We start from the raw sequence: 72,089 nt of genomic DNA, 5'->3' as shown, positions 1-72,089 counted from the left end.
TGCAGAGATATAGCTCTTGCAAAAAACGGTTGATAAGGTATTCTCATTGGTTGCTAGGGATTGAATTGGCAACTACCAATGATTATAATCCAAGCCATGGAGGAATAATCAAGGAATAATCCATGAAGACTCATGGTTTTAGATGTGTTGTTGCAGTAGTTATAGGCAAAAATAGCCATTTTCTATCTCAAAACCACTAGGTGGCGCTATGACAAAATTGTGCATGCAACCTTAAGTCATGACTGTTACATCTAGCTAGTTTCATGACTATACACTTTAGTTTAGTTAAGAAACAGTTGTATGACCATAAGGCTGGCTTGTTATCAAAGGTTTTGTTCAATTATAAGGCCATCTAGTGGTGCAAGCATACAATTTTTTTTGTGTAGCCTCAGAATGTGCTCATGCATCAGCGTATCAAATCTGGTGAAAAAATCTCTTTTCGTTACGAAGTTGCAGTCATTTATGTGTAAAAAACACCAAATGTAAAGGTAATTTTTCGTTTTTTGCATTTTTCGGCCATTTCTGATGAAAATTTTAATATAACGCCAATAGAACTTTTTGTTCAGAAGGTAAGGTTAGTTTCTTCCTATGGTGTTTTCGAGTCGATCAGAAAAACGCTCGCGGAGATATTCACGCGTGTTTTTTAAGCACTATTTTGCTGCGCAGGGTTAACCGTAAGGCGAATTCTGGCATGTTTGGTATCGTTGGACTCGGCAACTATACTGAACTCCAAAGAAACAAGTCCCATGAAAATATGTCAATCACAGCCAAAGTTATAGGCATATAAAACATTCGTCTGGCCACTAGGTGGCGCTGTGACGAAACTGTGCATGCACCCTGAGTTCCTGACTGGAATCACACGTACCAAGTGTCGTGTCAATAGGCTTAAGTTTGGCTGAGATACAGCCAAAAATTTGTTTTTTTGCACTCTACGTAAAATTCGTTGATGCGCTATACGACAACGGATTGGTTTATCGAAATTCTTTTAATAACTTTTTGCCATGAGTGTCTCTAGATGATACATACCAATTTTTGTGGCAATCGGACAAAAGCCCTAGGACGAGTTCGAAAAAGTAGAGTTTACGAATAATTCAAAATGGCGGAAAATTTTCATGACGGAAAATGACGCCATAGGGTCCAATCAAATCGTCTTGAGCCAATGAATAAGCGAAAGCAAGAATTTTGTTTCTAGGACTTACGGATCAGAAGTTATAAGCAAAAACATAAGTGCAACTTTGGACTGTTGGTGGCGCTAGCGGGTTAGAGATAGAGACTCCAAATTTGCTGTGGGGACACATTGGACTGTCCTTTATCAGTGTGCCAAATTTCATAACTTTCCTACGTACGGTTCTATGGGCTGCCATAGACCGCAATGGCGGAAGAAGAATAACTAATAATAATAATTATTATAAAAAGAAAACTAACAAATACAATAGGGTTCTACGCCCCTTCGGGGCTTGACCCCTAAATATAGCTGCAAGCAGCGATACCGGGGTCAAGCCAAACATGGCAAAAAATGATTCATACGTGATGACTGTCATGATTTAAGATCTAAGTTTGCATTAGTTTTATGAAAAAATAGCAATTTTTTCGTATCTTGAGACCACTAGGTGGCGCTGTGCCGAAACAATAGATGGTGCCTCAGGTCATGACTGTGATGACACATACCAAATTTAGTGTAAATACAATAAAGAGATACGGAGATATAGCCTTAAATGACTTGACCACTAGGGGGCACTGACCAAACAATAAATTGTGACTCAGGTCTTGATTGTGATGACACCCACCAAATTTGGTGTAAATACGATAAAGAGATGCAGAGATATAGCTTCAAATCTCTTGACCACTAGGGGGCGCCGAAAAGTTTACAAGTCCTCCCAGAACATGTTGCTGATGAACCATACCAAGTTTCATAACAATACGCAATTGCGTTTCTGAAATACTTGAACTTAAAGAAAAAATTCAAAATGGCCGACACACAAAATGGCCGACCAAAAACCATTTGGTATCGTTTGACTCGGCATGCCTCAAGAAATCTAACAAGACCAGTCTCATAATTTTACATTCAAGTTTGCAGTAGTTATAAGCAAAAATAGACATTTTTTATATCTCGTGACCAGTAGGGGGCAGTGTGACGAAATGGTGCATGCACCCTCAGGTCATCACTGTTATGACATATACCAAGTCTCATATTAATACGCAAAAGTTTTGCGAAGATACAGGCTCAAACACATTTTGGCGTGCTCGCCCTCGCATTCTTTGATGCGTTATACGACAACGGATAGGTCTACCGAAAAGCTTTTGATAACTTTTTGTCTAGAGTGTCTCTAGATGATGCATACCAAAAATCAAGCCAATCACACGAGCGCTCTAGGAGGAGTTCGAAAAAGTAGGTGTTCAATATAATTCAAAATGGCCGACAGGAAGTAGGTTTGACTCAGACATATTTGGTACAGTCGGACTCAGCATGAGCCAAGGAATCAATAGAGTGAAGTCTTATGTCATAGTGGCAATTTAATCAAATGATATAAAGATTTTAAACAATTTATTTACATATCCTGACCACTAGGTGGCGCCGTCCTAAAGATTTATAGGTGCGCTCAGAACATGTCACTGATGAACCATGCCAAATTTCGTAGCGATACGCCATTCTGTTTGTGAAATACTGAACTTAATGAGAAAATTCAAAATGGCCGACACCCAAAATGGCCGACCGAAAACCGTTTGGTATCGTTTGACTCGGCATGCCTCAAGGAATCTAACAAGACCACCTTCATGATTTTAGACTCAAGTTTGAAGTAGTTATAAGCGAAAATAGGCATTTTTCGAATCTCGTGACCACTAGGTGGCGCTGTGACGAAACGTTGCAGGCACCCTCAGGTCATGACTGTAATGACATATACCAAGTTTCGTGTCGATACAATAAAGTTTTGCGAAGATACGGCCTCACGTCCGTTTTGGCGTGCTCGCCGCCATATATGTTGTCACGGTATACGAGAACGCATTGGTCTATCAAAAAGCTTTTGATAACTTTTTGTCTGGGGTGTCTCTAGATGCTACATACCAAAGGACATGCAAATCGGACAAACGGTCTAGGAGGAGTTCGAAAAAGTAGGTTTTACGGAAAATTCAAAATGGCGGAAAGATGTGCATGACACAAATGACATCAATGTGTGCATTTGAATCATCATGAGCCAAGGATTCAGAGGAAACAAGAATTTAGTTTCTAGGACTCACGGGTCAGAAGTTATGAGCATGAACATAAGTGGATTTTTGGACTGTTGGTGGCGCTAGAGGGTTTGAGTCAGACACACCAATGTTGCTATAGTAACTTCTGAGACTGTCCTCTACATGTGTGCCAAATTTCATAACTTTCCTACGTACGGTTCTATGGGCTGCCATTGACTTCAATGGCGGAAGAACTAGGATGAATAATAATAAGAAAACTAACAATAACAATAGGGTTCTACGCCACTTCGTGGCTTGACCCCTAAATATAGCTGCAAGCAGCGATACCGGGGTCAAGCCAAACATGGCAAAAAATGATTCATACGTGATGACTGTCATGATTTAAGATCTAAGTTTGCATTAGTTTTATGAAAAAATAGCAATTTTTTGTATCTTGAGACCACTAGGTGGCGCTTTGCCGAAACAATAGATGGTGCCTCAGGTCATGACTGTGATGACACATACCAAATTTAGTGTAAATACAATAAAGCGATACGGAGATATAGCCTTAAATGACTTGACCACTAGGGGGCACTGACCAAACAATAAATTGTGACTCAGGTCTTGATTGTGATGACACCCACCAAATTTGGTGTAAATACAATAAAGCGATACGGAGATATAGCCTTAAATGACTTGACCACTAGGGGGCACTGACCAAATAATAAATTATGACTCAGGTCTTGATTGTGATGACACCCACCAAATTTGGTGTAAATACAATAAAGAGATGCAGAGATATAGCCTTAAATGACTTGACCACTAGGGGGCACTGACCAAAAAATAAATTGTGACTCAGGTCTTGATTGTGATGACACCCACCAAATTTGGTGTAAATACAATAAAGAGATGCAGAGATATAGCCTTAAATAACTTGACCACTAGGGGGCACTGACCAAAAAATAAATTGTGACTCAGGTCTTGATTGTGATGACACCCACCAAATTTGGTGTAAATACGATAAAGAGATGCAGAGATATAGCTTCAAATCTCTTGACCACTAGGGGGCACCGGAAAGTTTACAAGTCCTCCCAGAACATGTTGCTGATGAACCATACCAAGTTTCATAACAATACGTAATTGCGTTTCTGAAATACTTGAACTTAAAGAAAAATTCAAAATGGCCGACACACAAAATGGCCGACCAAAAACCATTTGGTATCGTTTGACTCGGCATGCCTCACGAAATCTAACAAGACCACTCTCATAATTTTACATTCAAGTTTGCAGTAGTTATAAGCAAAAATAGACATTTTTTATATCTCGTGACCAGTAGGGGGCAGTGTGACGAAATGGTGCATGCACCCTCAGGTCATCACTGTTATGACATATACCAAGTCTCATATTAATACGCAAAAGTTTTGCGAAGATACAGGCTCAAACACATTTTGGCGTGCTCGCCCTCGCATTCTTTGATGCGTTATACGACAACGGATAGGTCTACCGAAAAGCTTTTGATAACTTTTTGTCTAGAGTGTCTCTAGATGATGCATACCAAAAATCAAGCCAATCACACGAGCGCTCTAGGAGGAGTTCGAAAAAGTAGGTGTTCAATATAATTCAAAATGGCCGACAGGAAGTAGGTTTGACTCAGACATATTTGGTACAGTCGGACTCAGCATGAGCCAAGGAATCAATAGAGTGAAGTCTTATGTCATAGTGGCAATTTAATCAAATGATATAAAGATTTTAAACAATTTATTTACATATCCTGACCACTAGGTGGCGCCGTCCTAAAGATTTATAGGTGCGCTCAGAACATGTCACTGATGAACCATGCCAAATTTCGTAGCGATACGCCATTCTGTTTGTGAAATACTGAACTTAATGAGAAAATTCAAAATGGCCGACACCCAAAATGGCCGACCGAAAACCGTTTGGTATCGTTTGACTCGGCATGCCTCAAGGAATCTAACAAGACCAACTTCATGATTTTAGACTCAAGTTTGAAGTAGTTATAAGCGAAAATAGGCATTTTTCGAATCTCGTGACCACTAGGTGGCGCTGTGACGAAACGTTGCAGGCACCCTCAGGTCATGACTGTAATGACATATACCAAGTTTCGTGTCGATACAATAAAGTTTTGCGAAGATACGGCCTCACGTCCGTTTTGGCGTGCTCGCCGCCATATATGTTGTCAATTTATATGAGAACGCATTGGTCTATCAAAAAGCTTTTGATAACTTTTTGTCTGGGGTGTCTCTAGATGCTACATACCAAAGGACATGCAAATCGGACAAACGGTCTAGGAGGAGTTCGAAAAAGTAGGTTTTACGGAAAATTCAAAATGGCGGAAAGATGTGCATGACACAAATGACATCAATGTGTGCAATTGAATCATCATGAGCCAAGGATTCAGAGGAAACAAGAATTTAGTTTCTAGGACTCACGGGTCAGAAGTTATGAGCATGAACATAAGTGGATTTTTGGACTGTTGGTGGCGCTAGAGGGTTTGAGTCAGACACACCAATGTTGCTATAGTAACTTCTGAGACTGTCCTCTACATGTGTGCCAAATTTCATAACTTTCCTATGTACGGTTCTATGGGCTGCCATTGACTTCAATGGCGGAAGAACGAGGAAGAAAAATAATAATAATAATAATAATAAGAAAACTAACAGATACAATAGGTGTCTACGCCACTTCGTGGCTTGACCCCTAAATATAGCTGCAAGCAGCGATACCGGGGTCAAGCCAAACATGGCAAAAAATGATTCATACGTGATGACTGTCATGATTTAAGATCTAAGTTTGCATTAGTTTTATGAAAAAATAGCAATTTTTTCGTATCTTGAGACCACTAGGTGGCGTTGTGCCGAAACAATAGATGGTACCTCAGGTCATGACTGTGATGACACATACCAAATTTAGTGTAAATACAATAAAGCGATATGGAGATATAGCCTTAAATGACTTGACCACTAGGGGGCACTGACCAAACAATAAATTGTGACTCAGGTCTTGATTGTGATGACACCCACCAAATTTGGTGTTAATACGATAAAGAGATGCAGAGATATAGCTTCAAATCTCTTGACCACTAGGGGGCGCCGAAAAGTTTACAAGTCCTCCCAGAACATGTTGCTGATGAACCATACCAAGTTTCATAACAATACGCAATTGTGTTTCTGAAATACTTGAACTTAAAGAAAAAATTCAAAATGGCCGACACACAAAATGGCCGACCAAAAACCATTTGGTATCGTTTGACTCGGCATGCCTCACGAAATCTAACAAGACCAGTCTCATAATTTTACATTCAAGTTTGCAGTAGTTATAAGCAAAAACCGACATATTTTATATCTCGTGACCAGTAGGGGGCAGTGTGACGAAATGGTGCATGCACCCTCAGGTCATCACTGTTATGACATATACCAAGTCTCATATTAATACGCAAAAGTTTTGCGAAGATACAGGCTCAAACACATTTTGGCGTGCTCGCCCTCGCATTCTTTGATGCGTTATACGACAACGGATAGGTCTACCGAAAAGCTTTTGATAACTTTTTGTCTAGAGTGTCTCTAGATGATGCCTACCAAAAATCAAGCCAATCAAACAAGCGCTCTAGGAGGAGTTCGAAAAAGTAGGTGTTCAATATAATTCAAAATGGCCGACAGGAAGTAGGTTTGACTCAGACATATTTGGTACAGTCGGACTCAGCATGAGCCAAGGAATCAATAGAGTGAAGTCTTATGTCATAGTGGCAATTTAATCAAATGAAATAAAGATTTTAAACAATTTATTTACATATCCTGACCACTAGGTGGCGCCGTCCTAAAGATTTATAGGTGCGCTCAGAACATGTCACTGATGAACCATGCCAAATTTCGTAGCGATACGCCATTCTGTTTGTGAAATACTGAACTTAATGAGAAAATTCAAAATGGCCGACACCCAAAATGGCCGACCGAAAACCGTTTGGTATCGTTTGACTCGGCATGCCTCAAGGAATCTAACAAGACCACCTTCATGATTTTAGACTCAAGTTTGAAGTAGTTATAAGCGAAAGTAGGCATTTTTCGAATCTCGTGACCACTAGGTGGCGCTGTGACGAAACGTTGCAGGCACCCTCAGGTCATGACTGTAATGACATATACCAAGTTTCGTGTCGATACACCAAAGTGTTGCGAAGATACGGCCTCACGTCCGTTTTGGCGTGCTCGCCGCCGTATATGTTGTCACGGTATACGAGAACGCATTGGTCTATCAAAAAGCTTTTGATAACTTTTTGTCTGGGGTGTCTCTAGATGCTACATACCAAAGGACATGCAAATCGGACAAACACTCTAGGAGGAGTTCGAAAAAGTAGGTTTTACGGAAAATTCAAAATGGCGGAAAGATGTGCATGACACAAATGACATCAACATGTGCAATTGAATCATCATGAGCCAAGGATTCAGAGGAAACAAGAATTTAGTTTCTAGGACTCATGGGTCAGAAGTTATGAGCATGAACATAAGTGGATTTTTGGACTGTTGGTGGCGCTAGAGGGTTTGAGTCAGACACACCAAAGTTGCTATAGTAACTTCTGAGACTGTCCTCTACATGTGTGCCAAATTTCATAACTTTCCTACGTACGGTTCTATGGGCTGCCATTGACTTTTGGGTGGAAGAACGAGGAACAAGAATAACAATAATAATAATAATAATAAGAAAACTAACAATAACAATAGGGTTCTACGCCCCTTCGGGGCTTGACCCCTAAATATAGCTGCAAGCAGCGATACCGGGGTCAAGCCAAACATGGCAAAAAATGATTCATACGTGATGACTGTCATGATTCCAGATCTAAGTTTGCATTACTTTTATGAAAAAATAGCAATTTTTTCATATCTTGAGACCACTAGGTGGCGCTGTGCCGAAACAATAGATGGTGCCTCAGAACATGACCCTGATGACTTATACCAAATTTAGTCTAAATATGATAAAGCGATACGGAGATATAGCCTTAAATGACTTGACCACTAGGGGGCACTGACCAAAACAATAGATGGGGACTCAGGTCATGATTGTGATGACACCCACCAAATTTGGTGTAAATACGATAAAGAGATGCAGAGATATAGCTTCAAATCTCTTGACCTCTAGGGGGCGCCGAAAAGTTTACAAATCCTCTCAGAACATGTTGCTGATGAACCATACCAAGTTTCATAACAATACGCAATTGCGTTTCTGAAATACCTGAACTTAAAGAAAAAATTCAAAATGGCCGACACACAAAATGGCCAACCAAAAACCATTTGGTATCGTTTGACTCGGCATGCCTCACAAAATCTAACAAGACCACTCTCATAATTTTACATTCAAGTTTGCAGCAGTTATAAGCAAAAATAGACATTTTTTATATCTCGTGACCAGTAGGGGGCAGTGTGACAAAATGGTGTATGCACCTTCAGGTCATCACTGTTATGACATATACCAAGTCTCATATCAATACACAAAAGTTTTGCAAAGATACAGGATCAAACACATTTTGGCGTGCTCGCCCTCACATTCTTTGATGCGTTATACGACAACGGATAGGTCTACCAAAAAGCTTTTGATAACTTTTTGTCTGGAGTGTCTCTAGATGATGCCTACCAAAATTCAAGCCAATCAAACAAGCGCTCTAGGAGGAGTTCGAAAAAGTAGGTGTTCAATATAATTCAAAATGGCCGACAGGAAGTAGGTTTGACTCTGACATATTTGGTACAGTCGGACTCAGCATGAGCCAAGGAATCAATAGAGTGAAGTCTTATGTCAGTGTGGCAATTAAATCAAATGCCATAAAGATTTAAAAAAAAATTTTTTACTTATCCTGACCACTAGGTGGCGCCATCCTAAAGATTTATAGGTGCGCTCAGAACATGTCACTGATGAACCACACCAAATTTCGTAGCGATACGCCATTCTGTTTGTGAAATACTGAACTTAATGAGAAAATTCAAAATGGCCGACACCCAAAATGGCCGCCCGAAAACCGTTTGTTATCGTTTGACTCGGCATGCCTCAAGGAATCTAACAAGACTACCTTCATGATTTTAGACTCAAGTTTGAAGTAGTTATAAGCGAAAATAGGCATTTTTCGAATCTTGTGACCACCAGGTGGCGTTGTGACGAAACGTTGCAGGTACCCTCAGGTCATGACTGTAATGACATATACCAAGTTTCGTGTCGATACATATAAGTTTTGCGAAGATACGGCCTCACGTCCGTTTTGGCGTGCTCGCCGCCTTATATGTTGTCACTGTATACGAGAACGCATTGGTCTATCAAAAAGCTTTTGATAACTTTTGGTCTGGGGTGTCTCTAGATGCTACATTCCAAAGGACATGCAAATCGGACAAACGCTCTAGGAGGAGTTCGAAAAAGTAGGTTTTAAGGAAAATTCAAAATGGTGGAAAGATTTGCATGACAGAAATGACATCATAGAGTGGACTCGAATCATCACGAGCAAAGGATTCAGAAGAAACAAGAATTTTGTGTCTAGGACTCACGGTTCAGAAGTTATGAGCACGAACATAAGTGCATTTTTGGACTGTTGGTGGCGCTAGAGGGTTTGAGTTAGACACACCAATGTTGCTATAGTAACTTCTGAGACTGTCCTCTACATGTGTGCCAAATTTCATAACTTTCCTACGTACGGTTCTATGGGCTGCCATTGACTTCAATGGAGGAAGAAGGAAGAAGAATAATAATAAGAAAACTAACAGATACAATAGGTGTCTACGCCACTTCGTGGCTTGACCCCTAAATATAGCTGCAAGCAGCGATACCGGGGTCAAGCCAAACATGGCAAAAAATGATTCATACGTGATGACTGTCATGATTTAAGATCTAAGTTTGCATTACTTTTATGAAAAAATAGCAATTTTTTCATATCTTGAGACCACTAGGTGGCGCTGTGCCGAAACAATAGATGGTGCCTCAGGTCATGACTGTGATGACACATACCAAATTTAGTGTAAATACGATAAAGCGATACGGAGATATAGCCTTAAATGACTTGACCACTAGGGGGCACTGACCAAAACAATAGATGGGGACTCAGGTCTTGATTGTGATGACACCCACCAAATTTGGTGTAAATACGATAAAGAGATGCAGAGATATAGCTTCAAATCTCTTGACCACTAGGGGGCGCCGAAAAGTTTACAAGTCCTCCCAGAACATGTTGCTGATGAACCATACCAAGTTTCATAACAATACGCAATTGCGTTTCTGAAATACTTGAACTTAAAGAAAAAATTCAAAATGGCCGACACACAAAATGGCCGACCAAAAACCATTTGGTATCGTTTGACTCGGCATGCCTCACGAAATCTAACAAGACCACTCTCATAATTTTACATTCAAGTTTGCAGTAGTTATAAGCAAAAATAGACATTTTTTATATCTCGTGACCAGTAGGGGGCAGTGTGACGAAATGGTGCATGCACCCTCAGGTCATCACTGTTATGACATATACCAAGTCTCATATTAATACGCAAAAGTTTTGCGAAGATACAGGCTCAAACACATTTTGGCGTGCTCGCCCTCGCATTCTTTGATGCGTTATACGACAACGGATAGGTCTACCGAAAAGCTTTTGATAACTTTTTGTCTGGAGTGTCTCTAGATGATGCATACCAAAAATCAAGCCAATCACACGAGCGCTCTAGGAGGAGTTCGAAAAAGTAGGTGTTCAATATAATTCAAAATGGCCGACAGGAAGTAGGTTTGACTCAGACATATTTGGTACAGTCGGACTCAGCATGAGCCAAGGAATCAATAGAGTGAAGTCTTATGTCATAGTGGCAATTTAATCAAATGATATAAAGATTTTAAACAATTTATTTACATATCCTGACCACTAGGTGGCGCCGTCCTAAAGATTTATAGGTGCGCTCAGAACATGTCACTGATGAACCATGCCAAATTTCGTAGCGATACGCCATTCTGTTTGTGAAATACTGAACTTAATGAGAAAATTCAAAATGGCCGACACCCAAAATGGCCGACCGAAAACCGTTTGTTATCGTTTGACTCGGCATGCCTCAAGGAATCTAACAAGACTACCTTCATGATTTTAGACTCAAGTTTGAAGTAGTTATAAGCGAAAATAGGCATTTTTCGAATCTCGTGACCACTAGGTGGCGCTGTGACGAAACGTTGCAGGCACCCTCAGGTCATGACTGTAATGACATATACCAAGTTTCGTGTCGATACAATAAAGTTTTGCGAAGATACGGCCTCACGTCCGTTTTGGCGTGCTCGCCGCCATATATGTTGTCAATTTATACGAGAACGCATTGGTCTATCAAAAAGCTTTTGATAACTTTTGGTCTGGGGTGTCTCTAGATGCTACATACCAAAGGACATGCAAATCGGACAAACGCTCTAGGAGGAGTTCGAAAAAGTAGGTTTTACGGAAAATTCAAAATGGCGGAAAGATGTGCATGACACAAATGACATCATAGAGTGGACTCGAATCATCATGAGCCAAGGATTCAGAGGAAACAAGAATTTTGTGTCTAGGACTCACGGTTCAGAAGTTATGAGCACGAACATAAGTGGATTTTTGGACTGTTGGTGGCGCTAGAGGGTTTGAGTCAGACACACCAATGTTGCTATAGTAACTTCTGAGACTGTCCTCTACATGTGTGCCAAATTTCATAACTTTCCTACGTACGGTTCTATGGGCTGCCATTGACTTCAATGGAGGAAGAAGGAAGAAGAATAATAATAAGAAAACTAACAGATACAATAGGTGTCTACGCCACTTCGTGGCTTGACCCCTAATAATAAGAAAACTAACAATAACAATAGGGTTCTACGCCCCTTCGGGGCTTGACCCCTAACTAACAATAACAATAGGGTTCTACGCCCCTTCGGGGCTTGACCCCTAAATATAGCTGCAAGCAGCGATACCGGGGTCAAGCCAAACATGGCAAAAAATGATTCATACGTGATGACTGTCATGATTTAAGATCTAAGTTTGCATTAGTTTTATGAAAAAAATAGCAATTTTTTCGTATCTTGAGACCACTAGGTGGCACTGTGCCGAAAGAATAGATGGTGCCTCAGGTCATGACTGTGATGACACATACCAAATTTAGTGTAAATACAATAAAGCGATACGGAGATATAGCCTTAAATGACTTGACCACTAGGGGGCACTGACCAAAAAATAAATTGTGACTCAGGTCTTGATTGTGATGACACCCACCAAATTTGGTGTAAATACGATAAAGAGATGCAGAGATATAGCTTCAAATCTCTTGACCACTAGGGGGCACCGAAAAGTTTACAAGTCCTCCCAGAACATGTTGCTGATGAACCATACCAAGTTTCATTGTGTTTCTGAAATACTTGAACTTAAAGAAAAAATTCAAAATGGCCGACACACAAAATGGCCGACCAAAAACCATTTGGTATCGTTTGACTCGGCATGCCTCACGAAATCTAACAAGACCAGTCTCATAATTTTACATTCAAGTTTGCAGTAGTTATAAGCAAAAATAGACATTTTTTATATCTCGTGACCAGTAGGGGGCAGTGTGACGAAATGGTGCATGCACCCTCAGGTCATCACTGTTATGACATATACCAAGTCTCATATTAATACGCAAAAGTTTTGCGAAGATACAGGCTCAAACACATTTTGGCGTGCTCGCCCTCGCATTCTTTGATGCGTTATACGACAACGGATAGGTCTACCGAAAAGCTTTTGATAACTTTTTGTCTAGAGTGTCTCTAGATGATGCATACCAAAAATCAAGCCAATCAAACAATCGCTCTAGGAGGAGTTCGAAAAAGTAGGTGTTCAATATAATTCAAAATGGCCGACAGGAAGTAGGTTTGACTCAGACATATTTGGTACAGTCGGACTCAGCATGAGCCAAGGAATCAATAGAGTGAAGTCTTATGTCATAGTGGCAATTTAATCAAATGATATAAAGATTTTAAACAATTAATTTACATATCCTGACCACTAGGTGGCGCCGTCCTAAAGATTTATAGGTGCGCTCAGAACATGTCACTGATGAACCATGCCAAATTTCGTAGCGATACGCCATTCTGTTTGTGAAATACTGAACTTAATGAGAAAATTCAAAATGGCCGACACCCAAAATGGCCGACCGAAAACCGTTTGGTATCGTTTGACTCGGCATGCCTCAAGGAATCTAACAAGACCACCTTCATGATTTTAGACTCAAGTTTGAAGTAGTTATAAGCGAAAATAGGCATTTTTCGAATCTCGTGACCACTAGGTGGCGCTGTGACGAAACGTTGCAGGCACCCTCAGGTCATGACTGTAATGACATATACCAAGTTTCGTGTCGATACAATAAAGTTTTGCGAAGATACGGCCTCACGTCCGTTTTGGCGTGCTCGCCGCCATATATGTTGTCAATTTATATGAGAACGCATTGGTCTATCAAAAAGCTTTTGATAACTTTTTGTCTGGGGTGTCTCTAGATGCTACATACCAAAGGACATGCAAATCGGACAAACGGTCTAGGAGGAGTTCGAAAAAGTAGGTTTTACGGAAAATTCAAAATGGCGGAAAGATGTGCATGACACAAATGACATCAATGTGTGCAATTGAATCATCATGAGCAAAGGATTCAGAGGAAACAAGAATTTAGTTTCTAGGACTCACGGGTCAGAAGTTATGAGCATGAACATAAGTGGATTTTTGGACTGTTGGTGGCGCTAGAGGGTTTGAGTCAGACACACCAATGTTGCTATAGTAACTTCTGAGACTGTCCTCTACATGTGTGCCAAATTTCATAACTTTCCTATGTACGGTTCTATGGGCTGCCATTGACTTCAATGGCGGAAGAGGAAACATAATAATAATAATAATAATAATAATAATAATAAGAAAACTAACAATAACAATAGGGTTCTACGCCCCTTCGGGGCTTGACCCCTAAATATAGCTGCAAGCAGCGATACCGGGGTCAAGCCAAACATGGCAAAAAATGATTCATACGTGATGACTGTCATGATTTAAGATCTAAGTTTGCATTAGTTTTATGAATTTTTTCGTATCTTGAGACCACTAGGTGGCGCTGTGCCGAAACAATAGATGGTGCCTCAGGTCATTACTGTGATGACACCCACCAAATTTGGTGTAAATACAATAAAGAGATGCAGAGATATAGCCTTAAATGACTTGACCACTAGGGGGCACTGACCAAAAAATAAATTGTGACTCAGGTCTTGATTGTGATGACACCCACCAAATTTGGTGTAAATACGACAAAGAGATGCAGAGATATAGCTTCAAATCTCTTGACCACTAGGGGGCACCGGAAAGTTTACAAGTCCTCCTAGAACATGTTGCTGATGAACCATACCAAGTTTCATAACAATACGCAATTGCGTTTCTGAAATACTTGAACTTAAAGAAAAATTCAAAATGGCCGACACACAAAATGGCCGACCAAAAACCATTTGGTATCGTTTGACTCACCATGCCTCACGAAATCTAACAAGACCTGTCTCATAATTTTACATTCAAATTTGCAGTAGTTATAAGCAAAAATAGACATTTTTATATCTCGTGACCAGTAGGGGGCAGTGTGACGAAATGGTGCATGCACCCTCAGGTCATCACTGTTATGACATATACCAAGTCTCATATTAATACGCAAAAGTTTTGCGAAGATACAGGCTCAAACACATTTTGGCGTGCTCGCCCTCGCATTCTTTGATGCGTTATACGACAACGGATAGGTCTACCGAAAAGCTTTTGATAACTTTTTGTCTAGAGTGTCTCTAGATGATGCATACCAAAAATCAAGCCAATCACACGAGCGCTCTAGGAGGAGTTCGAAAAAGTAGGTGTTCAATATAATTCAAAATGGCCGACAGGAAGTAGGTTTGACTCAGACATATTTGGTACAGTCGGACTCAGCATGAGCCAAGGAATCAATAGACTGAAGTTGTATGTCATAGTGGCAATTTAATCAAATGATATAAAGATTTTAAACAATTTATTTACATATCCTGACCACTAGGTGGCGCCGTCCTAAAGATTTATAGGTGCGCTCAGAACATGTCACTGATGAACCATGCCAAATTTCGTAGCGATACGCCATTCTGTTTGTGAAATACTAAACTTAATGAGAAAATTCAAAATGGCCGACACCCAAAATGGCCGACCGAAAACCGTTTGGTATCGTTTGACTCGGCATGCCTCAAGGAATCTAACAAGACCACCTTCATGATTTTAGACTCAAGTTTGAAGTAGTTATAAGCGAAAATAGGCATTTTTCGAATCTCGTGACCACTAGGTGGCGCTGTGACGAAACGTTGCAGGCACCCTCAGGTCATGACTGTAATGACATATACCAAGTTTCGTGTCGATACAATAAAGTTTTGCGAAGATAAGGCCTCACGTCCGTTTTGGCGTGCTCGCCGCCATATATGTTGTCAATTTATATGAGAACGCATTGGTCTATCAAAAAGCTTTTGATAACTTTTTGTCTTGGGTGTCTCTAGATGCTACATACCAAAGGACATGCAAATCGGACAAACGGTCTAGGAGGAGTTCGAAAAAGTAGGTTTTACGAAAAATTCAAAATGGCGGAAAGATGTGCATGACACAAATGACATCAATGTGTGCATTTGAATCATCATGAGCCAAGGATTCAGAGGAAACAAGAATTTAGTTTCTAGGACTCACGGGTCAGAAGTTATGAGCATGAACATAAGTGGATTTTTGGACTGTTGGTGGCGCTAGAGGGTTTGAGTCAGACACACCAATGTTGCTATAGTAACTTCTGAGACCGTCCTCTACATGTGTGCCAAATTTCATAACTTTCCTATGTACGGTTCTATGGGCTGCCATTGACTTCAATGGCGGAAGAACAAGAAGAAGAATAATATATAAATATAGCTGCAAGCAGCGATACCGGGGTCAAGCCAAACATGGCAAAAAATGATTCATACGTGATGACTGTCATGATTTAAGATCTAAGTTTGCATTAGTTTTATGAAAAAATAGCAATTTCTTTGTATCTTGAGACCACTAGGTGGCGCTGTGCCGAAACAATAGATGGTGCCTCAGGTCATGACTGTGATGACACATACCAAATTTAGTGTAAATACGATAAAGCGATACGGAGATATAGCCTCAAATGACTTGACCACTAGGGGGCACTGACCAAAAAATAAATTGTGACTCAGGTCTTGATTGTGATGACACCCACCAAATTTGGTGTAAATACAATAAAGAGATGCAGAGATATAGCCTTAAATGACTTGACCACTAGGGGGCACTGACCAAAAAATAAATTGTGACTCAGGTCTTGATTGTGATGACACCCACCAAATTTGGTGTAAATACGATAAAGAGATGCAGAGATATAGCTTCAAATCTCTTGACCACTAGGGGGCGCCGAAACGTTTACAAGTCCTCCCAGAACATGTTGCTGATGAACCATACCAAGTTTCATAACAATACGCAATTGCGTTTCTGAAATACTTGAACTTAAAGAAAAATTCAAAATGGCCGACACACAAAATGGCCGACCAAAAACCATTTGGTATCGTTTGACTCGGCATGCCTCACGAAATCTAACAAGACCAGTCTCATAATTTTACATTCAAATTTGCAGTAGTTATAAGCAAAAATAGACATTTTTTATATCTCGTGACCAGTAGGGGGCAGTGTGACGAAATGGTGCATGCACCCTCAGGTCATCACTGTTATGACATATACCAAGTCTCATATTAATACGCAAAAGTTTTGCGAAGATACAGGCTCAAACACATTTTGGCGTGCTCGCCCTCGCATTCTTTGATGCGTTATACGACAACGGATAGGTCTACCGAAAAGCTTTTGATAACTTTTTGTCTAGAGTGTCTCTAGATGATGCATACCAAAAATCAAGCCAATCACACGAGCGCTCTAGGAGGAGTTCGAAAAAGTAGGTGTTCAATATAATTCAAAATGGCCGACAGGAAGTAGGTTTGACTCAGACATATTTGGTACAGTCGGACTCAGCATGAGCCAAGAAATCAATAGAGTGAAGTCTTATGTCATAGTGGCAATTTAATCAAATGATATAAAGATTTTAAACAATTTCTTTACATATCCTGACCACTAGGTGGCGCCGTCCTAAAGATTTATAGGTGCGCTCAGAACATGTCACTGATGAACCATGCCAAATTTCGTAGCGATACGCCATTCTGTTTGTGAAATACTGAACTTAATGAGAAAATTCAAAATGGCCGACACCCAAAATGGCCGACCGAAAACCGTTTGGTATCGTTTGACTCGGCATGCCTCAAGGAATCTAACAAGACCAACTTCATGATTTTAGACTCAAGTTTGAAGTAGTTATAAGCGAAAATAGGCATTTTTTGAATCTCGTGACCACTAGGTGGCGCTGTGACGAAACGTTGCAGGCACCCTCAGGTCATGACTGTTATGACATATACCAAGTTTCGTGTCGATACACCAAAGTGTTGCGAAGATACGGCCTCACGTCCGTTTTGGCGTGCTCGCCGCCATATATGTTGTCACGGTATACGAGAACGCATTGGTCTATCAAAAAGCTTTTGATAACTTTTTGTCAGGGGTGTCTCTAGATGCTACATACCAAAGGACATGCAAATCGGACAAACGCTCTAGGAGGAGTTCGAAAAAGTAGGTTTTACGGAAAATTCAAAATGGCGGAAAGATGTGCATGACACAAATGACATCAATGTGTGCATTTGAATCATCATGAGCCAAGGATTCAGAGGAAACAAGAATTTAGTTTCTAGGACTCACGGGTCAGAAGTTATGAGCATGAACATAAGTGGATTTTTGGACTGTTGGTGGCGCTAGAGGGTTTGAGTCAGACACACCAATGTTGCTATAGTAACTTCTGAGACTGTCCTCTACATGTGTGCCAAATTTCATAACTTTCCTACGTACGGTTCTATGGGCTGCCATTGACTTTTGGGTGGAAGAGAAGAAGAATAATATATAATAATAATAATAATAAATATAGCTGCAAGCAGCGATACCGGGGTCAAGCCAAACATGGCAAAAAATGATTCATACGTGATGACTGTCATGATTTAAGATCTAAGTTTGCATTAGTTTTATGAAAAAATAGCAATTTTCTCATATCTTGAGACCACTAGGGGGCGCTGTGCCAAAACAATAGATGGTGCCTCAGGTCATGACTGTGATGACACATACCAAATTTAGTGTAAATACAATAAAGCGATACAGAGATATAGCCTTAAATGGCTTGACCACTAGGGGGCACTGACCAAACAATAAATTGTGACTCAGGTCTTGATTGTGATGACACCCACCAAATTTGGTGTAAATACGATAAAGAGATGCAGAGATATAGCTTCAAATCTCTTGACCACTAGGGGGCGCCGAAAAGTTTACAAGTCCTCCCGGAACATGTTGCTGATGAACCATACCAAGTTTCATAACAATACGCAATTGCGTTTCTGAAATACTTGAACTTAAAGAAAAAATTCAAAATGGCCGACACACAAAATGGCCGACCAAAAACCATTTGGTATCGTTTGACTCGGCATGCCTCACGATATCTAACAAGACCAGTCTCATAATTTTACATTCAAGTTTGCAGTAGTTATAAGCAAAATTAGAAATGTTTAATATCTCGTGACCAGTAGGGGGCAGTGTGACGAAATGGTGCATGCACCCTCAGGTCATCACTGTTATGACATATACCAAGTCTCATATTAATACGCAAAAGTTTTGCGAAGATACAGGCTCAAACACATTTTGGCGTGCTCGCCCTCGCATTCTTTGATGCGTTATACGACAACGGATAGGTCTACCGAAAAGCTTTTGATAACTTTTTGTCTAGAGTGTCTCTAGATGATGCATACCAAAAATCAAGCCAATCAGACGAGCGCTCCAGGAGGAGTTCGAAAAAGTAGGTGTTCAATATAATTCAAAATGGCCGACAGGAAGTAGGTTTGACTCAGACATATTTGGTACAGTCAGACTCAGCATGAGCCAAGGAATCAATAGAGTGAAGTCTTATGTCAGTGTGGCAATTTAATCAAATGATATAAAGATTTTAAACAATTTATTTACATATCCTGACCACTAGGTGGCGCCGTCCTAAAGATTTATAGGTGCGCCCAGAACATGTCACTGATGAACCATGCCAAATTTCGTAGCGATACGCCATTCTGTTTGTGAAATACTGAACTTAATGAGAAAATTCAAAATGGCCGACACCCAAAATGGCCGACCGAAAACCGTTTGGTATCGTTTGACTCGGCATGCCTCAAGGAATCTAACAAGACCACCTTCATGATTTTAGACTCAAGTTTGAAGTAGTTATAAGCGAAAATAAGCATTTTTCGAATCTCGTGACCACTAGGTGGCGCTGTGACGAAACGTTGCAGGCACCCTCAGGTCATGACTGTAATGACATATACCAAGTTTCGTGTCGATACAATAAAGTTTTGCGAAGATACGGCCACACGTCCGTTTTGGCGTGCTCGCCGCCATATATGTTGTGAATTTATACGAGAACGCATTGGTCTATCAAAAAGCTTTTGATAACTTTTTGTCTGGGGTGTCTCTAGATGCTACATACCAAAGGACATGCAAATCGGACAAACGGTCTAGGAGGAGTTCGAAAAAGTAGGTTTTACGGAAAATTCAAAATGGCGGAAAGATGTGCATGACACAAATGACATCAACATGTGCATCTGAATCATCATGAGCCAAGGATTCAGAGGAAACAAGAATTTATTTTCTAGGACTCACGGGTCACAAGTTGTGGGCATGAACATAAGTGGATTTTTGGACTGTTGGTGGCGCTAGAGGGTTTGAGTCAGACACACCAATGTTGCTATAGTAACTTCTGTGACTGTCCTCTACATGTGTGCCAAATTTCATAACTTTCCTACGTACGGTTCTATGGGCTGCCATTGACTTTAATGGCGGAAGAACAAGAAGAAGAATAATATATAATAATAATAATAATAAGAAAACTAACAATAACAATAGGGTTCTACGCCCCTTCGGGGCTTGACCCCTAATAAATATAGCTGCAAGCAGCGATACCGGGGTCAAGCCAAACATGGCAAAAAATGATTCATACATGATAACTGTCATGATTTAAGATCTAAGTTTGCATTAGTTTTAGGAAAAAAATTGCAATTTTTTCGTATCTTGAGACCACTAGGTGGCGCTGTGCCGAAACAATAGATGGTACCTCAGGTCATGACTGTAATGACACATACCAAATTTAGTGTAAATACAATAAAGCGATACGGACATATAATGACTTGACCACTAGGGGGCACTGACCAAATCAATAGATTGTGACTCAGGTCTTGATTGTGATGACAATAACCAAATTTGGTGTAAATACGATAAAGAGATGGAGAGATATAGCTTCAAATCTCTTGACCACTAGGGGGCGCCGAAAAGTTTACAAGTCCTCTCAGAACATGTTGCTGATGAACCATACCAAGTTTCATAACAATACGCAATTGCGTTTCTGAAATACTTGAACTTAAAGAAAAAAATCAAAATGGCCGACACACAAAATGGCCGACCAAAAACCATTTGGTATCGTTTGACTCGGCATGCCTCACGAAATCCAACAAAACTAGTCTCATACTTTTACATTCAAGTTTGCAGTAGTTATGAGCAAAAATAGACATATTTTATATCTCGTGACCAGTAGGGGGCAGTGTGACGAAACGGTGCATGCACCCTCAGGTCATCACTGTTATGACATATACCAAGTCTCATATTAATACGCAAAAGTTTTGCGAAGATACAGGCTCAAACACATTTTGGCGTGCTCGCCCTCGCATTCTTTGATGTGTTATACGATAACGGATAGGTCTACCGAAAAGCTTTTGATAACTTTTTGTCTAGAGTGTCTTTAGATGATGCATACCAAAAATCAAGCCAATCACATGAGCGCTCTAGGAGGAGTTCGAAAAAGTAGGTGTTCAATATAATTCAAAATGGCCGACAGGAAGTAGGTTTGACTCAGACATATTTGGTACAGTCAGACTCAGCATGAGCCAAGGAATCAATAGAGTGAAGTCTTATGTCATAGTGGCAATTTAATCAAATGAAATAAAGATTTTAAACAATTTATTTACATATCCTGACCACTAGATGGCGCCGTCCTAAAGATTTATAGATGCGCTCAGAACATGTCACTGATGAACCATGCCAAATTTCGTAGCGATACGCCATTCTGTTTGTGAAATACTGAACTTAATGAGAAAATTCAAAATGGCCGACACCCAAAATGGCCGAACGAAAACCTTTTGGTATCGTTTGATTCGGCATGCCTCAAGGAATCTAACAAAGCCACCTTCATGATTTTAGATTCAAGTTTGAAGTAGTTATAAGCGAAAATAGGCATTTTTCGAATCTCGTGACCACTAGGTGGCGCTGTAATGAAACGTTGCAGGCACCCTCAGGTCATGACTGTAATAATATATATACAGTTTCGTGTCGATACACCAAAGTTTTGCGAAGATACAGCCTCACGTCCATTTTGGCGTGCTCGCCGCCATATATGTTGTCAATTTATACGAGAACGCATTGGTCTATCAAAAAGCTTTTGATAACTTTTTGTCTGGGGTGTCTTTAGATGCTACATACCAAAGGACATGCAAATCGGACAAACGGTCTAGGAGGAGTTCGAAAAAGTAGGTTTTACGGAAAATTCAAAATGGCGGAAAGATGTGCATGACGCAAATGACATCAATGAGTGCAATTGAATCACCATGAGCCAAGGATTCAGAGGAAACAAGAATTTAGTTTCTAGGACTCATGGGTCAGAAGTTATGAGCATGAACATAAGTGGATTTTTGGACTGTTGGTGGCGCTAGAGGGTTTGAGTCAGACACACCAATGTTGCTATAGTAACTTCTGAGACTGTCCTCTACTTGTGTGCCAAATTTCATAACTTTCCTACATACGGTTCTATGGGCTGCCATTGACTTTCGGCGGAAGAACGAGGAAGAAAAATAATAATAAATATAGCTGCAAGCAGCGATACCGGGGTCAAGCCAAACATGGCAATAAATGATTCATACGTGATAACTGTCATGGTTTAAGATCTAAGTTTGCATTAGTTTTATGAAAAAATAGCATTTTTTGTATCTTGAGACCACTAGGTGGCGCTTTGCCGAAACAATAGATGGTGCCTCAGGTCATGACTGTGATGACACATACCAAATTTAGTGTAAATACAATAAAGCGATACGGAGATATAGCCTTAAATGACTTGACCACTAGGGGGCACTGACCAAACAATAAATTGTGACTCAGGTCTTGATTGTGATGACACCCACCAAATTTGGTGTAAATACAATAAAGTGATACGGAGATATAGCCTTAAATGACTTGACCACTAGGGGGCACTGACCAAATAATAAATTGTGACTCAGGTCTTGATTGTGATGACACCCACCAAATTTGGTGTAAATACAATAAAGAGATGCAGAGATATAGCCTTAAATAACTTGACCACTAGGGGGCACTGACCAAAAAATAAATTGTGACTCAGGTCTTGATTGTGATGACACCCACCAAATTTGGTGTAAATACGATAAAGAGATGCAGAGATATAGCTTCAAATCTCTTGACCACTAGGGGGCACCGGAAAGTTTACAAGTCCTCCCAGAACATGTTGCTGATGAACCATACCAAGTTTCATAACAATACGTAATTGCGTTTCTGAAATACTTGAACTTAAAGAAAAATTAAAAATGGCCGACACACAAAATGGCCGACCAAAAACCATTTAGTATCGTTTGACTCGGCATGCCTCACGAAATCTAACAAGACCACTCTTATAATTTTACATTCAAGTTTGCAGTAGTTATAAGCAAAAATAGACATTTTTTATATCTCGTGACCAGTAGGGGGCAGTGTGACGAAATGGTGCATGCACCCTCAGGTCATCACTGTTATGACATATACCAAGTCTCATATTAATACACAAAAGTTTTGCGAAGATACAGGCTCAAACACATTTTGGCGTGCTCGCCCTCGCATTCTTTGATGCGTTATACGACAACAAATAGGTCTACCGAAAAGCTTTTGATAACTTTTTGTCTAGAGTGTCTCTAGATGATGCATACCAAAAATCAAGCCAATCACACGAGCGCTCTAGGAGGAGTTCGAAAAAGTAGGTGTTCAATATAATTCAAAATGGCCGACAGGAAGTAGGTTTGACTCAGACATATTTGGTACAGTCGGACTCAGCATGAGTCAAGGAATCAATAGAGTGAAGTCTTATGTCATAGTGGCAATTTATTCAAATGATATAAAGATTTTAAACAATTTATTTACATATCCTGACCACTAGGTGGCGCCGTCCTAAAGATTTATAGGTGCGCTCAGAACATGTCACTGATGAACCATGCCAAATTTCGTAGCGATACGCCATTCTGTTTGTGAAATACTGAACTTAATGAGAAAATTCAAAATGGCCGACACCCAAAATGGCCGACCGAAAACCGTTTGGTATCGTTTGACTCGGCATGCCTCAAGGAATCTAACAAGACCAACTTCATGATTTTAGACTCAAGTTTGAAGTAGTTATAAGCGAAAATAGGCATTTTTCGAATCTCGTGACCACTAGGTGGCGCTGTGACGAAACGTTGCAGGCACCCTCAGTTCATGACTGTAATGACATATACCAAGTTTCGTGTCGATACACCAAAGTGTTGCAAAGATACAGCCACACGTCTGTTTTGGCGTGCTCGCCGCCATATATGTTGTTAATTTATACGAGAACGCATTGGTCTATAAAAAAGCTTTTGATAACTTTTTGTCAGAGGTGTCTCTAGATGCTATATAACAAAGGACATGCAAATCGGACAAACGCTCTAGGAGGAGTTCGAAAAAGTAGGTTTTACGGAAAATTCAAAATGGCGGAAAGATGTGCATGACACAAATGACATCAATGTGTGCAATTGAATCAACATGAGCCAAGGATTCAGAGGAAACAAGAATTTAGTTTCTAGGACTCACGGGTCAGAAGTTATGAGCATGAACATAAGTGGACTTTTGGACTGTTGGTGGCGCTAGAGAGTTTGAGTTAGACACACCAAATTTGCTATAGTAACTTCTAAGACTGTCCTGTACAAGTGTGCCAAATTTCATAACTTTCCTATGTACGGTTCTATGGGCTGCCATTGACTTCAATGGCGGAAGAGGAAGAATAATAATAATAAATATAGCTGCAAGCAGCGATACCGGGGTCAAGCCAAAAATGGCAAAAAATGATTCATACGTGATGACTGTCATGATTTAAGATCTAATTTTGCATTAGTTTTATGAAAAAATAGCAATTTCTTTGTATCTTGAGACCACTAGGTGGCGCTGTGCCGAAACAATAGATGGTGCCTCAGGTCATGACTGTGATGACACATACCAAATTTAGTGTAAATACGATAAAGCGATACGGAAATATAGCCTTAAATGACTTGACCACTAGGGGGCACTGACCAAACAATAAATTGTGACTCAGGTCTTGATTGTGATGACACCCACCAAATTTGGTGTAAATACGATAAAGAGATGCAGAGATATAGCTTCAAATCTCTTGACCCCTAGGGGGCGCCGAAAAGTTTACAAGTCCTCCCAGAAGATGTTGCTGATGAACCATACCAAGTTTCATAACAATACGCAATTGCGTTTCTGAAATACTTGAACTTAAAGAAAAAATTCAAAATGGCCGACACACAAAATGGCCGACCAAAAACCATTTGGTATCGTTTGACTCGGCATGCCTCAAGAAATCTAACAAGACCAGTCTCATAATTTTACTTTCAAGTTTGCAGTAGTTATAAACAGAAATAGACATTTTTTATATCTCGTGACCAGTAGGGGGCAGTGTGACGAAATGGTGCATGCACCCTCAGGTCATCACTGTTATGACATATACCAAGTCTCATATCAATACGCGAAAGTTTTGCGAAGATACAGGCTCAAACACATTTTGGCGTGCTCGCCCTCTCATTCTTTGATGCGTGATACGACAACGGATAGGTCTACCGAAAAGCTTTTGATAACTTTTTGTCTAGAGTGTCAGTAGATGATGCATACCAAAAATCAAGCCAATCACACGAGCGCTCTAGGAGGAGTTCGAAAAAGTAGGTGTTCAATATAATTCAAAATGGCCGACAGGAAGTAGGTTTGACTCAGACATATTTGGTACGGTCGGACTCAGCATGAGCCAAGGAATCAATAGAGTGAAGTCTTATGTCAGTGTGGCAATTTAATCAAATGATATAAAGATTTTAAACAATTTATTTACATATCCTGACCACTAGGTGGCGCTGTCCTAAAGATTTATATGTGCGCTCAGAACATGTCACTGATGAACCATGCCAAATTTCGTAGCGATACGCCATTCTGTTTGTGAAATACTGAACTTAATAAGAAAATTCAAAATGGCCGACACCCAAAATGGCCGACCGAAAACCGTTTGGTATCGTTTGACTCGGCATGCCTCAAGGAATCTAACAAGACCACCTTCATGATTTTAGACTCAAGTTTGAAGTAGTTATAAGCAAAAATAGGCATTTTTCTAATTTCGTGACCACTAGGTGGCGCTGTGACGAAACGTTGCAGGCACCCTCAGGTCATGACTGTAATGACATATACCAAGTTTCGTGTCGATACACCAAAGTGTTGCGAAGATACGGCCTCACGTCCGTTTTGGCGTGCTCGCCGCCGTATATGTTGTCACTGTATACGAGAACGCATTGGTCTATCAAAAAGCTTTTGATAACTTTTTGTCTGGGGTGTCTCTAGATGCTACATACCAAAGGACATGCAAATCAGACGGACGGTCTAGGAGGAGTTCGAAAAAGTAGGTTTTACGGAAAATTCAAAATGGCGGAAAGATTTGCATGACACAAATGACATCAACATGTGCAACTGAATCATCATGAGCCAAGGATTCAGAGGAAACAAGAATTTAGTTTCTAGGACTCACGGGTCAGAAGTTATGAGCATGAACATAAGTGGATTTTTGGACTGATGGTGGCGCTAGAGGGCTTGAGTCAGACACACCAATGTTGCTATAGTAACTTCTATGACTGTCCTCTACATGTGTGCCAAATTTCATAACTTTCCTATGTACGGTTCTATGGGCTGCCATTGACTTTTGGGTGGAAGAACGAGGAACAAGAATAACAATAATAATAATAAATATAGCTGCAAGCAGCAATTACCGGGGTCAAGCCGAAAAGGGCACAGAAGGATGTAAAGGTGAGTTTGGATAAGCAGACTTAAGAACCTAGGTAAACCTAATGATTTCAGATGAAGAACGCAAAAGTAAGCAACAAAAATAATCTAAGTTATTGTCTACTGCAATTGTCCTTCTGTTATTGACAATCATGGAACATTAGAGCACTGAAAGACACGTGAGTGATGTTTGCAGTGACAAAACATGGTTCACAACATGTTACAACAAGTTAAATGAGTCAAAAGAGACCATCCCCATGTCTTTACGATGTTCTGATGCAGAGAAAAAGCTCTTGCAAAAAAGTTGATATGGTATTTTCATTGGTTGCTAGAGAGTAAATTGGCAACCACCAGTGATTATAGTCAAAGCCATGAAAGGAATAATTCATGATGACTCATGGTTTTAGATGTGTTGTTGCAGTAGTTTTAGGAAAAAATACCATATTCTATCTCAAAACCAGTAGGTGGCGCAATGACAAAATTGTGCATGCAACATCAGGTCATGATGGTGTAACATCTAGCTAGTTTTATGACTATACACTTTAGTTTAGTTAAGAAATAGTTGTATGACCATAGGGCTTGCTTGATATGAAAGATTTTGTTCAAATATAGGGCCACCTAGTGGTGCAGGCATACCAATTTTATTGTGTGGCCTCAGACTCTGCTCATACATCAGCGTATCAAATCTGGTGAAAGAATTCCATTTCGTTGCGGAGTTATTACCATTTATGTGTAAAAAACACAAAATTTGAAGGTAATTTTTCGTTTTTTGCAATTTTCGGCCATTTCTGATGAAAATTTTAATATAACGCCAATAGAACTTTTTGTTCAGAAGGTAAAGTAAAGTTCTTCCTATGGTGTTTTCGAGTCGACCGGAATAACGCTCGCGGTGATATTCGCATGTGTTTTTTAAGTGCTGTTTTGCTGCGCAGGGCTAACCGTAAGGTAAAATCTGGCATGTTTGGTATCGTTGGACTCGGCGACTACTCAGGACTCCTAAAAATCAAGTCGCATAAAAATACGTTGATCGCAGCCAAAGTTATAGGTGTATAAATCATTTGTCTGGCCACTAGGTGGTGCTGCGACGAAACTGTGCATGCACCCTCAGTTCCTGACTGGCATCACAAGTACCAAGTGTCGTGTCAATAGGCATAAGTTTGACGAAGATACAGCCTAAAATCAGTTTTTATGCGCTATACGTAAAATTCGTTAAGGCGGTATACGACAACGGATTGCTGTATCGAAATTCTTTTGATAACTTTTTGCCAAGAGTGTCTCTAGATGATACATACCAATTTTCGTGGCAATCGGACAAAAGCTCTAGGACGAGTTCGAAAAAGTTGGTTTTACAAATAATTCATAATAGCGGAAAAATTTTCATAACGGAAAATGACGTCATTGGGTACAGTCGAATCGTCTTGAGCCATGGAATCAGAGGAAACAAGAATTATATTTCTAGGACTTATGGATCAGAAGTTATAAGCAAAAACATAAGTGCAACTTTGGACTGTTGGTGGCGCTAGAGGGTTAGAGATAGAGACTCCAAATTTGCTGTGGGGACACATTGGACTGTCCTCTATCAGTGTGCCAAATTTCATAACTTTCCTACGTACGGTTCTATGGGCTGCCATAGACCGCAATGGCGGAAGAAGAAAAATTTACTAACAGAAACAATTGCCAATATAGCTGCAAGCAGCGATACCGGGGTCAAGCCAAACATGGCAAAAAATGATTCATACGTGATGACTGTCATGATTTCAGATCTAAGTTTGCATTCGTTTTATGAAAAAATGGCACATTTTTCATATCTTGAGACCACTAGGTGGTGCTGTGCCGAAACAATAGATGGTGCCTCAGGTCATGACTGTGATGACACCCACCAAATTTGGTGTAAATACAATAAAGAGATACAGAGATATAGCCTTAAATGACTTGACCACTAGGGCGCACTGACCAAAAAATAAATTGTGACTCAGGTCTTGATTGTGATGACACCCACCAAATTTGGTGTAAATACGATAAAGAGATGCAGAGATATAGCTTCAAATCCCTTGACCACTAGGGGGCACAGGAAAGTTTACAAGTCCTCCCAGAACATGTTGCTGATGAACAATACGCAATTGCGTTTCTGAAATACTTGAACTTAGAGAAAAAATCAAAATGGCCGACACCCAAAATGGCCGACCAAAAACCATTTTGTATCGTTTGACTTGACATGCTTCAGGAAATCAAACAAAAGCACTCTCATAATTTTACACACATGCTTGCAGAAGTTATAAGCAAAAATTGACGATTTTCATATCTCGTGACCACTAGGGGGCACTGTGACGAAACGGTGCATGCACCCTTACGTCATCACTGTTATGACATATACCAAGTCTCAAATCAATACGCAAAAGTTTTGCGAAGATACAGGCTCAAACACATTTTGGCGTGCTCGCCCTCGCATTCTTTGATGCGTTATACGACAACGGATAGGTCTACCAAAAAGCTTTTGATAACTTTTTGTCTGGAGTGTCTCTAGATGATGCATACCAAAAATCAAGCCAATCACACGAGCACTCTAGGAGGAGTTCGAAAAAGTAGGTGTTCAATATAATTCAAAATGGCCGACAGGAAGTAGGTTTGACTCAGACATATTTGGTACAGTCTGACTCAGCATGAGCCAAGGAATCAAAAGAGTGAAGTCTTATGTCATAGTGGCAATTTAATCAAATGATATAAAGATTTTAAACAATTTATTTACATATCCTGACCACTAGGTGGCGCTGTCCTAAAGATTTATAGGTGCGCTCAGAACATGTCACTGATGAACCATGCCAAATTTCGTAGCAATACGCCATTCTGTTTGTGAAATACTGAACTTAATGAGAAAATTCAAAATGGCCGACACCCAAAATGGCCGACCGAAAACCGTTTGATATCGTTTGACTCTGCATACCTCAAGGAATCTAACAAGACCACCTTCATGATTTTAGACTCAAGTTTGAAGTAGTTATAAGCGAAAATAGGCATTTTTCGAATCTCGTGACCACTAGGTGGCGCTGTGACGAAACATTGCAGGCACCCTCAGGTCATGACTGTTATGACATATACCAAGTTTCGTGTCGATACAATACAGTTTTGCGAAGATACGGCCTCACGTCCGTTTTGGCGTGCTCGCCGCCATATATGTTGTCAATTTATACGAGAACGCATTGGTCTATCAAAAAGCTTTTGATAACTTTTTGTCTGGGGTGTCTCTAGATGCTACATACCAAAGGACATGCAAATCGGACAAACGCTCTAGGAGGAGTTCGAAAAAGTAGGTTTTACGGAAAATTCAAAATGGCGGAAAGATTTGCATGACACAAATGACATCAATGTGTGCAATTGAATCATCATGAGCAAAGGATTCAGGGGAAACAAGAATTTAGTTTCTAGGACTCACGGGTCAGCAGTTATGAGCATGAATATAAGTGGATTTTTGGACTGTTGGTGGCGCTAGAGGGTTTGAGTCAGACACACCAATGTTGCTATAGTAACTTCTGATACTGTCCTCTACATGTGTGCCAAATTTCATAACTTTCCTACGTACGGTTCTATGGGCTGCCATTGACTTTTGGGTGGAAGAACGAGGAACAAGAATAATAATAAGAAAACTAACAATAACAATAGGGTTCTACGCCCCTTCGGGGCTTGACCCCTAATAATAAGAAAACTAACAATAACAATAGGGTTCTACGCCCCTTCGGGGCTTGACCCCTAAATATAGCTGCAAGCAGCGATACCGGGGTCAAGCCAAACATGGCAAAAAATGATTCATACGTGATGACTGTCATGATTTAAGATCTAAGTTTGCATTAGTTTTATGAAAAAAACAGCAATTTTTTGTATCTTGAGACCACTAGGTGGCGCGGTGCAGAAACAATAGATGGTGCCTCAGGTCATGACTGTGATGACACATACCAAATTTAGTGTAAATACGATAAAGCAATACAGAGATATAGCCTTAAATGACTTGACCACTAGGGGGCACTAACCAAACAATAAATTGTGACTCAGGTCTTGATTGTGATGACACCCACCAAATTTGGTGTAAATACAATAAAGAGATGCAGAGATATAGCCTTAAATGACTTGACCACTAGGGGGCACTAACCAAACAATAAATTGTGACTCAGGTCTTGATTGTGATGACACCCACCAAATTTGGTGTAAATACAATAAAGAGATGCAGAGATATAGCCTTAAATGACTTGACCACTAGGGGGCACTGACCAAAAAATAAAGTGTGACTCAGGTCTTGATTGTGATGACACCCACCAAATTTGGTGTAAATACGATAAAGAGATGCAGAGATATAGCTTCAAATCTCTTGACCACTAGGGGGCATCAAAAAGTTTACAAGTCCTCCCAGAACAAGTAGGTAATGAACCATACCAAGTTTCATAACAATACACAGTTGCGTTTCTGAAATACTTGAACTTAAAGAAAAATTCAAAATGGCCGACACACAAAATGGCCGACCAAAAACCATTTGGTATCGTTTGACTCGCCATGCCTCACGAAATCTAACAAGACCAGTCTCATAATTTTACATTCAAATTTGCAGTAGTTATAAGCAAAAATAGAATTTTTTTATATCTCGTGACCAGTAGGGGGCAGTGTGACGAAATGGTGCATGCACCCTCAGGACATCACTGTTATGACGTATACCAAGTCTCATATTAATACGCAAAAGTTTTGCGAAGATACAGGCTCAAACACATTTTGGCGTGCTCGCCCTCGCATTCTTTGATGCGTTATACGACAACGGATAGGTCTACCGAAAATCTTTTGATAACTTTTTGTCTAGAGTGTCTCTAGATGATGCATACCAAAAATCAAGCCAATCACACGAGCGCTCTAGGAGGAGTTCGAAAAAGTAGGTGTTCAATATAATTCAAAATGGCCGACAGGAAGTAGGTTTGACTCAGACATATTTGATACCGTCGGACTCAGCATGAGCCAAGGAATCAATAGAGTGAAGTCTTATGTCATAGTGGCAATTTAATCAAATGATATAAAGATTTTAAACAATTTATTTACATATACTGACCACTAGGTGGCGCCGTCCTAAAGATTTATAGGTGCGCTCAGAACATGTCACCGATGAACCATGCCAAATTTCGTAGCGATACGCCATTCGGTTTGTGAAATACTGAACTTAATGAGAAAATTCAAAATGGCCGACAACCAAAATGGCCGACCAAAAACGGTTTGGTATCGTTTGACTCGGCATGCCTCAAGGAATCTAACAAGACCTCCTTCATGATTTTAGACTCAAGTGTGAAGTAGTTATAAGCAAAAATATGCATTTTTCGAATTTCGTGACCACTAGGTGGCGCTGTGACGAAACGTTGCAGGCAACCTCAAGTCATGACTGTAATGACATATACCAAGTTTCGTGTCGATACAATAATGTTTTGCGAAGATACAGCCTCACGTCCGTTTTGGCGTGCTCGCCGCCGTATATGTTGTCAATTTATATGAGAACGCATTGGTCTATCAAAAAGCTTTTGATAACTTTTTGTCTGGGGTGTCTCTAGATGCTACATACCAAAGGACATGCAAATCGGACGAACGCTCTAGGAGGAGTTCGAAAAAGTAGGTTTTAAGGAAAATTCAAAATGGCGGAAAGATGTGCATGACAGAAATGACATCAATGTGTGCAATTGAATCATCATAAGCAAAGGATTCAGAGGAAACAAGAATTTAGTTTCTAGGACTCACGGGTCAGAAGTTATGAGCATGAACATAAGTGGATTTTTGGACTGTTGGTGGCGCTAGAGGGTTTGAGTCAGACAAACCAATGTTGCTATAGTAACTTCTGAGACTGTCCTCTACATGTGTGCCAAATTTCATAACTTTCCTATGTACGGTTCTATGGGCTGCCATTGACTTCAATGGCGGAAGAACAAGAAGATGAATAATAATAATAAATATAGCTGCAAGCAGCGATACCGGGGTCAAGCCAAACATGGCAAAAAATGATTCATACGTGATGACTGTCATGATTTAAGATCTAAGTTTGCATTAGTTTTATGAAAAAAATAGCAATTTTTTGTATCTTGAGATCACTAGGTGGGGCGGAGCCGAAACAATAGATGGTGCCTCAGGTCATGACTGTGATGACACATACCAAATTTAGTGTAAATACGATAAAGCAATACAGAGATATAGCCTTAAATGACTTGACCACTAGGGGGCACTAACCAAACAATAAATTGTGACTCAGGTCTTGATTGTGATGACACCCACCAAATTTGGTGTAAATACAATAAAGAGATGCAGAGATATAGCCTTAAATGACTTGACCACTAGGGGGCACTGACCAAAAAATAAATTGTGATTCAGGTCTTGATTGTGATGACACCCACCAAATTTGGTGTAAATACGATAAAGAGATGCAGAGATATAGCTTCAAATCTCTTGACCACTAGGGGGCACCGAAAAGTTTACAAGTCCTCCCAGAACATGTTGCTGATGAACCATACCAAGTTTCATAACAATACGCAATTGCGTTTCTGAAATACTTGAACTTAAAGAAAAAATTCAAAATGGCCGACACACAAAATGGCCGACCAAAAACCATTTGGTATCGTTTGACTCGGCATGCCTCAAGAAATCTAACAAGACCAGTCTCATAATTTTACATTCAAGTTTGCAGTAGTTATAAACAAAAATAGACATTTTTTATATCTCGTGACCAGTAGGGGGCAGTGTGACGAAATGGTGCATGCACCCTTAGGTCATCACTGTTATGACATATACCAAGCCTCATATTAATACGCAAAAGTTTTGCGAAGATACAGGCTCAAACACATATTGGCGTGCTCGCCCTCGCATTCTTTGATGCGTTATACGACAACGGATAGCTCTACCTAAAAGCTTTTGATAACTTTTTGTCTAGAGTGTCTCTAGACGATGCATACCAAAAATCAAGCCAATCACACGAGCGCTCTAGGAGGAGTTCGAAAAAGTAGGTGTTCAATATAATTCAAAATGGCCGACAGGAAGTAGGTTTGACTCAGACATATTTGGTACAGTCGGACTCAGCATGAGCCCAGGAATCAATAAAGTGAATTCTTATGTCATAGTGGCAATTTAATCAAATGAAATAAAGATTTTAAACAATTTATTTACATATCCTGACCACTAGGTGGCGCTGTCTTAAAGATTTATAGGTGCGCTCAGAACATGTCACTGATGAACCATGCCAAATTTCGTAGCGATACGCCATGTGAAATACTGAACTTAGTGAGAAAATTCAAAATGGCCGACACCCAAAATGGCCGACAGAAAACCGTTTGGTATCGTTTGACTCGGCATGCCTCAAGGAATCTAACAAGACCACCTTCATGATTTTAGACTCAAGTTTGAAGTAGTTATAAGCAAAAATAGGCATTTTTTGAATCTCGTGACCACTAGGTGGCGCTGTGACGAAACGTTGCAGGCACCCTCAGGTCATGACTGTAATGACATATACCAAGTTTCGTGTCGATACAATAAAGTTTTGCAAAGATACAGCCTCACGTCCGTTTTGGCGTGCTCGCCGCCATATATGTTGTCACTGTATACGAGAACGCATTGGTCTATATCTCTCAGAATTCCGGATCTTTTCAAAGATTCGGCTCTTTTGGCTATGCTTCCTTAGAACAACACCAGGTCTTACGGCTCCGGGTCTTCATTTATGATCCCTGGGATACTTATTTTTTAGGCCAAATTAGCAAGTGTGAATGGTTTGTGTGTTGGTATGCAATTGTGTATCAATAGTTTTTTTTATATAAAAACCGTTTTTAATGTTTTGTTTGGAAATAAATAACACAGAATTACAGCAAATAAGCCTAATAAATATAGACAAAAGTAGTCTTTTTAGGTTTCCCTCATGACTTAAAGCGTAACTAAACCCCTGGTCAGAGCCTGACTCCACGCACTGGCAATATTTAAAAAATGCAAGAAAAGTGGGTAGATCCCAACGGAGACAGAGGGGACGCACGAACTGATTTTGCCAAGTGGTTGATGTCCTCAGGGCAACATATTGTGTTGACCCTAGGACAACATTTTTCTAAATAAAACCTAAATCTACCCCAAATCCAAACCCTAACCATAACCAAACCCTAAAATCAGAGGGACATGATAAACTAAGCTCGTACCAAGCATGTGGTGAGATCGTAACAAGGGCGTGGTGAGCTTGAACCTGCTTACATCACGAGTTACTTTTTGGACCCAACATCCAATAGGAAAATTCAACTGCAGTAGCCACCGTTCAACCTGAAGAGGACACCACTCAGACGTTTTTACACCATATATTGAAACACGTTATATCCAAATGTCAAAAAACTTAGTAAAAACAATGAACAGCACTAATAAAGCATCATTCTTACAGATCATTAACTAAAAAAAGTTGGTTAACGGTTTAGTTACTCTTTAACTTTCTTCTTATTTTCGATAAATGCCTTCACTTTCTCCCAACGCGCTTACATTTAAATCCGGCTCCCCCTCCTCTCTCTAACGCTTTGTGTACTCGGACTGTACCACTACACTGATTTTTGCGGCGTCTTTCCCCCTTTCTTCTTTAACGTAATGGTATAGTCCTAGTCTGTCTTTCCATTTGATTGGACGCATCGAGTGCCACATGCAAATAGGTCCCGCCTCTGCCTGCGGCCAGTGTTGCCAGATTGGGCGGGTTCCCGCCCAATTGGGCGGTTTTGAATTTGATTGTGCGGGTAAAAATTGGCTTGGGCGGTTGTGCAAAAATTGGGCTGGTTTGGGATCAGTTGGGCGGGTTTGAAACGTGCATTTTATAGGCTAATTATTTAACAAAAAACCCAAATGTGCATGTATTTCATGACGTTACTAAACACACGCCCACTGCATGTGTTTGTGTTGACGCCACGCCGATGATGAGTCCGCGTTTATCCAATCACAAGTGATGGCAGCCAGCCAGCTCTCTCAGCGGGAAATCAAGATGTTACAGATAGGAGTTGGAGAGTGACCCGGGCCTGAAGCAAATGGATAATGCCTTTTAAATCGGAAAATAGCACTACAAATTCTGCAACATGGACTCCGGATTGCAACGTATACGTTGTTTGTCACACATCGGCCGTGTCTTAATGCGAATGCTGCAGCCTCCGGAGGTCGCATTTCTAGGCTCCATATACGTCATCGACTGTCTTGTTTTAGAATATTAACAGTTATAAAGATGACTTTTATTCTTAGTTAATAGTAAATTGTTGTAATATGCTTATACCTTGCGAATGTAATGGTCAGTTAACTAAAATAAACCAGGCTTGATGACGTATGCACCATGCATACGCGACCTCCGCAGGCTGCAGCTGGAGTGAGAAACGGACATCAATTACACGTGTTTGAGCCATGGATGAATTATCGGAGCATTTCAGGTGAACAGAACCAAATGTTCGGCTGTCATTTAGTCAATTGTAGAACCATGAACTTCAGCCAGACTGTACATAGTTCTGAAAAGTTCAGATGTTCACAGTGTTCTTCAGCTTCCTTGCAAGTTAACGCACAACCAACAGCCTATTATTATTGTTCTGCATTTACTGCTTAAGGTAAGCCTATTTACGATCTCTCTCTCACACACACCTATTTATCAAGATTAAAAATACATTATTAATAATAATATAAATAGATAAAAAACGTTATTAACGAATTGGGTATTTGAATAATCATAAAACACTCAAATATACGCTGTAAAAGTGCATTGTGCGTGTGGGTGAGGGATTATAATGTAGCTGTTGTGAACAAGTTGTCATTTTGCTAGTGTGGTTCTGTTCTGGTGTCGCTAGCTATAGTGTGTTGCATTAATTGTGTAAGTTAAAATAACTAAATGCTAATCAAATTAAACCAAAATGTTGATTTAAATATTTTGGGCGGTTTTTTGTGCGTTTGGGCGGGTTTTGGAACACTTTTGGGCTGGAAACCATCAACTCTATCTGGCAACACTGCCTGCGGCTAAAGATGCAGCTCTCTTGCTGACGGGAGCCGGCTCTTCTAGTTCGCTACAAAGAATCGCCTCAGAGCAGGCTCGTTGCAAAGGATTCATCACTACTGCACGCTAGTGATGGCAGTCCGGCTCTTTTCATAGATTCGGCTCTTCTGGCTCGCCTCCCTTAGAAGAGCCGGCTCTTACGGTCTCACCCCTGCCTGCGTCTGAAGATTCGGCTCTGCTCGTTCACTACAAAGAATCAGCTTAAAGCCGGCTCGTTCGCGATCGACCCATCACCACTACTGTACGCATGCGTTGTCGTGGTTGCTGGATAAGCTGTTGTGTCGTGTATTAAAAAGTTGCTGGTGTTCTTAAACAAAGGTAAGTTATGTATTTTATCCAAAGTGATGTAGAGATAATAAATAATAGCAATTGTTATGCAATGCTTTACACGTATACGACGATGAATGTGTGTATTGAGTAGTTTGAAAACTCCGTCGACCAAATAACTGGGGCCTCCGAAATCATACTGAAAGGCTGCTAAAACACCGAATGTTTTGAACAATAACAGTTTTATAGAAAATGTGAGTTTACGGAGAAATGTAATATGCTGCAAGTAAATGGCTGTTTAATACTGTTAGAGATCTGTCGCTGCATTTGATGGTTAAAAGTGTTTTTTCTCCGAGCGAATGCAGCCTCTCCTAGCACGACAACAAAAGTAGAAAATAACGCAGTAAGCGCCAAATAACACCCTGAGACACCGGCGAATGCAATAACTGTAATAAGTCTTATTTATTTACGGCACATAACGAAGTAAGGTAACTGTGAACATTTGAAACTGTAAGGTGACATCTAACTTAACGGGATTTAAAAAGTTTTGTAAATCACGTGTGTAGGAAACCATGTTGTTTTAAAAAGGTTTTTTTTATCTTTTGCTTAGATCACTTGCCCACAACGGCACCAACCTAAACCATTGGTATGTTCTTGTAATTAAATCAGTTAGTGTAGTTAGAGAGAGAGCAAAGAGTACAACTGAATGTATCTGCCTGAATTTACCGGAGTTGAACGCGTGTCACATCACCGAGCAGCAGGTGTCATATTTCATTTATTACTTTCAGACAAGCTGAGGCAGAAAGATGGCTGAAGGCGCGTGCTTACTCCTTTCTGTTATCATGCATACATACTCAGAATAAAAGGTACAAAAGCTGTCACTGGGACGATACCCTTTAAATGGGTCCTAATATTTACCATGTTTGTGGTTTAAGTTGTTCTTTTACGTTTTTGCATAAATTTAAAATAAATACAGATATGGGTACATTTGTACCCATTATATGCACTTTTCACAAAGGTGTATTATTTGAAAGGGTACCACTCCAGTGACAGCTTGTGTAAATTATCTTCTGAGAGTGCACATACAGTAAACAACCTAAAATGGAAATAATAGAGCTATATCATAGGGCAGTTTCCTGACATGGTTTAGAATAATCCAGCACTAGGCCTATTATTATTATTATTATTAAGTAGTTGTTTCAAAGAAACCTTATAAAAAAACATTACTGGTGTGCGTCTTGAGCAAAAACAATGGCACTGATATGTGTTAAGATATATCAGTGTGTTTAAATTAAGACAGATCAAACATACATTTTAGTCTTGTACTAGAATAAGCCCGGTCTAGGAAACTGTCTCTTTATCTCTAAAGCAGAACATAAGACCAGTCTAAAATGAAATCATGTATTTTTAGGGCTTTCAAAAATTTAAATTAATCATGCACATTAAAAAAATACCCCATAACAACATTTGAAATCATTGTGTTTGACTTAGCTTTAGAAAAGAATAATATTTGTTGATAAACATTTACCTTATTACACACCATATAATGGTATGTGTAAACATAATCAATCAACATGTGTATTTTTTGTATATAATGTAATACAAGTGGTGCAGTGTTTAAAAATGAAAAAGAAAAGATTTTAGGATGTTATTTAATAATTATGACAAGACCATCATGTAATATTAGACACTAAAAACTAAAGCGGAGAAGATGAGTACTAATTTTGTGCCTTATATGAACGTAATACATTAAAACCTTGAACGTAGATATAAAAATGAAAACATTTCAGAAGTTTAAATTGTGATTCTGTAAAGCACAAGCAAACATGCTGAAAGAGAAACTACAGGTAGGCTAGCTAGTGGATTATATTACAAACCATCAGGACATCAACATGGCCTTAATTCAATGTATTTGGATTATGGCTGCGCAAAAAATCGCCTGCAATTCTAATGCGTGTCTCATCAGTAAAGATGAAGTAAAACGCCATCATCTGCTTTCAGATGGAGCGGCATTTATTACACAGACCTGTGGTTCACAGAGAAGCTAGCCAAAAGCGCATAGATTATCGGAGTACATTTTTTTTTTTAATTATGAACCCGATTTTGCCTAATTTCTCTGTGAACTACGGCTCTGTGTAGTAAATGTAGTAAATGTTTTTAATTCATTGGTAGAGATGCGTTATATAGCGAAGGGAATTGTCATGCACGTTTCATCAGTGAAGCCGTTTCCTTGTTTAGTATTCTAGTATCCTTTATTGTACAATACTAAAAATTTAGCTTTTAAAGGGTTAGTTCACTTTAAAATGAAAACTCTGTCATCATTTACTCATCCGCATGTTGTTCTAAACCTGTATGAATTTCTTTTTTCTGATGAACACACAAGAAGGTATTTTGAAAAATGATGGTAAACACACAGCAGTAAGTGACCATAGACTTCCATAGTAGGAAAAAATATTTTGGAAGTATTGTGATAAATGAAGACAACATTTTATAAATGATTTTAAGCACACAGTCGACGATATCCAGGAAATTCCATCATATTTTTTTTGTTCCTACTATGGAAGTCTATGGTCACTTCCTGTCTGTGTTTGCCATCATTTCTTAAAAAACCTTCTTTTGTGTTAATCAGAAAAAGAAATTCATACAGGTTAAGAACAACATGAGGATGAGTAAATAATGACAGAATTTCTTTTTAAAGTGAAGTACACCAATGTCAATAAATTAAAACATTGTAAAAAAATGAAGAATATATGCATAATATTTTTGTATTAACAGTTTCTTATTTGTTGTTATGTTTTTGCAGATGCCACGTAAAAAGGGGTTCCGGAGATCTGAGGCGGCTAAGAGGCGCATGGCTGTTGTCAGCCATGTTGAGCCTCTTGTAAAAAGACCCGCATATGAGGTTCAGCCTCCTCTTAAAAAAAGTGCTCCTATACCGACAATTTATTGTCCCAAAACTGCCAATGAGAAAGTCCATGTGACTGCCAAAACTGTCAATGAGAAAGTCCATGTGACTGCCAAAACTGTCAATGAGAAAGTCCATGTGACTGCCAAAACTGTCAATGAGAAAGTCCATGTGACTGCCAAAACTGTCAATGAGAAAGTCCACGCGACTGCCAATAAAACTGTCATTGAAACTGTCATTGAAACTGTCATTGAAACTGTCATTGAAACTGTCATTGAAACTGTCATTGAAACTGTCATTGAGAAAGTCCATGGGACTGCCAATAAAACTGTCATTGAGAAAGTCCATGGGACTGCCAATAAGACTGTCAATGAGAAAGTGCATGTGATTGACAAGGTATCTGCCAATGAAGCTGATAAAGTACTGGATGGAGCAGTTATAAGAGGATCGTTCAGTCAAGACGATATGCGATTTGGTAGTACAAGAAATAAGCAGTGTGCAGCTATCAGTTTAACATCTGTACTTCAGCACTGTGTAAAAAATGTTTTGACATGGCAAACTGCAGATTTGGATAATGTACTGAATAAGGGAAATGACCTTTATGTTGTTTTAAAAAATACAAGGCAAATAGGAAAAGGCCAGTGTGAATACATATTGATTCCAGAACTTCCCAGAACATGTACGTACTGTGACAAATATTTTGAAATAAAGTTTGGTTCATCTTTCGGTGGCTTTACTGATGTTTTTGAGTATGATGCAGAAGTGGGAGATTTTGCAATGCCATTTCATGTAGCAGTGGAGCGATCGCTGCGTGATTTTGATGCTTGTTTGGTAACTATTGCTGCCAATACATGTGCAATTATAAAACAAGGTAATTTGTATGCCATTGTAGATTCACATGCAACCAGTTTCATTAATGGCCAACAATACAGATCTGCAACAAGCTTTGTAGCTTATTACAGCAACATTGATCATGTTATTGGGTATTTCTATGATTTTGCTAATAGGTATGGCAATGCATATATTCCATTTGAGGTAACCGGAATCAAGCCCAGCTTGTGTGACACAAATGCAGGTGCCTTTACAGTCACTAATAGTCAAAGCAGAACAAATGTAAATGGTGTTAAAAGTGCAGCAGATCCAGATAAATTAATGTACCATGACTCAAGACCTGCAGAAGGCATATGCATAAAAGATTGCAATAAGGAACCAAATGCACAGAAATCACTTGGTGATAGTCAATTGAATAATCAAACTGTTATTGCTGCTGTCTCACTGAACACTGAAAGAAAACCACTCAAGGTGATGGATGTTAAAGCAACAGCAACTGGTAAACCCACAGCTGCTAATACAACTTGTAAGTCTAGTCAATGCAGTGCCACAAGCATTACACCCAAGAGCAAACATAAGCTAAGTAAGTGTACAGATGGTAACAGTAAACAAGAGCTATATGTAAGCAAATTGGATAAAGAAAAATTACCTGATAAGAAAAATACACAAGAAAATGTTGATTTGACAAATACACAAGAAAATGTTGATTTGACAGATGTCCTGTTTAATGAGAATGTACTCACAGATGACATCATTATTGGCAATACTATAAATAATGAGTTCAGTTTTAAGCTGTTAACATCTGCAAATCAAGAGGCGTTGTGTGCACGTTTACATTTAACTAATGAAAACCACAGTGTACAAGGTACAAATATAAGTTCTTTAGGGGAACCATGTAAAACAAAGAGCATCAAAGGAGACGGCAACTGCTTTTATAGATGTATAGCACATGCAGTATGTGGCAATGAAGAGAAACACCTGAAAATCAGACGTGAAGTTGTGAAACACCTTAACGCTAACAGTTCTAAATTTATAAGGTATTTAAGAGAAGATTACAGATCGGTTAAAGACTATTTGACACAACGTAAAATGTATTATTCTGGATCGTGGGCCACAGAAATAGACATTTTTTGTACGGCCGATTTGCTGAAAACAAATATTTTTACTTTCAATGATGACAGATGGAATGTACATGCACCAACTGATCAGGTATTTACAGATAATGCTATATATCTGAAGCACTGTAATGAAAATCACTTTGAAATTGTCACGTGTGTTACACATAAAAATCAAATAAATGTTTGTGCAGGAGCATGCAAAGCTGTATGCGGTAATGAAAGCATTACACAGTGTTTACGAAAAAGGAAGTTAAATGACACAGCAGACCAGATCAAATGTAAAAGAGAGCGTGAGAGATACCAAAGCGATAATGCTTTCAGAGAAAGAAAAAAGTTACGTGTAAAATCAAAATACTTTGAAGACACAGAATACAGACATAAAAAGATAGCATTGTCCAAAAGGAAATTTAGTGAAGACATTGGATACAGACAGAAAACAAATAAAATGTCCAAAACTAAATATTGTGCTAATATTAAATACAGACAGAAAAAGATTAAAATGTCTAAAAATAAGTATTGTCATGACACTGAATATAAGGAGAGAAAACTTCAACTCCTTCAAAGTAAATATAAGACTGATATTAACATTTGTGAGTCAATACGTAAAAGATCAAAGGACAAGTATTCCACAGATGTTGATTTTCAAGCATATGTTAGGCAATATTCTCATATCAAATACAAAACCAACAAAGTCTTTAAATCTAACTTATGTGACTATTCTAAGCATAAATATAGCACAAATCCCACTTTTAAAGCCCGTGTTCGTGAATATTCTAAAGATAAATATAGCACAAATCCCACTTTTAAAGCCAGTGTTCGTGAATATTCTAGGGACAAATATAGCACAAATCCTACTTTTAAAGCCAGTGTTCGTGAATATTCTAAAGATAAATATAGCACAAATACCACTTTTAAAGCCAGTGTTCGTGAATATTCTAAGAATAAATATAACACAAATCCCAGTTTCAATGCCAGTGTTCGTGAATATTCTAAGAATAAATATAACACAAATCCCAGTTTCAATGCCAGTGTTCGTGAATATTCTAAGAATAAATATAACACAAATCCCAGTTTCAATGCCAGTGTTCGTGAATATTCTAAGAATAAATATAACACAAATCCCAGTTTCAATGCCAGTGTTCGTGAATATTCTAAGCATAAATATTGCACAAATCCCACTTTTAATTCCAGTGTTCGTGATTATTCTAATAGTAAATATCATAATGATGCAAACTTCCGAATGAGTAAAATACAAAAAGGATGTGAAATTTATGCAAAACAAAGAGAAACACAAAAAAACATTGACGCTACCATTAGTCAGTTTCAACAAGAAGTCAGCAGAGGTCCAGAATGTGTTTGTTGTGTATGTCATCGGCTATTGTTTAGAAAACAAGTTATTGAGTGTAAATTTGATTGCTATGAACAAAAAGGACAGCACATAGCTGATTTAAGTAAAAGATGCATCACACTGAAGTATTTACATGTATGTGACACAGAATGTGAGGATAATTGTAATTTATCTGGTCATTTAGCCTGTAATTTGTGGATATGTTATACATGCCATCGAAAAATCCTTAGAGGACAACTACCTGAAGAGAGTGTTGCCAACAATATGCATTTGGAGGACATTCCTAAAGAATTAAAATGTCTAAACTCATTGGAACAACATCTAATAGCACTCAATATTCCTTTTCTTAAATTGCTATGTCTTCCCAGAGGTGGGCAGAGGGCGTGCCATGGACCTGTTGTCTGTATTCCGGTTAATACTACAAACATGACCAACATACTTCCACGAAATGAATGTGATGATCATATGATAAAAATCAAACTGAAACGAAAATTGACATACAAAGGTCATTATGAATATAAATATGTCCACACCGATCATGTCAGAAATGCTTTAGTATATTTGGTACAAAACAATATGTGGTATAAAGATGTGGAGTTTAATGAGCAGTGGATCAACAACTTGAATGAACCTGACGAGGCTGATGGTAATGAAATGCAGGAAGATAATGTTTCTGATAACAGTGACGATGATAAGGTAGCTGATGATGAATCACATGAAGATCTTACATATATCAAGGAGCAAAGTGGACTTTTGTCAGACACATCACTACAGCCTGTTGACATTGGTTCAGAAATAATTGATCAACATTTTCATGATGTACTAAGTGTAGCACCAGGTGAAGGTAACAGTCCTGTCAGGTTGTTATCAGATGAAACCAATGAGGCTAAGTGCTTCCCATTTCTCTATCCTACTGGTGGTCCAACATTTCACGATGCCAGACCAGAAAAAATCACATTGTCACGATACCTGAATGCACGAATATTAAATGCTGATGGACGTTTTGCTCAGAATTCAGATTTCATTTTTTATGCACAGTATATATCAGAAGTTGAACAAATTCTGTCTAATGTCTCAATTGCATTACGAAAAGGTTTTGAGAAAGGTAGTTTATCAGAGGTGACACCTGATATGCTGACAAATCCGGATTCCTTGCAAAAAATACTTAAGTTTGATGAAGGATATAAGTTTTTAAGACCAGTCAGAGGGACCCCTCCCTATTGGATGTCTACACAGAAAGATCTCTTTGCTTTGATTAGACAACTTGGCATACCAACTTTCTTTGCATCTTTTAGTTCTGCTGATCTGAGATGGCCTGAAATGTTGAACACCATTATTAAACAAGAGGGCAAACAAATGAATTTAGATGAACTTGCCTGGGGTGAGAAATGTGAACTTATACGAAAAAATCCTGTCACTGCAGCAAGAATGTTTGATCACAGATGGCATTGTTTTTTGAAACATGTCATAATGTCACCGGCTGAACCTATTGGTAAAATAAAAGATTATTTTTATCGTGTTGAATTCCAGCAACGTGGTTCTCCTCACGTTCACTGTCTGTTTTGGGTAGAAAATGCTCCAAAGCTTAATGATGATGATGAAGCTAATGATCCTGTGGTTGCTGATTTCATTGACACATTTATCACCTGTGAGACACCGCCAGAACAAGACATTGAACTTTTTGAAACAGTAAACAGTGTGCAGAAGCACAGTACAAGACATTCAAAAACATGTCGCAAGAAAAATACAGTATGTCGTTTTAATTTTCCAAGACCTCCATCTAGCCGTACCTTTATTACAAGAGCATGTAATGCAGACGAGTTTAAAGGGAAAAATGAAGATGACACAGCAAATGCCATTTTACAAAAAATCAAAAATGCTTTAAACTCTGATGTGATGTTTGATTCAACTGATGATTTATTCTCTTCTGTGGGTATTTGTCAGGCTGTCTTTGAAAAAGCATACAACAAATGTTCTAAAAAAAAATCCATTGTCTTGAAACGAAATCCAAAAGATATTTGGGTAAACCAGTATAACAGAGATTTACTGCGTGCTTGGCAAGGAAATATGGATATTCAGTATGTCACAGATGCCTTTTCTGTAGTAGTTTATATATTAAGCTACATCACAAAAGCAGAACAAGAAATGGGACTTTTGCTTCAACGTACGCAAAATGAAGCTATGAATGGAAATCTTGAAGCTAAAGCATCTTTAAAGCAATTGGGAAGTGTGTATTTGCATAATCGCGAAATTTCCTCGCAAGAAGCTGTGTACAGACTGACAGGCATGCATTTAAAGGAATGCTCACGTAAAGTACAATTCATTCCAATAGGACCAAATCCTGTAAAGATGAGTTTGCCTTTGCATGTGCTTAAGAATAGAGTGGAGAAAGAACAGTCTGATGATGAAAGCAGTTTTTGGATGACAAGTTTTGTTGATAGGTACAAGAACAGACCACAGAAACAACCACTACTTAATCTTTGTCTTGCCAGTTTTTGTTCTGAGTACAGAGTTTTGACAAAATCTGAAGTTTTGTCACAAAAACAAAATGCAGAAATTGAAGTTATTAAACTCGATAATAACTGTGGTTATGTGAAACGAAGAACACGAACCGAGCCAGCTGTTGTCAGATATCCGAGATTTTCGCCCACAAAAGATCCAGAAAAATACTATCATTCATTGTTGCAGCTTTTTCTACCACATTATGATGACTGTCACTTGAAGCCAAGCAACTATGAGACATATGAGGAGTACTACAACAGTGGTGTCATAAAAACTAAATCTGGAATGCAAAATGTGAAATTAATTGTTGATTGCAACAGAGAATTGTTTGAAAAGGACTCTGATAAATTAGAGCGAGCTAAACAGCTTTTGGAGCAGGATATAGATTTAGAGGATGCTTGGGCTGCAATATGTCCTGAAACTGAAAGAGAACGTCACGAATGTATGGAACTGATGCAGAATAAAGTACTGCCTGATGAAGATAACACTCAAAACCTTATTCCAGATCTTACAGGAAACCAACAAACTATTTCTACTGTAGAAACAAACCATACCACACTGCCTAGAAATGAAGCGTTACATTTACTGCGATCACTAAATGAGGAACAATCTGACATATTCTATAAAGTCCGTCAGTGGTGTTTACAAAAAGTACTTGGACAAAACCCTGAACCAATCAGATTATTTATCACTGGTGGAGCAGGCACAGGAAAAAGTCATTTAATTAAGGCAATACACTATGAATCTTGCAGACTGTTATCTCAGCTGTCTGAAAATCCTAATGATGTTACTGTGCTTTTGACAGCTTCGACAGGAGTAGCAGCCTTTAATGTTGGTGCTTCAACTATTCATAATACATTTTCAATTGGTGCAAATGTCAGATTGCCATATCAACCGCTTAGTGATGACAAAATAAATTCTTTACGTATCAAAATGTGTAACCTGCAAATTTTAATTATTGATGAAGTCTCTATGGTTGACCATCGTCTGTTGTCATACATTCATGGAAGGCTGCGGCAAATAAAACAAACTGGTGATTACTCTCTATTTGGAAAAGTCAGCATTATTGCTGTGGGTGATTTCTATCAGTTACCACCTGTGAAAGGAACTGCTCTTTATGCTGATTCAAAAGGAGTCAACCTATGGGAAAACAACTTTGAGCTTGCTGAATTAACTAAAGTTGTTAGACAGCAAGATGCATCTTTTGCTGGAATGTTAAATCGCCTGAGAGTGCATAAGAAAAGTGAAGATCTTACCACTACTGATATTGCTGTGTTGAAAAAATGTGAAACCGGGGAGAGATGTAATGACCTTCACATATTTGCGACAAATAGCGAGGTTGATAAATACAACATTGAAAGACTACACGAGTGTTGTCCAGATGCAATTAGTATAAATGCTCAGGATTATATCAGAAACTCAAAAACTGGAAGAATGGAACGTAAAGTTGGATATCACTCTACAGTTTTCAACTCATGTCTATCTAAATGCATTTCCCTGGGTGTTGGTGCAAGGGTTATGTTAAAGAAAAATATTGATGTTGCTGACGGTCTTGTCAATGGAGCTTTTGGTACAGTTGTCCACATAAGTGAAAGTCAGAAAAAAGGTGAAGATAATGACGATTTCCCATCAGCTATTCATGTGGAGTTTGATAATCCAATTGTTGGGAAAATTCAAAGATGCAAAAAACGTTACATGCCTTTTCCAAATTCAACTGTTATTGAAGTACAAGAAGACCAGGTCACAAATGCTGGTGGCATAAGACGGCAATTTCCACTCAGATTAGCATGGGCTTGTACAGTTCACAAAGTACAAGGACTCACGGTAGATAAAGCTGTCGTTTCACTTAATAAAATCTTTACAGCAGGACAAGCATATGTTGCTTTAAGCCGTGTAAGGTCTCTTAGTGGATTAATCATTGAGGACTTTAAAGAATCTGTCATATTTTGTAATGAAAATATTGAGCTGTCGTTGAAAGATATGACAAAAATAAATTTGGATAAGTACAGTTTTAGTAAATCCTTTGGTATGTTTAGAATAGCACTGCTCAATGTGCAAAGTCTAAAAGCTCACTTTCAGGATGTCCTGTCCCATACAGTTCTGATAAACGCTGATTGTATTTGTTTGACAGAAACATGGCTAAAAGTTAATGACCAAGAACCACAGATACCAGGATATGTGTTCTCACACAACCCAAGATCTAAGTGTTATGACAACAGCACTGCACTTTATACTGAATTAAAACATCAGAGAGGAGGTGGTGTTGGATTGTATTGTTCTGAGAACATTGAGTGTGATTTGTTTATTCCTGAATGCTCCAACTTAGAATGCTTATACTTTGTAATTCCATGTGTCAATTTGACTGCAGCACTTTTGTATAGACCTAATTCTTATAATCCTGATTTGTTTCGACAGCAGTTATTACTTGTTATTGATGAAATGGAGAAGCATCCAGGACCGAAAATAATCATGGGAGATTTTAATGAAGATGTTTTTACTTCATCCACAATTGTAAAATTAATGCAACAACATGGATACAGTCAACAGGTACAAACTCCAACTACAGAAAAGGGTACATTAATAGACCATGTGTACACAAAAGACATTAAATGTATACATGTTGAGGTTGCACAAACTTACTACAGCTTCCATCAGGCTATACTTATGTCACTGTTGTAATAGTACATATAAATACTCCGCTGGCCATTGGGGGGGGGGGTTAGGGAGGAAACAATCACAGCGGCTCCCTGGGTAAGGGCACATAAGGGGAGGGGACACTGGGTGGGAGGTGACAGGGGTTGGTGTATGACAGTTATTTAACAGTACTGTTTGTTTCAGCAGTCCTTTGCTTGTTTTATTTATTTATTTATTTATTTACATTTATTTGTGTTTTTCTTTGTAATCTGCTGCGTTTTGCAAGTTTTAGTTCTTATTACAACCACACCTATTTTCTACATTTATTGCATTTTAAACAGAGTTCAATAATTTTTTTATTTTTGTTTTATACAAGCCAAACATCATCTTGATTTTATGTACAAAAATGCTTCTTAACCACTGTTAAACAATTACATGTGACTCAATGACGTCTAACAAAAATGAACAAAAATGAATATTTCAGCCAATATTTTAAGGCCACACATGACTAAATGACTGAGATAACTACTGTTGGTGATTGAAGAATCGTACTTTGAAACTTAAGGTTAGTATTCTTCATATTTTTTATGATTCACATGCTCATCATTAATTTTTTACTGAATAATCATTACTTACTTTTTATGTTTTAGAATGTATATGCCGAAACCACAGCTCAACCTTTACCTAGTGGTTGAAAAAATTGAATTGTCATCTTAAAGTTTACATGAAACAACAACATCATCTATCTTCAACTGATGTACACCAGAATACAGCAAAAAGAAGACTGTGCATCAGAAATACATTTACCATTTTACATAAAGTAAGTGCATTTTTATTCATAATTTTGTAATTTAAATTTGTTTAGCCTTTATATCTTTCACTTCAAAATACAAAACACCATAATAATATGTTTTCTTTTATTGTAGAAACATGTACTATGGTGAACACAACCTGCATCAAGTTGACACTTACCATTTTACAAACAGTAGGTGTATTTTTATTCATAATTTTGTTATATAAATTTGTTTAGCCTTTATATCTTTCACTTCAAAATACATAACACCATATTAATATGTTTTCTTTTATTGTAGAAACATGTACTATGGTGAACACAACCTGCATCAAGTTGACACTTACCATTTTACAAACAGTAGGTGTATTTTTATTCATAATTTTGTTATATAAATTTGTTTAGCCTTTATATCTTTCACTTCAAAATACATAACACCATATTAATATGTTTTCTTTTATTGTAGAAACATGTACTATGGTGAACACAACACTGCATCAAGTTGACACTTACCATTTTACAAACAGTAGGTGTATTTTTATTCATAATTTTGTTATATAAACTTGTTTAGCCTTTATATCTTTCACTTCAAAATACAAAGCACCATAATAATATGCTTTATTTTATTGCAGAAACATGTACTATGGTGAACACAACACTGCATCAAGTTGACACTTACCATTTTACAAACAGTAGGTGTATTTTTATTCATAATTTTGTTATATAAATTGGTTTAGCCTTTATATCTTTCACTTCAAAATACATAACACCATAATAATATGCTTTATTTTATTGCAGAAACATGTACTATGGTGAACACAACACTACATCAAGTTGACACTTACCATTTTACAAACAGTAGGTGTATTTTTATTCAGAATCTTGTTATATAAATTTGTTTTGCCTTTATATTTTTACTTCATCTAAACAAATAATAACATAATAATTTGCTTTCTTTTATTGCAAAGAGATGTACTATGGTGAACACAACACTACATCGGGATGACTTCCTTTTTAATGTCATTCACATCAACTGTCGTTACAACACAACGGATCTACCAATCAACATTTATTCATCTTCAACAGTACTTATCTCAGTCATTTATTCATGTGTGGTGATGGAATAAGCATGTACATTAACACTTAAGGTTAGTATTTTTTATTCCGTTTTTTTATTAATTATATATGTGTTTTCTCATCTTTTTAATTACTACATAATCTTTTTATACTTTTTATGTTTTAGAATGTATATGATGACACCACAGCTGAACATTCATCTTATGGTTGACTACAGTCAATTTTCACATGTTCTTGTTTAAATTAAACAATCACATCTCATCATTTTTTTCATTGGATGTCCACCACACCAAAATACAACAAAAAGAACATTGGACATCAGTTATAAAATTACCATGCTACATGGAGTAAGTGCATTTTATTCATAATTTTTTATGTACAATTATTTATATTTTTCTCTTCATCAAAGCAAATAATAACATAACATTTTTGAACTTTTTTTATTGCAGGAAGGTGTGCTATGTTGGACACAACACTACATCAGTATGACACACAGTAGTCATCCTGGTCATCCATGCTATTCCTTTTGAATGTCCAGAGCTGGTTACAACAAGACAGGACTACCAAGCCTAATTAATTCAACATTTTCTATCACATTATGAAGAACTATTTCTTTAGGATTACAAGAAAGACATGATATAGCATCATGCAGATATGTTGTTTATTGACACTTTATTTTTATTTTTTATTTTGAGAATGTATATTAATTTCACAACAAATACAATGGGTGTGGTTGTGCATATCAAGCAAAGGACTGCTGTAGTTCCTAAAACTTTATAGTAGGGCTGGGTATTGTTAGGAATTTCACAATTCGATTAAATTTCGATTCTTGAGGCTTCGATTCGATTCAATTCAATATTGCTTTACTTGCTTCGATATCGATTCAATAATAAGTAAATACACAAGCAATTAAGTACCTGAGTATATTTTTAAATAATGTGTGTAGTATTACTAATGTTTGATCACGTTGATGGTGAAGGCTTGAAAGAAGTGCTGCTGTTTGCCATCTTTGATCTTTCTGTTTTGATAAAGCGCGTCTTGTACAACGCTGAACGCTCTCATTAGAGTGTTGCCCACAGCGGCGCCAGTTGCCGTGGGGGCTGAATCGATTCATCGAATTTGATGAATCGATATTGAATTGAGAAACAAATAATTGCATTGCATTGATGAATCGATATTTTTACCCAGCCCTACTTTATAGTTTACACCAGGGATCTCAAAAGTGGGAGCCGTTAACCCCTGGAGGCTCTAAATGTTTAGCCAGAGAATCTGTTAAATAATCTGTTTTATATAATTGCCTTGCATTATTAAGAAGGGCAATCTAAGAACAATGTGGGTCTTGCTATTTTTGAATTTATTAAAACATTTAAGATAATTTAAACAGTATAACTGTCAAATTAAATGTAATTTTAACTAAACAAACATCTAAATAACCTCTTAAATTTAATTACTTTAAAATAAGACTAAAATATGCTTTAATGTAAGAATATGCTTAGTAACTGTCATTTTAAGAGGTCTTTGTAAATTTGTCTACCTTATAAGGGGAACATGGGCTCAAAACATTCGAGAACCCCTTGTTTACACTTGATTAAAATTGAACCATAAACATTATATGTCCAAATATATCATATCTGTGGATCATTTCACCTCCGTAATATTAAGTATTTGCACATGACACATGAATTTATTTTGTAAACACTGTATTAATTATTAAACATTTTATTATTACAGCTTTTTTCTTCCCAGTGTTCTTCTTATCATTACTTTAAATTTATTGACTGCTTTGTATACCAGAAACTGAAGGGAACAACTATTGAAATGGCAGACAAAATAAATATTTCATGAGTAAGAAGGAAATACAGTTATTTTACATATTTTCCCACCAGTAGGTGGCTCTGAGATGACACTATGCATCTACCCTAAAATCTGACCTGTGATTATACAATTCAAGCATCTTAAGTATACACTAAATATATAGACTCATATTCATTTTAATCTTTACTAGACACATTTTATATCTATTTAGATAACATGTATGCTCTATGTCAATTTTTCATTTAATACCTTTCTTATTTAGTATTACACATTGTACTTACATTTCTATGATTTCATTGGTACACTTGACCACTAGTGGATGATGGTTTCTAACTCAAAAATTGACCAAAAGGTGGGACAATTAAAGGCGGAGTCCACGATGTTTGAAAAACGCGTTGGAAAAGGAGACGGGCCGACTACCAAAACACACTTATAGCCAATCAAATCAAATCAAATGCCGGTTTGCGTATGTATGGGGCGGGTCTATCAACAGAAGGTACAGATTCTATTGTGGTAGGGGCGTGTTTGTTTAGGTGATTTCAAATATCAACACTGGCTTTCAAACATCATGGACTCCGCCTTTAAAAAAGAAGAAAAAAATATCCTGATTTTATGATGTCATAACACCCACCTCTTAACCACTAGAGGGCGCTGGCCGAAACAATAGATGGTGACTGATGTCATGACACTGATGACACCCACCAAATTTGGTGTAAATACGATAAAGAGATGCAGATATATAAGCTCAAATCTCTTGACCACTAGGGGGCGATGAAAAGTTTACAAGTGCTCTCAGAACCATACCAAGTTTCATAACAATACGCAATTGTGTTTATGAAATACTTGAACTTAAAGAAAAAATCAAGCCGAACATGGCAAAAAATGATTCCTACGTGATAACTGTCATGATTTAAGATCTATGTTTGTATTAGTTTTAGAAAAAATAGCAATTTTTGTATCTTGAGACCACAAGGTGGCGCTGTGCCAAAACAATAGATGATGCCTCAGGTCATGAATGTGATGACACATACCAAATTTAGTGTAAATGCAATAAAGCGATACAGAGATATAGCCTTAAATGACTTGACCACTAGGGGGCACTGACCAAACAATAAATTGTGACTCAGGTCTTGATTGTGATGACACCCACCAAATTTGGTGTAAATACGATAAAGAGATGCAGAGATATAGCTTCAAATTTCTTGACCACTAGGGGGCGCTGAAAAGTTTACAAGTCCTCCCAGAACATGTTGCTGATGAACCATACCAAGTTTCATAACAATACGCAATTGCGTTTCTGAAATACTTGAACTTAGAGAAAAAATTCAAAATGGCCGACACACAAAACGGCCGACCAAAAACCATTTGGTATCATTTGACTCGGCATGCCTCACGAAATCTAACAAGACCAGTCTCATAATTTTACATTCAAGTTTGCAGTAGTTATAAGCAAAAATAGACATTTTTTATATCTCGTGACCAGTAGGGGGCAGTGTGACGAAATGGTACATGCACCCTTAGGTCATCACTGTTATGACATATACCAAGTCTCATATTAATACACAAAAGTTTTGCGAAGATACAGGCTCAAACACATTTTGGCGTGCTCGCCCTCGCATTCTTTGATGCGTTATACGACAACGGATAGGTCTACTGAAAAGCTTTTGATAACTTTTTGTCTGGATTGTCTCTAGATGATGCATACCAAAAATCAAGCCAGTCAAACAAGCGCTCTAGGAGGAGTTCGAAAAAGTAAGTGTTCAATATAATTCAAAATGGCCGACAGGAAGTAGGTTTGACTCTAACATATTTGGTACAGTCGGACTCGGCACGAGCCAAGAAATCAATAGAGTGAAGTCTCATGTCAGTGTGGCAATTTATTCAAATGATATAAAGATTTTAAACAATTTCTTTACATATCCTGACCACTAGGTGGCGCCGTCCTAAAGATTTATAGGTGCGCTCAGAACATGTCACTGATGAACCATGCCAAATTTCGTAGCGATACGCCATTCTGTTTGTGAAATACTGAACTTAATGAGAAAATTCAAAATGGCCGACACCCAAAATGGCCGACCGAAAACCGTTTGGTATCGTTTGACTCGACATGCCTCAAGGAATCTAACAAGACCACCTTCATGATTTTAGACTCAAGTTTGAAGTAGTTATAAGCGAAAATAAGCATTTATGGAGTCTCGTGACCACTAGGTGGCGCTGTGACGAAACGTTGCAGGCACCTTCAGGTCAAGACTGTAATGACTTATACCAAGTTTTGTGTCGATACACCAAAGTGTTGCGAAGATACGGCCTCATGTCCGTTTTGGCGTGCTCGCCGCCGTATATGTTGTTACGGTATATGAGAACGCATTGGTCTATCAAAAAGCTTTTGATAACTTTTTGTCAGGGGTGTCTCTAGATGCTAGATACCAAAGGACAAGCAAATCGGACAAACGCTCTAGGAGGAGTTCGAAAAAGTAGGTTTTACGGAAAATTCAAAATGGCGGAAAGATGTGCATGACACAAATGACATCAATGTGTGCATTTGAATCATCATGAGCCAAGGATTCAGAGGAAACAAGAATTTAGTTTCTAGGACTCATGGGTCAGAAGTTATGAGCATGAACATAAGTGGATTTTTGGACTGTTGGTGGCGCTAGAGGGTTTGAGTCAGACACACCAAAGTTGCTATAGTAACTTCTGAGACTGTCCTCTACATGTGTGCCAAATTTCATAACTTTCCTATGTACGGTTCTATGGGCTGCCATTGACTTTCGGCGGAAGAACTAGGAAGAAAAATAATAATAATAAATATAGCTGCAAGCAGCAATACCGGGGTCAAGCCGAAAAGGGCACAAAAGGATGTAAAATTGAGATTGGATAAGCAGATTGAAGAACCTAGGTAAACCTAATAATTTTAGATGAAAAAACAAAAAAGTTATCAACAAAAATAATCTAAGTTCTTGTCTACTGCAATCGTCTTTCTGTTATTGACAAGCATGGAACATTAGAGCACTGAAGGACACGTGAGTGGTGTTTGCAGTGGCAAAACATGGGTCACATCATGTTATAACAAGTTTAATTAGTCAAAAGAGACCATCCCCGTGTCTCTACAATGTTCTGATGCAGAGATATAGCTTTTGCAAAAATGGTTGATAAGGTATTCTCAATGGTTGCTAGGGAGTGAATTGGTAACCACCAGTGATTATAGTCAAAGCCATGAAAGGAATAATCCATGATGACTCATGGTTTTAGATATGTTGTTGCAGTAGTTTTAGGCAAAAATACCATATTTTATCTCAAAACCAGTAGGTGGCGCAATGACAAAATTGTGCATATAACATCAGGTCATGATTGTGTTACATCTAGCTAGTTTTATGACTATACACTTTAGTTTAATTAAGAAACAGTTGTATGACCATAGGGCTGGCTTGTTATCAAATGTTTTGTTCAATTATAAGGCCATCCAGTGGTGAAAGCATACAATTTTTTTTTGTGTAGCCTCAGAATGTGCTCATACATCAGCGTATCAAATCTGGTGAAAAAATCTCTTTTCGTTACGAAGTTACAACCATTTATGTGTAAAAAACTCAAAATTTAAAGGTAATTTTTCGTTTTTTGCAATTTTAGGCCATTTCTGATGAAAATTTTAATATAACGCCAATGGAACTTTTTGTTCAGAAGGTAAGGTTAGTTTCTTCCTATGGTGTTTTCGAGTCGATCGGAAAAACGTTCGCGGAGATATTCGCGCGTGTTTTTTAAGTGCTGTTTTGCTGCGCAGGGCTAACCGTAAGGCGAAATCTGGCATGTGTGGTATCGTTGGACTCGGCGACTACTCAGGACTCCTAAAACTCAAATGCCGTCAAAATACGTTGATCACAACCAAAGTTATAGGTCTATAAATCATTTGTCTGGCCCCTAGGTGGCGCTGTGACAAAACTGTGCATGCACCATCAGTTCCTGACTGGCATGACAAATACCAAGTGTCGTGACAATAGGCCTAAGTTTGACGAAGATACAGCCTTAAATCAGTTTTTTTGCGCTCTATGTAAAATTCGTTAAGGTGGTATACGACAACGGATTGCTGTATCGAAATTCTTTTGATAACTTTTTGCCATGAGTGTCTCAAGATGATACATACCAATTTTCGTGGCAATCGGACAAAATCTCTAGGACGAGTTCGAAAAAGTAGTTTTTTTTAATAATTCAAAATGGCGGAAAAATTTTCATGACGGAAAATGACATCATAGGGTCCAATCGAATCGTCTTGAGCCAGGGAATCAGAGGAAACAAGAATTTTATTTCTAGGACTTATGGATCAGAAGTTATAAGCAAAAACATAAGTGCAACTTTGGACTGTTGGTGGCGCTAGCGGTTTAGAGATAGAGACTCCAAATTTGCTATGGGGACACATTGGACTGTCCTTTATCAGTGTGCAAAATTTCATAACTTTCCTACGTACGGTTCTATGGGCTGCCATAGACCGCAATGGCGGAAGAAGAAAAATTTACTAACAGAAACAATTGCCAATATAGCTGCAAGCAGCGATACCGGGGTCAAGCCAAACATGGCAAAAAATGATTCATACGTGATGACTGTCATAATTTAAGATCTAAGTTTGCATTAGTTTTATGAAAAAATAGCAATTTTTTGTATCTTGAGACCACTAGGTGGCGCTTTGCCGAAACAATAGATGGTGCCTCAGGTCATGACTGTGATGACACATACCAAATTTAGTGTAAATACAATAAAGCGATACGGAGATATAGCCTTAAATGACTTGACCACTAGGGGGCACTGACCAAACAATAAATTGTGACTCAGGTCTTGATTGTGATGACACCCACCAAATTTGGTGTAAATACAATAAAGCGATACGGAGATATAGCCTTAAATGACTTGACCACTAGGGGGCACTGACCAAATAATAAATTATGACTCAGGTCTTGATTGTGATGACACCCACCAAATTTGGTGTAAATACAATAAAGAGATGCAGAGATATAGCCTTAAATGACTTGACCACTAGGGGGCACTGACCAAAAAATAAATTGTGACTCAGGTCTTGATTGTGATGACACCCACCAAATTTGGTGTAAATACAATAAAGAGATGCAGAGATATAGCCTTAAATAACTTGACCACTAGGGGGCACTGACCAAAAAATAAATTGTGACTCAGGTCTTGATTGTGATGACACCCACCAAATTTGGTGTAAATTCGATAAAGAGATGCAGAGATATAGCTTCAAATCTCTTGACCACTAGGGGGCACCGGAAAGTTTACAAGTCCTCCCAGAACATGTTGCTGATGAACCATACCAAGTTTCATAACAATACGTAATTGCGTTTCTGAAATACTTGAACTTAAAGAAAAATTCAAAATGGCCGACACACAAAATGGCCGACCAAAAACCATTTGGTATTGTTTGACTCGGCATGCCTCACGAAATCTAACAAGACCACTCTCATAATTTTACATTCAAGTTTGCAGTAGTTATAAGCAAAAATAGACATTTTTTATATCTCGTGACCAGTAGGGGGCAGTGTGACGAAATGGTGCATGCACCCTCAAGTCATCACTGTTATGACATATACCAAGTCTCATATTAATACGCAAAAGTTTTGCGAAGATACAGGCTCAAACACATTTTGGCGTGCTCGCCCTCGCATTCTTTGATGCGTTATACCACAACGGATAGGTCTACCGAAAATCTTTTGATAACTTTTTGTCTAGAGTGTCTCTAGATAATGCATACCAAAAATCAAGCCAATCACACGAGCGCTCTAGGAGGAGTTCGAAAAAGTAGGTGTTCAATATAATTCAAAATGGCCGACAGGAAGTAGGTTTGACTCAGACATATTTGATACCGTCAGACTCAGCATGAGCCAAGGAATCAATAGAGTGAAGTCTTATGTCATAGTGGCAATTTAATCAAATGATATAAAGATTTTAAACAATTTATTTACATATCCTGACCACTAGGTGGCGCCGTCCTAAAGATTTATAGGTGCGCTCAGAACATGTCACCGATGAACCATGCCAAATTTCGTAGCGATACGCCATTCGGTTTGTGAAATACTGAACTTAATGAGAAAATTAAAAATGGCCGACACCCAAAATGGCCGACCGAAAACGGTTTGGTATCGTTTGACTCGGCATGCCTCAAGGAATCTAACAAGACCTCCTTCATGATTTTAGACTCAAGTTTGAAGTAGTTATAAGCGAAAATAGGCATTTTTCGAATCTCGTGACCACTAGGTGGCGCTGTGACGAAACGTTGCAGGCACCCTCAGGTCATGACTGTAATGACATATACCAAGTTTCGTGTCGATACAATAAAGTTTTGCGAAGATAAGGCCTCACGTCCGTTTTGGCGTGCTCGCCGCCATATATGTTGTCAATTTATACGAGAACGCATTGGTCTATCAAAAAGCTTTTGATAACTTTTTGTCTTGGGTGTCTCTAGATGCTACATACCAAAGGACATGCAAATCGGACAAAAGGTCTAGGAGGAGTTCGAAAAAGTAGGTTTTACGAAAAATTCAAAATGGCGGAAAGATGTGCATGATACAAATGGCATCAATGTGTGCATTTGAATCAGCATGAGCAAAGGATTCAGAGGAAACCAGAATTTAGTTTCTAGGACTCACGGGTCAGAAGTTATGACCATGAACATAAGTGGATTTTTGGACTGTTGGTGGCGCTAAAGGGTTTGAGTCAGACACACCAATGTTGCTATAGTAACTTCTGAGACTGTCCTCTACATGTGTGCCAAATTTCATAACTTTCCTATGTACGGTTCTATGGGCTGCCATTGACTTCAATGGCGGAAGAACTAGGATGAATAATAATAAGAAAACTAACAGATACAATAGGTGTCTACGCCACTTCGTGGCTTGACCCCTAAATATAGCTGCAAGCAGCGATACCGGGGTCAAGCCAAACATGGCAAAAAATGAATCATACGTGATGACTGTCATGATCTAAGATCTAAGTTTGCATTAGTTTTATGAAAAAAATAGTAATTTTCTTGTATCTTGAGACCACTAGGTGGCGCTTTGCCGAAACAATAGATGGTACCTCAGGTCATGACTGTGATGACACATACCAAATTTAGTGTAAATACAATAAAGCGATACGGAGATATAGCCGTAAATGACTTGACCACTAGGGGGCACTGACCAAACAATAAATTGTGACTCAGGTCTTGATTGTGATGACACCCACCAAATTTGGTGTAAATACGATAAAGAGATGCAGAGATATAGCTTCAAATCTCTTGACCACTAGGGGGCGCCAAAAAGTTTACAAGTCCTCCCAGAACATGTTGCTGATGAATCATACCAAGTTTCATAACAATACGCAATTGCGTTTCTGAAATACTTGAACTTAAAGAAAAAATTCAAAATGGCCGACACACAAAATGGCTGACCAAAAACCATTTGGTATCGTTTGACTCGGCATGCCTCACGAAATCTAACAAGACCGGTCTCATAATTTTACATTCAAGTTTGCAGTAGTTATAAGCAAAAATAGACTTTTTTATATCTCGTGACCAGTAGGGGGCAGTGTGACGAAATGGTGCATGCACCCTCAGGTCATCACTGTTATGACATATACCAAGTCTCATATTAATACACAAAAGTTTTGCGAAGATACAGGCTCAAACACATTTTGGCGTGCTCGCCCTCGCATTCTTTGATGCGTTATACGACAACGGATAGGTCTACCGAAAAGCTTTTGATAACTTTTTGTCTAGAGTGTCTCTAGATGATGCATACCAAAAATCAAGCCAATCACACGAGCGCTCTAGGAGGAGTTCGAAAAAGTAGGTGTTCAATATAATTCAAAATGGCCGACAGGAAGTAGGTTTGACTCAGACATATTTGGTACAGTCGGACTCAGCATGAGCCAATGAATCAATAGAGTGAAGTCTATTGTTAAACTGGCAATTTAATCAAATGATATAAAGATTTTAAACAATGTCTTTACATATCCTGACCACTAGGTGGCACTGTCCTAAAGATTTATAGGTACGCTTAGAACATGTCACTGATGAACCATGCCAAATTTCGTAGCGATACGCCATTCTGTTTGTGAAATACTGAACTTAATGAGAAAATTCAAAATGGCCGACACCCAAAATGGTCGACCGAAAACCGTTTGGTATCGTTTGACTCGGCATGCCTCAAGGAATCTAACAAGACCACCTTCATGATTTTAGACACAAGTTTGAAGTAGTTATAAGTGAAAATAGGCATTTTTCGAATCTCGTGACCACTAGGTGGCGCTGTGACGAAATGTTGCAGGCACCCTCAGGTCATGACTGTAATGACATATACCAAGTTTCGTGTCGATACAATAAAGTTTTGCGAAGATACAGCCTCACGTCCGTTTTGGCGTGCTCGCCGCCATATATGTTGTCAATTTATACGAGAACGCATTGGTCTATCAAAAAGCTTTTGATAACTTTTTGTCTGGGGTGTCTCTAGATGCTACATACCAAAGGACATGCAAATCGGACGAACGCTTTAGGAGGAGTTCGAAAAAGTAGGTTTTACGGAAAATTCAAAATGGCGGAAACATTTGCATGACACAAATGACATCAATGTGTGCAATTGAATCATCATGAGCAAAGGATTCACAGGAAACAAGAATTTAGTTTCTAGGACTCACGGGTCAGAAGTTATGAGCATGAACATAAGTGGATTTTTGGACTGTTGGTGGCGCTAGAGGGTTTGAGTCAGACACACCAATGTTGCTATAGTAACTTCTGAGACTGTCCTCTACATGTGTGCCAAATTTCATAACTTTCCTACATACGGTTCTATGGGCTGCCATTGACTTTCGGCGGAAGAACGAGGAAGAAAAATAATAATAAATATAGCTGCAAGCAGCGATACCGGGGTCAAGCCGAACATGGCAAAAAATGATTCATACGTGATGACTGCCATGATTTAACATCTAAGTTTGCATTAGTTTTATGAAAAAAAAGCATTTTTTTCCTATCTTGAGACCACTAGGTGGCACTGTGCCAAAAGAACAGATGGTGCCTCAGGTCATAACTGTGATGACACATACCAAATTTAGTGTAAATACAATAAGGCGATACGGAGATATAGCCTTAAATGACTTGACCACTAGGGGGCACTGACCAAAAAATAAATTGTGACTCAGGTCTTGATTGTGATGACACCCACCAAATTTGGTGTAAATACAATAAAGAGATGCAGAGATATAGCCTTAAATAACTTGACCACTAGGGGGCACTGACCAAAAAATTAATTGTGACTCAGGTCTTGATTGTGATGACACCCACCAAATTTGGTGTAAATACAATAAAGAGATGCAGAGATATAGCCTTAAATGACTTGACCACTAGGGGGCACTGACCAAAAAATAAATTGTGACTCAGGTCTTGATTGTGATGACACCCACCAAATTTGGTGTAAATACAATAAAGAGATGCAGAGATATAGCCTTAAATAACTTGACCACTAGGGGGCACTGACCAAAAAATAAATTGTGACTCAAGTCTTGATTGTGATGACACCCACTAAATTTGGTGTAAATACGATAAAGAGATGCAGAGATATAGCTTCAAATCTCTTGACCACTAGGGGGCACCGGAAAGTTTACAAGTCCTCCCAGAACATGTTGCTGATGAACCATACCAAGTTTCATAACAATACGCAATTGCGTTTCTGAAATACTTGAACTTAAAGAAAAATTCAAAATGGCCGACACACAAAATGGCCGACCAAAAACCATTTGGTATCGTTTGACTCGGCATGCCTCACGAAATCTAACAAGACCACTCTCATAATTTTACATTCAAGTTTGCAGTAGTTATAAGCAAAAATAGACATTTTTTATATCTCGTGACCAGTAGGGGGCAGTGTGACGAAATGGTGCATGCACCCTCAGGTCATCACTGTTATGACATATACCAAGTCTCATATCAATACACAAAAGTTTTGCGAAGATACAGGCTCAAACACATTTTGGCGTGCTCGCCCTCGCATTCTTTGATGCGTTATACGACAACAAATAGGTCTACCGAAAAGCTTTTGATAACTTTTTGTCTAGAGTGTCTCTAGATGATGCATACCAAAAATCAAGCCAATCACACGAGCGCTCTAGGAGGAGTTCGAAAAAGTAGGTGTTCAATATAATTCAAAATGGCCGACAGGAAGTAGGTTTGACTCAGACATATTTGGTACAGTCGGACTCAGCATGAGCCAAGGAATCAATAGAGTGAAGTCTTATGTCATAGTGGCAATTTAATCAAATGATATAAACATTTTAAACAATTTATTTACATATCCTGACCACTAGGTGGCGCTGTCCTAAAGATTTATAAGTGCGCTCAGAACATGTCACTGATGAACCATGCCAAATTTCGTAGCGATACGCCATTCTGTTTGTGAAAAACTGAACTTAATGAGAAAATTCAAAATGGCCGACACCCAAAATGGCCGACCGAAAACCGTTTGGTATCGTTTGACTCGGCATGCCTCAAGGAATCTAACAAGACCACCTTCGTGATTTTAGGCTCAAGTTTGAAGTAGTTATATGCGAGAATATGCATTTTTCGAATCTCGTGACCACTAGGTGGCGCTGTGACGAAACGTTGCAGGCACCCTCAGGTCATGACTGTAATGACATATACCAAGTTTCGTGTCGATACAATAAAGTTTTGCGAAGATACGGCTTCACGTCCGTTTTGGCGTGCTCGCCGCCATATATGTTGTCAATTTATACGAGAACGCATTGGTCTATCAAAAAGCTTTTGATAAATTTTTGTCTGGGGTGTCTCTAGATGCTACATACCAAAGGACATGCAAATCGGACGGACGGTCTAGGAGGAGTTCGAAAAAGTAGGTTTTACGGAAAATTCAAAATGGCGGAAAGATGTGCATGACACAAATGACATCAACATGTGCAATTGAATCATCATGAGCCAAGGATTCAGAGGAAACAAGAATTTATTTTCTAGGACTCACGGGTCAGAAGTTGTGAGCATGAACATAAGTGGATTTTTGGACTGTTGGTGGCGCTAGAGGGTTTGAGTCAGACACACCAAATTTGCTATAGTAACTTCTGAGACTGTCCTCTACATGTGTGCCAAATTTCATAACTTTCCTACGTACGGTTCTATGGGCTGCCATTGACTTCAATGGCGGAAGAGGAAACATAATAATAATAATAATAATAATAATAATAATAAGAAAACTAACAATAACAATAGGGTTCTACGCCCCTTCGGGGCTTGACCCCTAATAAGAAAACTAACAATAACAATAGGGTTCTACGCCCCTTCGGGGCTTGACCCCTAATAATAAGAAAACTAACAATAACAATAGGGTTCTACGCCCCTTCGGGGCTTGACCCCTAATAATTATTATAAAAAGAAAACTAACAAATACAATAGGGGTCTTCGCCCCTTCGGGGCTTGACCCCTAAATATAGCTGCAAGCAGCGATACCGGGGTCAAGCCAAAAATGGCCAAAAATGATTCATACGTGATGACTGTCATGATTTAAGATCTAAGTCTGTATTATTTTTAGTAAAAAAATAGCAATTTTTTGTATCTTGAGACCACTAGGTGGCGCTGTGCCGAAACAATAGATGGTGCCTCAGGTAATGACTGTGATGACACATACCAAATTTGGTGTAAATACGATAAAGCGATACGGAGATATAGCCTTAAATTATTTGACCACTAGGGGGCACTGACCAAAACAATAGATGGTGATTCAGGTCATGATTGTGATGACACTTACCAAATTTGGTGTAAATATGATAAAGAGATGCAGAGATATAGCTTCAAATCTCTTGACCACTAGGGGGCGCCGAAAAGTTTACAAACCCTCTCAGAACATGTTGCTGATGAACCATACCAAGTTTCATAACAATACGCAATTGCGTTTCTGAAATACTTGAACTTAAAGAAAAAATTCAAAATGGCCGACACACAAAATGGCTGACCAAAAACCATTTGGTATCGTTTGACTCGGCATGCCTCACGAAATCTAACAAGACCAGTCTCATAATTTTACATTCAAATTTGCAGTAGTTATAAGCAAAAATAGACATTTTTTATATCTCGTGACCAGTAGGGGGCAGTGTGACGAAATGGTGCATGCACCCTCAGGTCATCACTGTTATGACATATACCAAGTCTCATATTAATACACAAAAGTTTTGCGAAGATACAGGCTCAAACACATTTTGGCATGCTCGCCCTCGCATTCTTTGATGCGTTATACGACAACGGATAGGTCTACCGAAAAGCTTTTGATAACTTTTTGTCTAGAATGTCTCTAGATGATGCGTACCAAAAATCAAGCCAATCACACGAGCGCTCTAGGAGGAGTTTGAAAAAGTAGGTGTTCAATATAATTCAAAATGGCCGACAGGAAGTAGGTTTGACTCAGACATATTTGGTACAGTCGGACTTGGCATGAGCCAAGGAATCAATAGAGTGAAGTCTTATGTCATAGTGGCAATTTAATCAAATGATATAAAGATTTTAAAAAATGTATTTACATATCCTGACCACTAGGTGGCGCTGTCCTAAAGATTTATAGGTGCGCTCAGAACATGTCACTGATGAACCATGCCAAATTTCGTAGCGATATGTTATTCTGTTTGTGAAATACTGAACTTAAGGAGAAAATTCAAAATGGCCGACACACAAAATGGCCGACCGAAAACCGTTTGGTATCGTTTGACTCGGCATGCCTCAAGGAATCTAACAAGACCACCTTCGTGATTTTAGGCCAAAGTTTGAAGTAGTTATAAGCGAAAATAGGCATTTTTTTAATCTCGTGACCACTAGGTGGCGCTGTGACGAAACGTTGCAGGCACCCTCAGGTCATGACTGTAATGACATATACCAAGTTTCGTGTTGATACACAAAAGTTTTGCGAAGATACGGCCTCACGTCCGTTTTGGCGTGCTCGCCTCATTATATGGTGTCACGGTATACGAGAACGCATTGGTCTATCAAAAAGCTTTTGATAACTTTTTGTCTGGGGTGTCTCTAGATGCTACATACCAAAGGACATGCAAATCGGACAAACGCTCTAGGAGGAGTTCGAAAAAGTAGGTTTTACGGGAAATTCAAAATGGCGGAAAGATGTGCATGACACAAATTGCATCAATGTGTGCAATTGAATCATCATGAGCCAAGGATTCAGAGGAAGCAAGACTTTAGTGTCTAGGACTCATGGGTCAGAAGTTATGAGCATGAACATAAGTGGATTTTTGGACTGTTGGTGGCGCTAGAGGGTTTGAGTTAGACACACCTATGTTGCTATAGTAACTTTTTAGACTGTCCTCTACATGTGTGCCAAATTTCATAACTTTCCTACGTACGGTTCTATGGGCTGCCATTGACTTCAATGGCGGAAGAACTAGGATGAATAATAATAAGAAAACTAACAGATACAATAGGTGTCTACGCCACTTCGTGGCTTGACCCCTAAATATAGCTGCAAGCAGCGATACCGGGGTCAAGCCAAACATGGCAAAAAATGATTCATACGTGATGACTGTCATGATTTAAGATCTAAGTTTGCATTAGTTTTATGAAAAAAATAGCAATTTTTTGTATCTTGAGACCACTAGGTGGCGCGGTGCAGAAACAATAGATGGTGCCTCAGGTCATGACTGTGATGACACATACCAAATTTAGTGTAAATATGATAAAGCAATACAGAGATATAGCCTTAAATGACTTGACCACTAGGGGGCACTAACCAAACAATAAATTGTGACTCAGGTCTTGATTGTGATGACACCCACCAAATTTGGTGTAAATACAATAAAGAGATGCAGAGATATAGCCTTAAATGACTTGACCACTAGGGGGCACTGACCAAAAAATAAATTGTGACTCAGGTCTTGATTGTGATGACACCCACCAAATTTGGTGTTAATACGACAAAGAGATGCAGAGATATAGCTTCAAATCTCTTGACCACTAGGGGGCACCCAAAAGTTTACAAGTCCTCCCAGAACATGTAGGTAATGAACCATACCAAGTTTCATAACAATACACAGCTGCGTTTCTGAAATACTTGAGCTTAAAGAAAAATTCAAAATGGCCGACACACAAAATGGCCGACCAAAAACCATTTGGTATCATTTGACTCGCCATGCCTCACGAAATCTAACAAGACCAGTCTCATAATTTTACATTCAAATTTGCAGTAGTTATAAGCAAAAATAGACATTTTTTATATCTCGTGACCAGTAGGGGGCAGTGTGACGAAATGGTGCATGCACCCTCAGGTCATCACTGTTATGACATATACCAAGTCTCATATTAATACGCAAAAGTTTTGCGAAGATACAGGCTCAAACACATTTTGGCGTGCTCGCCCTCGCATTCTTTGATGCGTTATACGACAACGGATAGGTCTACCGAAAAGCTTTTGATAACTTTTTGTCTGGAGTGTCTCTAGATGATGCATACCAAAAATCAAGCCAATCACACGAGCGCTCTAGGAGGAGTTCGAAAAAGTAGGTGTTCAATATAATTCAAAATGGCCGACAGGAAGTAGGTTTGACTCAGACATATTTGGTACAGTCGGACTCAGCATGAGCCAAGGAATCAATAGAGTGAAGTCTTATGTCATAGTGGCAATTTAATCAAATGATATAAAGATTTTAAACAATTTATTTACATATCCTGACCACTAGGTGGCGCCGTCCTAAAGATTTATAGGTGCGCTCAGAACATGTCACTGATGAACCATGCCAAATTTCGTAGCGATACGCCATTCTGTTTGTGAAATACTGAACTTAATGAGAAAATTCAAAATGGCCGACACCCAAAATGGCCGACCGAAAACCGTTTGGTATCGTTTGACTCGGCATGTCTCAAGGAATCTAACAAGACCAACTTCATGATTTTAGACTCAACTTTGAAGTAGTTATCAGCGAAAATAGGCATTTTTCGAATCTCGTGACCACTAGGTGGCGCTGTGACGAAACGTTGCAGGCACCCTCAGGTCATGACTGTAATGACATATACCAAGTTTCGTGTCGATACAATAAAGTTTTGCGAAGATAAGGCCTCACGTCCGTTTTGGCGTGCTCGCCGCCATATATGTTGGCAATTTGTACGAGAACGCATTGGTCTATCAAAAAGCTTTTGATAACTTTTTGTCTGGGGTGCCTCTAGATGCTACATACCAAAGGACATGCAAATCGGACAAACGGTCTAGGAGGAGTTCGAAAAAGTAGGTTTTACGGAAAATTCAAAATGGCGGAAAGATGTGCATGACACAAATGACATCAATGTGTGCAATTGAATCATCATGAGCAAAGGATTCAGAGGAAACAAGAATTTAGTTTCTAGGACTCACGGGTTAGAAGTTGTAAGCATAAACATAAGTGGATTTTTGGACTGTTGGTGGCGCTAGAGGGTTTTAGTCAGACACACCAATGTTGCTATAGTAACTTCTGAGAATGTCCTCTACATGTGTGCCAAATTTCATAACTTTCCTACGTACGGTTCTATGGGCTGCCATTGACTTTTGGGTGGAAGAACGAGGAAGATGAATAATAATAATAATAATAATAATAATAAGAAAACTAACAATAACAATAGGGTTCTACGCCCCTTCGGGGCTTGACCCCTAAATATAGCTGCAAGCAGCGATACCGGGGTCAAGCCAAACATGGCAAAAAATGATTTATACGTGATGACTGTCATGATTTAAGATCTAAGTTTGCATTAGTTTTATGAAAAAATAGCAATTTTTTCGTATCTTGAGACCACTAGGTGGCGCTGTGCCGAAACAATAGATGGTGCCTCAGGTTATGACTTTGATGACACATTCCAAATTTAGTGTAAATACGATAAACCGATACGGAGATATAGCCTTAAATGACTTGACCACTAGGGGGCACTGACCAAAAAATAAATTGTGACTCAGGTCTTGATTGTGATGACACCCACCAAATTTGGTGTAAATACAATAAAGAGATTCAGAGATATAGCCTTAAATGACTTGACCACTAGGGGGCACTGACCAAAAAATAAATTGTGACTCAGGCCTTGATTGTGATGACATCCACCAAATTTGGTGTAAATACGATAAAGAGAAGCAGAGATATAGCTTCAAATCTCTTGACCACTAGGGGGCAGCGGAAAGTTTACAAGTCCTCTCAGAACATGTTGCTGATGAACCATACCAAGTTTCATAACAATACGCAATTGCGTTTCTGAAATTCTTGAACTTAAAGAAAAATTCAAAATGGCCGACACACAAAATGGCCGACCAAAAACCATTTGGTATCGTTTGATTCGGCATGCCTCACGAAATCTAACAAGACTATTCTCCTAATTTTACATTCAAGTTTGCAGTAGTTATAAGCAAAAATAGACATTATTTATATCTCGAGACCACTAGGGGGTGCTGTGACGAAACGGTGCATGCACCCTTACATCATTACTGTTGTGACATATACCAAGTCTCATATCAATACGCAAAAGTTTTGCGAAGATACAGGCTCAAACACATTTTGGCGTGCTCGCCCTCGCATTCTTTGATGCGTTATACGACAACGGATAGGTCTACCGAAAAGCTTTTGATAACTTTTTGTCTAGAGTGTCTCTAGATGATGCATACCAAAAATCCAGCCAATCACAGGAGCGCTCTAGGAGGAGTTCGAAAAAGTAGGTGCTCAATATAATTCAAAATGGCCGACAGGAAGTAGGTTTGACTCAGACATATTTGGTACAGTCGGACTCAGCATGAGCCAAGGAATCAATAGAGTGAAGTCTATTGTTAAACTGGCAATTTAATCAAATGATATAAAGATTTTAAACAATGTCTTTACATATCCTGACCACTAGGTGGCGCTGTCCTAAAGATTTATAGGTGCGTTCAGAACATGTCACTGATGAACCATGCCAAATTTCGTAGCGATACGCCATTCTGTTTGTGAAATACTGAAGTTAATGAGAAAATTCAAAATGGCCGACACCCAAAATGGCCGACTGAAAACCGTTTGATATTGTTTGACTCGGCATGCCTCAAGGAATCTAACAAGACCAACTTCATGATTTTAGACTCAAGTTTGAAGTAGTTATAAACGAAAATAGGCATTTTTGAAATCTCGTGACCACTAGGTGGCGCTGTGACGAAATGTTGCAGGCACCCTCAGGTCATGACTGTAATGACATATACCAAGTTTCGTGTCGATACACATAAGTTTTGCGAAGATACGGCCTCACGTCCATTTTGGCGTGCTCGCCGCCGTATATGTTGTCACTGTATACGAGAACGCATTGGTCTATCAAAAAGCTTTTGATAACTTTTTGTCACGGGTGTCTCTAGATGCTATATACCAAAGGACATGCAAATCGGACAAACGCTCTAGGAGGAGTTCGAAAAAGAAGGTTTTACGGAAAATTCAAAATGGCGGAAAGATGTGCATGACACAAATGAAATCAATGTGTGTAATTGAATCATCACGAGCCAAGGATTCAGAGGAAACAAGAATTTAGTTTCTAGGACTCACGGGTCAGAAGTTATGAGCATGAACATAAGTGGACATTTGGACTGTTGGTGGCGCTAGAGAGTTTGAGTTAGACACACCAATGTTGCTATAGTAACTTCTGAGACTGTCCTCTACATGTGTGCCAAATTTCATAACTTTCCTATGTACGGTTCTATGGGCTGCCATTGACTTCAATGGCGGAAGAGGAAGAATAATAATAATAATAATAAGAAAACTAACAATAACAATAGGGTTCTACGCCCCTTCGGGGCTTGACCCCTAATAATAATAATAATAATAATAAGAAAACTAACAATAACAATAGGGTTCTACGCCCCTTCGGGGCTTGACCCCTAATAAGAAAACTAACAATAACAATAGGGTTCTACGCCCCTTCGGGGCTTGACCCCTAAATATAGCTGCAAGCAGCGATACCGGGGTCAAGCCAAACATGGCAAAAAATGATTCATACGTGATGACTGTCATGATTTAAGATCTAAGTTTGCATTAGTTTTATGAAAAAAAAAAACAATTTTTTCGTATCTTGAGACCACTAGGTGGCACTGTGCCGAAAGAATAGATGGTGCCTCAGGTCATGACTGTGATGACACATACCAAATTTAGTGTAAATACAATAAAGCGATACGGAGATATAGCCTTAAATGACTTGACCACTAGGGGGCACTGACCAAAAAATAAATTGTGTCTCAGGTCTTGATTGTGATGACACCCACCAAATTTGGTGTAAATACAATAAAGAGATGCAGAGATATAGCCTTAAATGACTTGACCACTAGGGGGCACTGACCAAAAAATAAATTGTGACTCAGGTCTTGATTGTGATGACACCCACCAAATTTGGTGTAAATACAATAAAGGGATGCAGAGATATAGCTCTTGACCACTAGGGGGCACCGAAAAGTTTACAAGTCCTCCCAGAACATGTTGCTGATGAATCATACCAAGTTTCATAACAATACGCAATTGCGTTTCTGAAATACTTGAACTTAAAGAAAAATTCAAAATGGCCGACACACAAAATGGCCGACCAAAAACCATTTGGTATCGTTTGACTCGGCATGCCTCACGAAATCTAACAAGACCAGTCTCATAATTTTACATTCAAATTTGCAGTAGTTATAAGCAAAAATAGACATTTTTTATATCTCGTGACCAGTAGGGGGCAGTGTGACGAAATGGTGCATGCACCCTCAGGTCATCACTGTTATGACATATACCAAGTCTCATATTAATACGCAAAAGTTTTGCGAAGATACAGGCTCAAACACATTTTGGCGTGCTCGCCCTCGCATTCTTTGATGCGTTATACGACAACGGATAGGTCTACCGAAAAGCTTTTGATAACTTTTTGTCTAGAGTGTATCTAGATGATGCATACCAAAAATCAAGCCAATCACACGAGCGCTCTAGGAGGAGTTCGAAAAAGTAGGTGTTCAATATAATTCAAAATGACTGACAGGAAGTAGGTTTGACTCAGACATATTTGGTACAGTCGGACTCAGCATGAGCCAAGGAATCAATAGAGTGAAGTCTAATGTCATAGTGGCAATTTAATCAAATGATATAAAGATTTTTAAAAAAAAATTACATATCTTGACCACTAGGTGGCGCCGTCCTAAAGATTTATAGGTGCGCTCAGAACATGTCACTGATGAACCATGCCAAATTTCGTAGCGATACGCCATTCTGTTTGAGAAATACTGAACTTAATGAGAAAATTCAAAATGGCCGACACCCAAAATGGCCGACCGAAAACCGTTTGGTATCGTTAGACTCGGCATGCCTCAAGGAATCTAACAAGACCACCTTCATGATTTTAGACTCAAGTTTGAAGTAGTTATAAGCGAAAATAGGCATTTTTCGAATCTCGTGACCACTAGGTGGCGCTGTGACGAAACGTTGCAGGCACCCTCAGGTCATGACTGTTATGACATATACCAAGTTTCGTGTCGATACAATAAAGTTTTGCGAAGATAAGGCCTCACGTCCATTTTGGCGTGCTCGCCGCCATATATGTTGTCAATTTATATGAGAACGCATTGGTCTATCAAAAAGCTTTTGATAACTTTTTGTCTTGGGTGTCTCTAGATGCTACATACCAAAGGACATGCAAATCGGACAAACGGTCTAGGAGGAGTTCGAAAAAGTATGTTTTACGGAAAATTCAAAATGGCGGAAAGATGTGCATGACACAAATGACATCAATGTGTGCATTTGAATCATCATGAGCCAAGGATTCAGAGGAAACAAGAATTTAGTTTCTAGGACTCATGGGTCAGAAGTTATGAGCATGAACATAAGTGGATTTTTGGACTGTTGGTGGCGCTAGAGGGTTTGAGTCAGACACACCAATGTTGCTATAGTAACTTCTGAGACTGTCCTCTACATGTGTGCCAAATTTCATAACTTTCCTATGTACGGTTCTATGGGCTGCCATTGACTTTCGGCGGAAGAACGAGGAAGATAAATAATAATAATAAATATAGCTGCAAGCAGCAATGCCGGGGTCAAGCCGAAAAGGGCACAAAAATATGTAAAATTGAGATTGGATAAGCAGATTGAAGAACCTAGGTAAACCTAATAATTTTAGATGAAAACACAAAAAAGTTATCAACAAAAATAATCTAAGTTCTTGTCTACTGCAATCGTCCTTCTGTTATTGACAATCATGAAACATTAGAGCACTGATGGACATGTGAGTGGTGTTTGCAGTGGCAAAACATGGGTCACATTATGTTATAACAAGTTTAATTAGTAAAAAAAGAGACCATCCCCGTGTCTC

General features: G+C 38.8%; 1 protein-coding gene across 1 annotated transcript; it reads left to right on the top strand.

The window, feature by feature from the left end:
- Positions 1 to 36,627: 36,627 nt before the first annotated feature.
- On the top strand, positions 36,628 to 47,590 carry LOC141365424 (uncharacterized). The gene is made up of 4 exons (XM_073870039.1): positions 36,628 to 36,794; positions 39,547 to 41,062; positions 43,094 to 47,340; positions 47,579 to 47,590. Exons 2-4 carry the CDS (start codon positions 39,547 to 39,549, stop codon positions 47,588 to 47,590), a joined length of 5,775 nt encoding a protein of 1,924 aa, XP_073726140.1. The 5' UTR covers positions 36,628 to 36,794.
- The last annotated feature ends 24,499 nt before the right edge of the window (positions 47,591 to 72,089 follow it).

This window comes from Misgurnus anguillicaudatus, chromosome 7 (genome assembly GCF_027580225.2).
Source record: "Misgurnus anguillicaudatus chromosome 7, ASM2758022v2, whole genome shotgun sequence".
Lineage (NCBI taxonomy): Eukaryota > Metazoa > Chordata > Actinopteri > Cypriniformes > Cobitidae > Misgurnus > Misgurnus anguillicaudatus.
The sequence above is the reverse complement of the archived record's forward strand: the minus strand, read 5'-3'. Positions and strand labels throughout refer to the sequence as shown.

Coding starts and splice junctions, on each gene's coding strand:
- LOC141365424 (XM_073870039.1), top strand. CDS start 39,547: ATGCCACGTAAAAAGGGGTTCCGGAGATCTGAGGCGGCTAAGAGGCGC. Junction 41,063..43,093: donor CAAGAGCAAACATAAGCTAA/GTAAGTGTACAG, acceptor TATGTGACACAG/AATGTGAGGATAATTGTAAT.